General features: G+C 42.5%; 2 protein-coding genes across 3 annotated transcripts; one reads left to right on the top strand and one right to left on the bottom strand.

The window, feature by feature from the left end:
• The first annotated feature begins 2,283 nt into the window (after positions 1-2,283).
• LOC110524264 (BTB/POZ domain-containing protein kctd15) lies at positions 2,284-15,487 on the top strand. The gene is made up of 5 exons (XM_021603755.2): positions 2,284-3,192; positions 6,566-6,741; positions 7,444-7,588; positions 12,757-13,059; positions 14,667-15,487. Exons 1-5 carry the CDS (start codon positions 3,166-3,168, stop codon positions 14,823-14,825), a joined length of 810 nt encoding a protein of 269 aa, XP_021459430.2. The 5' UTR covers positions 2,284-3,165; the 3' UTR covers positions 14,826-15,487.
• Positions 15,488-17,551: 2,064 nt separating this feature from the next.
• Positions 17,552-50,246, bottom strand: LOC110524253 (transcription initiation factor TFIID subunit 4). Of its 2 annotated transcripts, none has more exons than XM_036979133.1 (15): positions 49,001-50,246; positions 48,544-48,713; positions 47,909-47,998; positions 44,628-44,822; positions 44,213-44,335; positions 43,861-43,950; positions 43,408-43,584; positions 42,876-42,951; positions 42,434-42,545; positions 40,997-41,166; positions 40,618-40,748; positions 38,345-38,470; positions 31,611-31,667; positions 25,878-26,000; positions 17,552-19,512 (listed from the first exon to the last, which is right to left on the bottom strand). In XM_036979133.1, exons 1-15 carry the CDS (start codon positions 50,211-50,213, stop codon positions 19,351-19,353), a joined length of 3,015 nt encoding a protein of 1,004 aa, XP_036835028.1. In that variant the 5' UTR covers positions 50,214-50,246; the 3' UTR covers positions 17,552-19,350. The 2 variants fall into 2 exon arrangements, with proteins under 2 accessions (XP_036835028.1, XP_036835033.1); XM_036979138.1 differs by having other exon boundaries at positions 44,628-44,819.
• Positions 50,247-57,605: the final 7,359 nt, after the last annotated feature.

The following is a 57,605-nucleotide window of genomic DNA, read 5'->3' as shown; positions in this document are numbered from 1 at the left end:
TGCTGTGTGAATGTAAGTATTCTCCCTCTAATTCTCTCTCTCTCTCTCTCTCTCTCTCTCTTCTCTCGAAGGACCTGAGCCCTAGGACCATGCCCCAGGACTACCTGGCCTGATGACTCCTTGCTGTCCCCAGTCCACCTGGTCATGCTGCTGCTCCAGTTTCAACTGTTCTGCCTACGGCTATTGAATCCTGACCCGTTCACTGGGCATGCTACCTTGTCCCGGACCTGCTGTTTTGGACTCTCTCTCTACCGCACCTGCTGTTTCTAACTCTGAATGATCGGCTATGAAAACCCAACTGACATTTACTCCTGAGGTGCTGACCTGTTGCACCCTCTACAACCATTGTGATTATTATTATCTGACTCTGCTGGTCATCTATGAACGTTTGAACATCTTGGCCATGTTCTGTTATAATCTCCACCTGGCACAGCCAGAAGAGGACTGGCCACCGCTCAGAGCCTGGTTCCTCTCTAGGTTTCTTCCTAGGTTCTGGCCATTCTAGGGAGTTTTTCCTAGCCACTGTGCTTCTACATCTGCATTGCTTGCTGTTTGGGGTTTTAGGCTGGGTTTCTGTACAGCACTTTGTGACATTGGCTGATGTAGAAAGGGCTTTATAAATACATTTGATTGATTTATGGGTGGTCCTGGGAGTGCATAGGACCGCCCACTCGAAAGCCATGCCTACCCACTGTGGGGCCAGGCCCAGCCAATCAAAATGAGTTTTCCCTACAAAAGGACTTTATTACAGACAGAAATGTTGTTCCAAGCACAAGGTGCATCTGTGTAATGACCATGCTGTTTAATTATCTTATTGATATGCCACACCTGTCAGGTGTACAGGTTATCTTGACAAAGGATAAAATGCTCACTAACAGGGATGTAAACAAATTTCTGCCAAAATATTGAGAGAAATAAGCTTCTTGTGTCAATGTAACATTTCCGGGATCTTTTATTTCAGCTCATGAAACATGGGACCAACACTTTACATGTTGCATTTATGACTTCAAAAACGAGACGGTTAATTTTCTTTATTTGAAGATGAGCTCTTTGGACATAAAGACAACTGAGCTGCTTCTTCTCTTTCCACATCAGACACTCAGCATAACATTCATAAATTAAGAAAATGAACTGCCATTGCCTGAGGTGACTTTGCCAGCTATTTAAATCTACAAATTCACAACATCTTCCCCATACTTAATCTAATTGAACTAACTGCAGGGTTGCTTTAATAAGAAAAAAATATAGTAATTTGTCCCAAATGGCACCCTATTCCTATAGTGCACCACTTTTGACTACGACCCTATAGGCACTGGTCAAAAGTAGTTCACTATCTAGGGAATAGGGTGCCATTTGGAACAGAGGCAGAATCAAGTCCTTGTGTTGGTTTTCACTACAGCAGAGGAAACCACATGCACAGCATCACCCTGGGGCAAAAACAAATGGAAGAGGAGGATTTAACACTGGAGTCTTAGTGTCAAACAGACATTGTGTGTATTGCTCTACAACCGATGAAGAGAATGACTTTCATGTAAAAATTAACAAGGAAATGATCAAAGCAACGTCTTTTATGTCCATCCCATCCTCCTCACCCATACTGTAGCTTCATACGAGAGGGAAAGCATTGGGTAATGCTTGAAATGGTCCATAGTTAGGCTAGCCTATGTATATCTCTTAAGGTACATTTTTGTAACGGACAATATTTTGTTGTGTGTTCTCAATATGGTAGGGGGGGGGGCGACTTGTTGACAATCAATCTAAACATATGGGCAAATGACAGAGTTGGGTAGGCAACTTTCTAAATGAAATCCATTACAGTTACCTGTTCAAAATTGTAATCAGTCATTTAACTTTTGGATTACCCAAACTCAGTAAAGTAATCTTTTTACTATGTTACTGTTGGATTATTATTAGAAGACAAAAGGGATCCATTAAAACACATCTGGTGTGTCATCATTAGTGGTCTCTGACTTGTGGTCAGACTTGCTCAAGAGAAAAACTAAAACGTGCACCTTTTTTCAATTCTGAATTGAATGTCATTGAGAAAACAGAAAGGTGTCAATGTATTTTTTACCCAAAAATCTGAATTTAAAAGTAATCCAAGAAGTAATTTAGTTTTTCAAAAAGTATCTGTAATCTGATTACAACAGAGATGACCGTTAGTAATCAGATTACATGTAACGGATGTAATCAGTTACTCCCCAACCCTGGCAATTAATGTCTAGAGCACTGGTGCAAAAATGGACATAACAGTTTTTTAAATCTTTCTGAGCAATGGAACGCAAATTGGTGACCATACGGATAGAACATGCACTGCAGTGACCAATTTTGATGGATTGCAACAGGCATATATTTTGATACCAATAGACTACCAAACTGAGCTAGTGTTTGAGGAGTAAAACGTATCTGCCTGCAAGCGCTCGGGGCAAGCATCTCCATCTACTAGCGCGCAATAACTGAAATGGCACATTTTGCCTAAGGCGGTTTTTTGCAATGGCATAATGCATGACGATAGACGTAATTTGGCTTTAATGCCAGGGAGATGTTTAAATATAAAACTATTGGGGAGAAAGACGAGAACACTACCGAACTGAGAGGATCTGCGGGCGCCCTGAATATGCGACAGTTTTATTTAAGAGCCTATCATTTAATAGTTTTATGGACATTCACAGTATCCCTTTTATTAGACATTTTATCAAAACGTTACATGTATGTTTTTTTTAGGACGAACGTAGCCAATTTTCACACTCCTAAATCCGATGAGTGAGTTATGACAATTGGGAGCAAGATTAAACCGAACACTGCTACCCATGCAGCAGACCAGACTGCTCTCCGTTGGAATAAAACTGCGATGTTTTTTGGTCAAATCAAATTTACGTGTGAAATAAGAAACAGTGGATCTCATTTTCATCTTGAACTGAGATGTGGCGAGAGAAAAGGCTGCTCTATTATAACATAATCCTTGCCCTGCAGGCGTTTGAATAGCCCAGAGCAAGAATTCTTCTAGCCCGCTTCTTATTTAGGGACCGACTGGCTTTCTTCTCATAAAACTCGACGGTTTCATCATATCAGAAAAGGAAAGACCCGGATAAAGACAGATATACAGCAAACGACGACCAAACTGGCATAAAACAGCGATACAATTGGAAGGGAGAAGAGATTACTATGTCTTCTCTATCCGTGTCCTCCCAGGTAAGGACGCAATTTGTTTTATTTGTAGTTTTTGGGGGGTAGGCTAGTCTGCTTGACAAATTGAATCTTAAAGACCGGGACGCTCTAAAATCCTTGCGTTGGTGTAGATTTCCAGGGACTATCCCCAAAGTTTTCAAACATTTGGACTCCAAACGCCAAGAAAAACTAGCCGCCAGTATTTGGATACTATTGGATTGTGTCAAATGTATTTGTAATATTCTAGTGGAACGGAAGCTTTAGTGACCTGATAGAATCATCACCGAAACGCATCTGATCTAAAAAATGCTTGAAACGGTGGATTCAATTTATTGAGATACTGTAGTTTCTATTCTAGATGCGGTAAAGAGGTCGATGGGAACTCAAGACGTTCCATTGACCAGATTGGTGCACATTCAACAGATCGGATCTAGCAAAGTGGATAATTGTCATCCGTCATGATTTATGTATTGTAACAGACCCACAATGGGGTTACTTAAATCCAATTTGGATAGATTTGGCTGTTTTCGCTGCATAACATTTAGAAGTAACTTAGTACCTTTTCTGGGTTAGAAGCTAAATGCTAACTCCCGTTCGTATAATCTGGTTAGCATAGCTAGCATTCGTGGATGTAGTCCTCGTTTTTAAAGGTGCTACACATATAATTAAAATGTGCATTGTAATTTCAGAAAATGTCCATAATATATCTGCCTCTAATAGTGGAATAATACTGTTTTATAGTATTACTTACCCGCCAGTGTTGTGATTGGCTGTGATATTCGCCTATTGATTTCTCCAGTTGGAGCGGCACCTAGTTGTCAAACTGGGAAAACGGTTCTGATTTATTTCCTGGTTGCTAAAATTCTACACTGACATTTTCTGAAATTACAATGCAATTTTTAAAAATATAAATCCTACGTGTAGCACCTTTAACTGTAATGCAGTTGTGTTGGGGTTGACATCCATATTACAAACATTATACTCCGATTTTCACTTCAACATATTATGAAATACACATATGAACATTTGGCAATTGCTAGGGGGCAATGAGGAGATTCGCCCCCCTCATGGCAATTCCATTGTTTGGTTATTGACCTCTCTACTGCACCTTGTTTGAATGAATGTCTGAAATAATATGCTAAAGAATGTTCCATTTCAAAATATGGGGGGAAAGTATGCAAGTGTTAAGTAGAATCTCTGCAATATTTTTTTTCTCCCACTTGGTTTTATGGCCAGAAATGTGTTTAAAAAATACATTAATAATTGGATTTAATAAAATACTGGTTTCTGACTATGCAGAGGAGACAACGCCCAGGAAATATAGTGAGAACTCTGTGTGCTCTGCTCAGCAGCCCCGGGCATCTTGCCCCTGGCAAAACATTGAATGAAGTTCACCTCCTGTTCACCTTTTTATGGTTCAAAGAACCTCTTTACAATGGAGAGACTTGGTGGGGGATGGATGGTTTAATTAATCCAGAAGCTGCACTTGCCCAGTGCCCTGTGGTCATGAACACCCTCTGTTCACCCACTGTGGGCAACTTCAACAACTGTCTGCAGCTTATGAATATTGTATTCATGTTAATTGGGGAACGCTGAGGTTTATGTATCTCTCAAATAATTTGATTGGCTGCGAGCCAGAGTCTAAACCACTGTACAGTCATACACCTCATTTGCTATTGCTTCACGTCATTACACAATCAGTAGCCTAACTTGAATAAAAAAGTAGACTTCTCTACTTCACTACTTTTCACTTTACTCAGCTCAGGGCAGATGCAGTACACACTTCTATAACAAATACTATCTACACTGCTCAAAAAATAAAGGGAACACTAAAATAACACATCCTAGATCTGAATGAATGAAATATTCTTATTAAATACTTTTTTCTTTACATAGTTGAATGTGCTGACAACAAAACCACACAAACATGATCAATGGAAATCAAATTTATCAACCCACGGAGGTCTGGATTTGGAGTCACACTCAAAATTAAAGTGGAAAACCACACTACAGGCTGATCCAACTTTGATGTAATGTCCTTAAAACAAGTCAAAATGAGTCTAGTGTGTGTGTGGCCTCCACGTGCCTGTATGACCTCCCTACAACGCCTGGGCATGCTCCTGGCATGCTCCTGATGAGGTGGCGGATGGTCTCGAGGGATCTCCTCCCAGACCTGGACTAAAGCATCCGCCAACTCCTGGACAGTCTGTGGTGCAACGTGGCGTTGGTGGATGGAGCGAGACATGATGTCCCAGATGTGCTCAATTGGATTCAGGTCTGGGGAACGGGCGGGCCAGTCCATAGCATCAATGCCTTCCTCTTGCAGGAACTGCTGACACACTCCAGCCACATGAGGTCTAGCATTGTCTTGCATTAGGAGGAACCCAGGGCCAACCGCACCAGGATATGGTCTCACAAGGGGTCTGAGGATCTCATCTCGATACCTAATGGCAGTCAGGCTACCTCTGGCGAGCACATGGAGGGCTGTGCGGCCCCCTAAAGAAATGCCACCCCACACCATGACTGACCCACCGCCAAACCGGTCATGCTGGAGGATGTTGCAGGCAGCAGAACGTTCTCCACAGCGTCTCCAGACTGTCACGTCTGTCACATGTGCTCATTGGGATCCTGCTTTCATCTGTGAAGAGCCCAGGGCGCCAGTGGCGAATTTGCCAATCTTGGTGTTCTCTGGTAAATGAAAAACGTCCTCCACGGTGTTGGGCTGTAAGCACAACCCCCACCTGTGGACGTCGGGCCCTCATACCACCCTCATGGAGTCTGTTTATGACCGTTTGAGCAGACACATGCACATTTGTGGCCTGCTGGAGGTCATTTTGCAGGGCTCTGGCAGTGCTCCTCCTTGGACAAAGGCGGAGGTAGCGGTCCTGCTGCTGGGTTGTTGCCCTCCTACGGCCTCCTCCACGTATCCTGATGTACTGGCCTGTCTCCTGGTAGCGCCTCCATGCTCTGGACACTACGCTGACAGACAGAGCAAACCTTCTTGCCACAGCTCGCATTGGTGTGCAATCCTGGATGCACTACCTGAGCCACTTGTGTGGGTTGTAGACTCCGTCTCATGCTACCACTAGAGTGAAAGCACCGTCAGCATTCAAAAGTGACCAAAACCTCAGCCAGGAAGCATAGGAACTGAGAAGTGGTCTGTGGGTCCCCACCTGCAGAACCACTCCTTTATTGGGGGTGTCTTGCTAATTGCCTATCATTTCCACCTGTTGTCTATTCCATTTGCACAACAGGATGTGAAATGTATTGTCAATCAGTGTTGCTTCCTAAGTGGACAGTTTGATTTCACAGAAGTGTGATTGACTTGGAGTTACATTGTGTTGTTTAAGTGTTCCCTTTATTTTTTTGAGCAGTGTATTTCCATGTGTTCCTGTAGGAGGGAAGAAGCATGTCCAGGATGTCTATGAGTCGTTCTCCAGTTTCTCCAATGAATGCCCAGGGCATCCCATCACCGGCCCAGCTGACTAAAGCCAACGCCCCGGTCCACATCGACGTGGGAGGACACATGTACACCAGCAGCCTGGGTACTCTCACCAAATACCCAGAGTCTAGGTAAGAGTATAAGGCCATGAAGCATAGCACCACCACCATGGCAATGTGAATAATTTCCTTGTGGAAAATAATGTATTATTGATTCAATACTAACTTTTTCCCCCCTATGGAATAAAATGTCAGGTTCATGAATAGGTCTATTGACTGTGCATTATGACTGATACGTTATTCAATTACTTCTAGAAATCCACATAGCATTGTGTTGAAACGCAAGCAGCTTGGTATCCATGATAATTGGTCTGAGAGTAAGCAAATACAGAGAGAGGGCAGAGAGAGAAAGGAAAAGAGTAGATTTTAATTGCTTTTTGGAAGACAAAGAGAGAGTGGAGAAGGCTGAGCTGTCTGGAGCTGTGAGGTGAGACTCCTGCTGGAAGAGGAGAGGACCACCTCAGGCATAGGGGAGAAGAAAGATGAGTACTGTGCAGTTGGCATCGATTTAGAGGGGGAGAGAGAGAGAGAGAGAGTGTTGTATTCAACCCAGTAAGTGATTCCGAAGTCATAGTAGACCCAATTCATTTTCTGTACTAAAATAAACTTTGTAGCCCACTTCCTGCCTAAAATGTAGGCCTACATGACTTACATCACTCTCAAGGAATGATCAACTACACTAGAAACAAGTTTTACGCTTCACTAAACATACTTCAAGTACTACTTGATTCATAGTATTAATCTAGAGCTCTTAACCATTGTCTTTCTCTCCAGAATCAGTCGTCTGTTTAATGGAACAGAGCCCATTGTACTGGACAGCTTGAAGCAGCACTACTTCATCGACAGGGATGGAGATATATTCAGATACATCCTCAGCTTCCTCAGGACTTGCAAACTACTGCTCCCAGAGGACTTCAAGGTACAGTTCACAATGCAGGGGGACAACACTTGTCCAAAATAGCTCACATCTCACCAAAAGAGTAAAATGGGCCTAATACATTACTTTATTATCACCCGAGCATAGTTAAACCAAACCAACTTTGTTACTTATGCATAAACTTGCCTGAGGCGTGAATACTTTTTTTTATTTCTGAGCTAATGCCTAGGCTAACACAGTCTAACCAGGTATTACTTAATTTCCCAACTTTTTTGTACACATACAAACACATACAAACGTATACCCATTTCAGACCGCAAATGTGGTATGTTACCTGTAAAAATATAAGGCAATATTTATATGACCCCCCTTCAAACAGCTCGCTATTTACCACTTATTGGCAGCTATACCCCTTTTAATAATACAGTGTACATTCGGAAAGTATTCAGACCCCTTGACTTTTTCCACAATTTGATAAGTTACAGCCTTATCCTAAAATTGATTGAATTTTTTTTATTTTTAATCTACACACAATACCCCATAATGACAAAGAAAAAAATTAGTTTTCACATTTTTGCAAATGTGTATATATAAAAAAAAAACGGACAGTTAAATAAGTATTCGGACCCTTTACTCAGTACTTTGGTGAAGCATCTTTGGCAGCGATTACAGCATTGAGTCTTCTTGGGTATGACCCTACAAGCTTGGCACACCTATGTACGAGGAATTTCTTCTATGCAGATCCTCTCAAGCTCTGTCAGGTTGGATGGGGAGCTTCGCTGCACAGCTATTTTCAAGTCTCTCCAGAGATGTTAGATCGACTTCAAGTCCAGGCTCTGGCTGGGCCACTGAAGGACATTCAGAGACTTGTCCCGAAGCCTCTCGTGTTGTCTTGGCTGTGTACTTGTCGTTGTCCTGTTGGAGGGTGAACCTTCACCCCAGTCTGAGGTCCTGAGCGCTCTGGAGCAGGTTTTCATCAAGGATCCCTCTACTTTGCTCCATTCATCTTTCCCTCGATTCTGAATAGTCTCCCAGTACCTGCCCCTGAAAAACATTCCCACAGTTTGATGCTGTCACCACCATGCTTCACCGTAGGGATGGTGCCAGGTTTCCTCCAGACATGACGCTTGGCAGTTCAGTCTTAGTTTCATCAGACCAGATAATCTTGTTTCTCATGGTCTGAGAGCCCTTTAGGTGCCTTTTGGTAAACTCCAGGTGGGATGTCATGTGCCTTTCACTGAGGAGTGGCTTCCGTCTGGCCACTCAACCATAAAGGCCTGATTGGTGGAGTGCTGCAGAGATGGTTGTGCTTCCGGAAGGTCAATTCCTTTGACCTCATGGCTTTGGTTTTTGCTCTGACATGCACTGTCAACTGTAGGACCTTATTTATATAGGTATGTGCCTTTCCAAATTCTATCCAATCAATTGACCTCAATTTTGAGTCTCATAGCAAAAGTGTCTGAATACTTATGTAAATATTTTTCATAAATTAGCAAACATTTGTTAAAAAATAAAAAAATAAAAAAAATGTTTTACTTTGTGATGACTTTGTCATTATCACACAGACCCAATACCTGTATTTTGGTTACAGGGTCTGGGAAAATGCAGGAATCATGACTAGGTCTTTAGGTGGCTTTTCATTTTTCCCCCCATGTTTTTTCTCTCTATCCATTCCAGATATACAAAAAAAGCTGGTATGAAAATGCAGGCTTGGTAAAAATTTGTGTGATTTTGTTCTGTGTATGAAATAATAGTGTCTCTCACAGTGATTTCAGGATGGTTATGCAAACATGACCGTAAAGTCATACAAATTATCCCGCAGTACCCAGAAACACATCGTTAGCTTAATTCTCAGAGTGTGCCACTATAGGCACTCTGTGTGTGTAAACTGCAGGTATTCAAACACTTTAATCAGTTATCCATTATGCCTTGGGCTTCTACAGGGGCCAGTTCTGCATGGCTGAAAGTAGGGGCATTGTGTGTTCTGCTAAATTGATGTGTGAGGAGGGTGTGTGTGTGCATGTGTGACTGTGTGTGTCCTTCTCTGTAGTTAGTGTGGCTGTGTTATTCTGTCCTTTGCACAGGATGACTAAAGTGCCCTGCAGATAGAGCCCTCTTTTTTTTTTTTATAAAACACATCTATCCCTCGCTTCAAGCCTATGAAGGGAGGGGGAGCTAAGGAGGCAGGCTTTGATACAGAGAGGAGCCTGCGGGGTTAGCAGCTCTGTGTACGCCTGTTGTCAGAAGCAGTATGGCGCAAAGGCAGATAGAGGCAGCTCCCTCTGTTTCACATGCAGTAATTCTCAGCAGAAGTTTCTGTGTTTGTGTGCATGTCTATGTGCCGCAGTGCTGTCATAATATAGGGCATGCAAGGGGACGATACAGGGGAGAGTGAGATGGAAAGACATGTCTTCCCTTTCAAAAGGAGATTGCAGTTAGAGTGCAGTATGTTGCACATACTGCTGCACCCCAAATAATATACAGTGCCTTGCGAAAGTATTCGGCCCCCTTGAACTTTGCGACCTTTTGCCACATTTCAGGCTTCAAACATAAAGATATAAAACTGTATTTTTTTGTGAAGAATCAACAACAAGTGGGACACAATCATGAAGTGGAACGACATTTATTGGATATTTCAAACTTTTTTAACAAATCAAAAACTGAAAAATTGGGTGTACAAAATTATTCAGCCCCTTTACTTTCAGTGCAGCAAACTCTCTCCAGAAGTTCAGTGAGGATCTCTGAATGATCCAATGTTGACCTAAATGACTAATGATGATAAATACAATCCACCTGTGTGTAATCAAGTCTCCGTATATATGCACCTGCACTGTGATAGTCTCAGAGGTCCGTTAAAAGCGCAGAGAGCATCATGAAGAACAAGGAACACACCAGGCAGGTCCGAGATACTGTTGTGAAGAAGTTTAAAGCCGGATTTGGATACAAAAAGATTTCCCAAGCTTTAAACATCCCAAGGAGCACTGTGCAAGCGATAATATTGAAATGAAGGAGTATCAGACCACTGCAAATCTACCAAGACCTGGCCGTCCCTCTAAACTTGGAAAATTCCAGAAAATTATCTCATGGCTTCAGAAGCTTTTGATAGGCTAATTGACATCATTTGTAGACCTCCACAAGTCTGGTTCATTCTTGGGAGCAATTCCCAAATGCCTGAAGGTACCACGTTCATCTGTACAAACAATAGTATGCAAGGATAAACACCATGGGACCACGCAGCCGTCATACCGCTCAGGAAGGAGATGCGTTCTGTATCCTAGAGATGAACGTACTTTGGTGCGAAAAGTTCAAATCAATCCCAGAACAACTGCAAAGGACCTTGTGAAGATGGAGGAAACGGGTACAAAAGGCCGCTCAGCAAGGAAGAAGCCACTACTCCAAAATCGTCATAAAAAAGCCAGACTACGGTTTGCAACTGCACATGGGGACAAAGATCATACTTTTTGGAGAAATGTCCTCTGGTCTGATGAAACAAAAATAGAACTGTTTGGCCATAATGACCATTGTTATGTTTGGAGGAAAAAGGGGGAGGCTTGCAAGCTGAAGAATACCATCCCAACCGTGAAGCATGGCGGTGAGAGCATCATGTTGTGGGGGTGCTTTGCTGCAGGAGGGACTGGTGCACTTCACAAAATAGATGAGGGAGAAAAATGATGTGGATATATTGAAGCAACATCTCAAGACATGGTCGCAAATGGGTCTTCCAGATGGACAATCACCCCAAGCATACTTCCAAAGTTGTGGCAAAATGGCTTAAGAACAACCAAGTCAAGGTATTGGAGTGGCCATTACAAAGCCCCGACCTCAATCAAATAGAAGATTTGTGGGCAGAACTGAAAAAGCGTGTGCGAGCAAGGAGGCCTACAAACCTGACTCAGTTGCACCAGCTCTGTCAGGAGGAAGGGGCCAAAATTCACCTAACTTATTGTGGGAAGCTTGTGGAAGGCTACCTGAAACGTTTGACCCAGGTTAAACAATTTAAAGGCAATGCTTTCAAATACTAATTGAGTGTATTCTGACCCATTGGGAATGTGATGAAAGAAATAAAAGCTTAAATAAATCTCTCTACAATTATTCTGACATTTCACATTCTTAAAATAAAGTGGTGATCCTAACTGACCTAAGACAGACATTTTACTAGGATTAAATGTCAGGAATTGTGAAAAGCTGAGTTTAAATGTACTTGGCTGAGATATATGTAAACTTCAACTGGTATGTGTGTGTGTGTTCAAAGGACAATTGGGCTAGGGGGTACAATATCACATTACACAAGGACCTTAAGGGACATATACACACTTTAGAATTCTAACAGCTTTTTTTGTTGGTAGAGTATTTAATTGTATTCAAAAAAATTGTAAGAAAATGTTGTGTTTTGTTTGTAAATGTATTTGTTTAACTCGTAGGTAAGGAATCCAAGCAGTACATCTCTCCATAATGGTCTACAATCTGAAATGTGTTCAATTATAAGTCTGCTGATGTCTTGCCAGAGATTCCTTACATTAATACAATGCCAAAAAAGATGCAACACCATTTCTGGGTGGTCATTACAAAATGTACAATTTGAATGCATGTTTGAATTTTTATTTATTTTATTTTTTAAACTTTATATCGTTGTTGGCAGGATAATATTTATTAATAATAATTTTGTTAAGTATGTATGTGGCAACATCCAACCTTTCCACCAACAGATATTGTCAATGAAACCAAAAAGGCATGACATAAGCTGTTGAACAACATGCTGTTGAAACAAGGATTTATTTCTAGAGCTCCAACTTCCCGATCTGAAGATCACTAATGTCATGAGTTCCCAGTTGTCTTGAAAGCAGCACAAGATGCTGTAGCAGCAATGCTTGCGCTGTCTGACAGATTTTCTGCTCACAGGCTCTGTAACTGTACACTGAACGCGTGTGATAAGATACTGTACATAACGAATATATTGTACGCACACGCAATTCCACAAAATGATGCTAATTAACCTATGGACCGATAAACATGACCAGTCAACTGTATTTCCATGAATAGATATTTCTTATTCTCCTGGACAATTGGTGGCACCAATTTTATTTATCAGACAAAAGCCAGCTATTACCAGCTAATGGAAACCCTGGTGTGTTCATGTGTTTTGTGTATGTTTTCGTGCATTTGTCTTCTTGTGGGTATGTATCCTTGCTTATGTGTTTCTACTATGACAGGACTTCCCCCAGCTATACGAGGAGGCTCGCTACTACCAACTGACACCCATGGTCCGCGAGCTGGAGCGCTGGCAGACGGAGCAGGAGGGCCAGAAGAGACCGCCCTGCGAGTGCCTGGTGGTCCGAGTGACCCCTGACCTGGGGGAGAGGATTGCCCTCAGCGGAGGGAAGGTGCTCATCGAAGAGATCTTCCCCGAGACTGGAGACGTCATGTGTAACTCTGTGAATGCCGGCTGGAACCACGACCCCACGCATGTAATCCGATTCCCTCTCAACGGCTACTGCAGGCTCAACTCAGTTCAGGTACGGACGGTGATATAGTTGTAGTTCTATAGGTCAATTCTGTTCTGATGTGGATTCAGGTAAATGCCGCTGAGTGTACCAAACATTAGGATCAACTTCCTAATATTGAGTTGCACCCTCCCCTTTTGACTTAAGAACAGCCTCAATTCTCCGGGGCATGGACTCGACAAGGTGTCACCTGGTCAGACTTAATGTTTTGTGTACACCGCGGATCGGGTCAGCAATGCCGAAGACTAAAAGTCAACTCTGTAACATGGCCGACTGACTTACTTCAGTTACTTTGCAAACCCAGTTTAAAATGTTTAAGTTCTTAATAGGCTCAACTCAGTTCAGGTGCAGTGATGTAGTTATAGGTCAACTCTGTTCTTTTATGGCTCCTGGTCAACTCTATTATACATAATTTTGGTCACCTGCTCGTCGAACATCTCATTCCAAAATCATGGGCATTAATATGGACTTCGTCCCCCTTTTGCTGCTATAATAGCCTCCGCTCTCCTGGGAAAGCGTTCCACTAGATGTTGGAACATTGCTGCGGGGACTTGCTTCCATTCAGCCACAAGAGCATTACTGTGGTCTGGCACGGATGTTGGGCAATAAGGCCTGGCTCGCAGTCGGCATTCCAATTCATCCAAAAAGTTTTCAATGGGGTTGAGGTCAGGTCTCTGTGCAGACCAGTCAAGTTCTTCCACACCGATCTCGACAAACCATTTCTGTATGGGCCTCGCTATGTGCATGGGGGCATTGTCATTCTGAAGCAGGAAAGGGCCTTCCCCAAACTGTCTAGAATGTCATTGTATGCTTAATGCTGTAGCGTTAAGATTTCCCTTCACTGGAACTAAGGCGCCTAGCCTGACCATTATTCCTCCTCTACCACATGTTTCAGTTGGCGCTATGCATTGGGTCAGGTAGCGTTCTCCTGGCATCCGCCAAACCCGGATTCGTCCGTCGGACTGCCAGATGGTGACCTGTGATTCATCACATTTCCACTGCTCCAGAGTCCAATGGTGGCTAGTTTTACACCACTCAGCCGACGCTTGGCATTGCGCATGGTGATCTTAGGCTTGTGTGTGGCTGCTCGACCATAGAAACACATTTAATGAAGCTCCCGATGAACATTTCTTGGGCTGACGTTGCTTCCAGAGGCAGTTTGGAACTCGTAGTGAGTGTTGCGACCGAGGACAGTCCGCACTCGGCGGTCCCGTTCTGAGCTTGTGTGGCCTACCACTTCGCGGGTGAACCATTCCTAGACGTTTCCACTTGACAATTACAGCACTTACAGTTGACGGGGGAAGCTCTAGCAGGGCAGAAATTTGACAATTACTTGTTGGAAAGGTGTAATCCTATGACGGTGCCATGTTGAAAGTCACTGAACTCTTCAGTAAGGCCGTTCTACTGCCAACATTTGTCTATGGAGATTGCAGTGCTGTGTGCTCGATTTTTATCCGTCAGCAACGGGTGTGGCTGAAATAGCAGCATCCACTCATTTGAAGGGGTGTCCACATACTTTTGTGTATATACTGTATAGCGTACAAGGAAGAGGGTACTCGGCACTATAACTTATGTCAAATGTCTAAAAACCCTGTCGGACTCTCCTGTGCTCCCTGCAGGTTCTGGAGAGGTTGTTCCAGAAGGGCTTCAGCGTGACGGCGTCATGTGGCGGCGGAGTTGACTCCTCCCAGTTCAGCGAGTACATCCTGTGTCGCGAGCTCCGCAGGGGTCAGCCCACCGGCACCACCATCCACATCAAACAAGAGCCTCTGGACTAGGTTGGGAGGAACAGAGGGACCCGTGAGAGATCAACACGTCCGGTGCTGATTTTCGAGTCCTATTTACACAACTTTAACAGTGGAAAAACACACAAGGACTCTTCATGCTTGGGAATATCATTTGCCAGCGGCAATGTAGACTGGACTAGCAAGATGTGAGAGGGTTGTGATTCTATGGAGACTCAAAGACACTAAAGGGATCCTCTGAGATGAGTCTGTCTGAGGTGAGCTCATTAGCTCTGTTTGTATGGAACTCTTACTGCTGCCATTTCCAACAGAGATACAGTATCTATCAGGATCCAAGTGAAATGGTCTGTCACTTCTGGGCTGTTGACAACTAGGAGGAAATAGCTCTAGTAATATGGTGCTCAATTCCAGCTTAGGTTTAACTGGGGACTCCTGTTCAAGCCTCAGGATGGGTCTACTGGTATGACCGATGACCTCCGCTTGAGAGACATTATGGCTGCGTTTACACAGGCAGCCCAATTCTGATCTTTTGTCCAATGATTGGTAAACTGTATAAATGCAACCAAAAATGGCCATGCCCTACCGCAGGAAGGACAGAACATGTCTGTGTTTGCTTCATTTCTTGATGACTTCCTACCCAAGATCTGACTGTAACGTGTAGTTATTTGTTCAATTAAATGTCAAATGGACAATATGGGGTTTCCAATTTGTATATATACAGGACCAGTCAAAAGTTTGGACACCTACTCATTCAAGGGTTTTTCTTTATTTATACTTTTTGTTTTTACATTGTAGAATAAGAGTGAAGACATCAACATTCTGAAATAACAAGTATGGAATCATGTAGTAACCAACAAAAAAAAAGTGTTAAATCAAAATATTTTATTTGAGATTCTTCAAAGTAGCCAGCCTTTGCCTTGATGACAGCTTTGCACACTCTTTGCATTCTCCCAACCAGCTTCATGCGGTAGTCACCTGGAATGAGTGTCAATTAACAGGTGTGCCTTTTTTCCGTCTTAACAGATTGGCTCAAGCGCATTGTGTTATGACAAGGGGGGGGTGGTGTATACAGAAAAAGGCCCTATCTGGTAAAAGACCAAGTCCATATTATGGCAAGAACAGCTCAAATAAGCAAAGAGAAACGTCATTACTTTGACTGACCTTCATGTCTTAATCTGGAAAGTTTTTTGAAGTGCAGTCGCAAAAACCATCAAGAGCTTTGAAGAAACTGTCTCTCATGAGGACCACCGCAGGAAAGGGAAGACCCAGAGTTACCTCTCTGCAGATGATAAGTTCATTAGTTACCAACCTCAGAAATTGCAGCCCAAATAAATGCTTCAGAGTTCAAGTAACAGACACATCAACATCAGCTGTTCAGAAGAGACTGCATGAATCAGGCCTTCGTGGTTGAATTGCTGCAAAGAAACCACTAAAGTACACCAATAAGAAGAGAATTGTTTGGGCCAAGAAACACGCGCAGTGGACATTAGACTGGTAGAAATCTGTATTTTGGTCAGATGGGTGCAAATGTGAGATTTCTGGTTCCAACCGTAGGTGAACGGATTATCTCTGCATGTGTAGTTCCCAAGTGAAGCATTGAGGTGGTGCAGGGGTACTTTGCTAGTGACACTGTCTGTGATTTATTTTTAATTCAAGTCACACTTAACCAGCATGGTTACCACAGCATTCTGCAGCTATATGCCCTCCCATCTGGTTTGCACTTAGTCCCACTATCATTTGTTTTTCAACAGGACAATGACCCAACACACCTTCAGGCTGTGTAAGGGCTATTTGACCAAGGAGAGTGATGGAGTGCTGCATCAGATGACCTGGCCTCCACAATCACCCGACCTCAACCCAAATGTTTGGGATGATTTAGAGCGCAGAGTTAAGGAAAAGCAGCCAACAAGTGGTCAGCATATGTGGGAACTCCTTGAAGCTGGTTGAGAGAATGCCAAGAGTTTGCAAAACTGGCAAAGGGTGACTACTTTTGAAGAATCGGAAATATAAAATATTTGTGTAACACTTTTTTGGTTACTACATGATTCCATTGTTTTGATGTCTTCACTATTCTACAATGTAGAAAAGTCAAAATAAAAACCTTTTGAATGAGTAGGTGTCAACTTTTGACTGGTACTAATGTAAAACTTTCCTGACAAATGTTCATGATCAGAAAACTGGGATTTTGTATGTGTTAATATGGTGCACATTTCACAGATTTAACTGGAATTTCAGTTAATATTTAAGGTATGTTTACAGAGTCATTTTTGTTTGTGCAGCTGTATTGATAACTGTTTTTGGCAGTTTTTTTTTTTTTTACTAATCTCTCGTGGACAGCCAAGTAGCTGGGAGATTTTGGTTCTGGGCTGCAGAGATTTATAAGCCAAACTCAACCTGGCACAAAGTGCCTTCAGAAAGTATTCAGACCCCTGGACTTTTCCCAAATGTTATGTTACAGCCTTATTCTAATATGGATAAAATCCCCCCCCAACACACAATACCCCACAATGAAATAATAAAAACAGGTTGTCTCATAGCAAAGGGGCTGAATACTAATGTAAATAAGGTATGTTTTTATTTAATACATTTGCAGTAATTTTTTTAACCTGTTTTCGCTTTGTCATTATGGGGTATTTTGTTAAGATTGAGAAGGAAAATAAACTATTTTTAGAATAAGACTAACGTAACAATGTGGAAAAAGTCATGGGGTCTGAATACTTTCCGAATGTACTGTACCATCAAAGAAATCCGGCTATTTGTACTTTGTCACTTTCTTTATTCATTTTTTTTGCAAAGGTACAAACAATAGTAAAATTGCATCGCCTGAAATGCGTCAGGTTTGAATACACAGATAGTAGGAAATATAAATAGTCACAAAAATGTGTCCTTCAACAGATGGTACTGTAGCTAGGTGCTAAGACCCAGACTCTTAACACCACAGCTGTATCTCATTGATCAATTAGAACTATGCACTATATAAACAAATGCCTGTTACAGTAAAAAAAATACATTTAAAGCATTAAAAACCTTCAGTCATTCCAAAGTCAAACTGGGGGGAAAAAAACACTTTCACCCCCCCCAAAAAATGAGCAGTTGTATACAATTAGCATTAGAAAAATACTTGCTTGATCGCCACGACAGATCATTTTGATGTTGATCAGCATTAACATAGCAAAGCACACTATAGATCTTGTTTGCGCGGTGCTGCAAGAGACTGACTTTCCAGGCGGGGGAGAAAAAAGAAAAAAAAAAATCCTGGATGGAATTTTAAGGTCTTGAGAAGAAAATGATAGGAATGGTGCTCAATATGACAACATTGTTTGTTGACGTCTTTATTTCATTAGCCTGAGTGAGTGTATAAGAGAGCCAGCTCCCTGTTCTGTGCTGAGCTTGAGTCTGAATAATAATATCTTAAAATGGCTACTGGTAATTTATCTAGATTCACGGTCTACAATAGGAGAGACGGGTCTTCGTATGAACCATATATAAACCGAGTTGGCTCTTTACACACACAAAAAAATATATAATAATCTTATGTTTCACTATTCTGCCATAATACCTATCAGGCATGCTGCGCAGTAATATCGTAATATGAACCCTAAACCACCATGTATACCAGCCAGACCTGGGTCAAATTAAGGTGCGCTTGATTTAGCTTGGCGTTTGCATTTAATGGGACTATTCCATTGGTTCTACTGTACCAGACAAACTAAATCGAGCACAGCTCAATCATTTGAAAGTATTTGACCCAGGTCTGGAACTAGTAAGTACTGTATGTATTTGTTGTTTTAAAATGAGGCATCACAGTACTCTGTACATTTATCTGACAATAGATTTCTCTAACATTCACTATATGGTGTGGTGAATTAAAACCTGTAGTTTTTAACGCCGTACTTGTATGGTACATAAAATGCAAACATTATCTTTCAATTTGAAATGGTTCCTTTTCAATGTTTGGAAAAACGTAGATAACACAAGTGTTTGTGGGTTTTGATCTGGAGAGCACAGATCCTAACCAGGGTGACCAAACAATCCTCTTGAAAATCCAGTCAAAACTATCTGTGGTGTGATGTAACATCCTTAGTGAGTAGCCATTGGGCTAAAATAGCAAGGATCCTGACACAAATCTTACAACTGTAGGTTTTGTTTGAGAATTACGCAACGGATTGGGACAGACTCAAAAGGCACCTCGTCAGGTACATAGCAGGAGTCATTGTAAAAAATGAGTGTGTGCCCGCCTGCCAGCTTCGAGGCTCTCAGCATTGTAAAGCACACAGCTAGTGAATGAGACTAGACTTGATGTGAGAACAATGATGTGGCCAAGTGAAAGAGTAGAGCCAGCAGTGTACCTGTCCAAAGGGGCTGTATGATCAGGGGGCAACGTTGGGGTGGCGTGGGGTTGCTTAGTATCAGATTAGGGGGATAAAGGATAGTGTGGTATGGGAACGTGTGCATGCGTGTGTGTGTGTGTGTGTTTGTATGTATATATGAGTTGGGGTTAAGGGGAAACTTGTCACAAATTTGTATTGGGTCAAGTCCAGAACCCTGGGGGACTCCACTACTTCAGGAGAGCCTTATAGAGCAGTAAGGACCGGGATGTGACCCTCTCCTGCTCCAGGCAGAAGATAAAGTCCCTGAGATTGACTCGCGTGATCCGCTGACGGAGCTGTTGGCGGGAGGAGGCGGCTGTGGAAGAGCCAGCCCCTGAACCCAAAGCAACCTGAGGAGAAAAAGGGACGGCATTACAAAAGTTAGATCGGCTAGTAAGTGATTTAGGGTCGTTTCGATTTACTTAAAATATGTGTTGGCGATATCCAGCCTGTGTGCCAACATCGAGGCTCAAGCAATAGTAATGCAGGCAGGGGGAACAAGCGATGTGGTCTAACCAGAGAAATATCAATTCACTGTCACCTATCCTGTCCCACTCACTATTAACCTTTGACAGCCCAGGCTTGTGCGTGTCACCTAAGTTTCATACAAGGTGTGTGTACAGCTGGAGGGAAGTGGTCCCACCCTTACCGTGCACACTAAATGCCATGCTCTCCATTTTGGGACAACTCCAACAAACTCAAAAGAGCCGCAATTACCAATGTGATATCACACAGTGTGGGTTGAGTTGATGCTGCGTGGTGCACACTACTGAAATATCCTGAGGCTTGTTTGATGGGGTGACAAAATTGTACATGTCTTAGTGAACTCCGTGACATTGTGCCCAACTGAATAGCCCTGTAATGTATCCAGGAACGGATAGGCTACAAGCCAGTCAGCGGTTCCTTAACTGGGGCCTGGTGTTGACAATGGGTACATTTCATTATCGGGGCTCAAGGGGAAAAACATTTGGGAACTAGAAAATGTCTTTCATGAAATGGCCATTTTGTGAAACAATGGTGGTTCCTATTATGTAAAATGAGTTTAGTACCATATTCTACTTCTATGTGCAGAGAGCCTGAGGAGGGAGCTGACACTGGAGGATTGGAATAAGGCTCCAGGTTCATACAGGAACACAATCAGAGCATTATACAGCTTAACAGCCTGCAGGTGTGGTAACCTCCTGCACACACGCGCCACACACACACACACACACACACACACATGGGTGTGTACTCCATACTGGCACAATGAATGCCCAACATCACACACCCAGTGGAGACACTCCAATCAAGCGTGATGGGTTGCACGAGATCACCGTTCCGACTCAAATCAGTCAAAGATCCTCTTTTGATATAACTCTGACCGGTCTGATCACACAGGAAACTTGTTCACATTAGGTATGATGGAAGTTGGCCGTGGATAAATAACTTTTCTCTATTGAGAAGAACGCATTACAAATGTTATTTAGTTTTCTGACTTAAAGGCCAAATTCATTCCGATCAGATCCGCCTTATAACAGGATGACAAATATTTCTGATTGAGCTCCTGAAAATCTCAAAAAAAATCTGACAGCTGACAAATGCAAATCTTTGTGAATACAGGAATTGCCTTCAAGGTGCATAGTTGAAAAGGGGTGATCGGATTGAATCCCGGCGTGAAATCTCGTCTCCAAGCTTCCTGCTTTGTTACTAATCTGTCCTGAGGTTGACGCCCCAACAGGCCCCTTAACACCCATCTGCAGGAGTGGTCAGGGTGAGACAGACACATCCGCCTGCCACGAACACCTCAGAACGTTTGGGTATGTACCGTGCGTTCGGAAAGTATTCTGACCCCTTGACCACAATTTGTTACGTTACAACCTTATTCTAAAATGAATTAAATCGTTTTTCCCCCGAATCAATCTACACACAATGACAAAGCAAAAACAGATTTTTTTAGCACATTTATTAAAAATTAAAAATAAATCACATTTACAAGTATTTAGACCCTTTACTCAGTACTTTGTTGAAGCACTTGGCAGCGATTACAGCCTCAAGTCTTCTTGGGTATGACACTACAAGCTTGGCACGCTTGTATTTAGGGAGTTTCTACCATTCATCTCTGCAGACCCTCTCAAGCTCTGTCAGGCTGGATGGGGAGCGTCCCTGCACAGGTATTTTCAGGACATTCAGAGACTTGTCCCGAAGTGACTCCTGCGTTGTTTTGGCTGTGTGCTTTAGGTCGTTGTCCTTCTGGAAGGTTCTCTCATCTGCACAGAGGAACTCTGTCAGAGTGACCCTCGTGTTCTTGGTCACCTCCCTGACAAAAGTCCTCCCCCAAATGCTCAGTTTGGCCGGACGGCCAGCTCTAGGAAGAGTCTTGGTGGTTCCAAACTTCTTCCATTTAAGAATGATGGAGGCCACGGTGTTCTTGGGGAACTTCAATGCTGCAGACATTTTTCGGTATTCCCCAGATCTGTGCCTCAACACAATCCTATCTCGAAGCGCTAATTCCTTCGACCTCATGGCTTGGTTTTTGCTCTGATATGCACTGTCAACTGTGGGACCTTATATAGACAGGTGTGTGCCTTTCCAAATCATGTCCAATCAATTGAATTTACCACAGGTGGACTCCAATCCAGTTGTCGAAACATCTCAAGTATGATCAATGGAAACAGGGTGCACCTCAATTGAGTCTCATAGCAAAGGGTCTGAATACTTATGTATAAATGGTGTATAAATCAGTTTATTTTTTATTTTTAATACATTTGTTTTCACTTTTTTTTAAATGTGGAAAAAGTCAAGGGGCCTGAATTACAGTGTATGAGGAAATGCTAACAGAGGAGCCAGGAAACCTTTGTGCATTACTACTCATTACCTACGGTAGAAAATAAACATCCCAGAGGGGACTACCTTGTTTACTTGCTAATTACCCAACTAACATACAGGTGACTTTCAAAATAAAGTAAACACTTGTGTAAATGAGAGACAAAGTATATTGAAAGCAGGTGCTTCCACACCGGTGTGGTTCCTTTAGTTAATTAAGCAATTAACATCCCATCATGCTTAGGGCCATGTATAGAAATCCCCAGTTGCCCATTATTTTGGCTACCATGGCTAAAATAAATCTCAGTGACTTTGAAGGAGAGGTCTTAAAAGGAGCATGGGATGTTTAAAAGGGTTTGTGTGTGTGTGTGTCAGTCACCAGATCTCAACCTAATTAAAACACTTATGGGAGATTCTGGAGCGGTGCCTGAAACAGCGTTTTCCATCACCATCAACAAAACACCAAATTATGGGAATTTATTGTGGATGAATGGTGTTGCATCCCTCCAATAGCGTTCCAGACACTTGTATAATCTGTGCCAAGGCACATTGAAGCTGTTCTGGCAGCTCGTGGTGGCCCAACGCCCTATTAAGACACTTTGTGTTGGCGTTTCCTTTATTTTTGGCAGTTACCTGTATATCTAACTGCCTGAAGTCCTATACAGTGGCTAGTGAGTTTACACACCCCTTGCACATGTTGCTGCCTTAAAATTGAATCAAACATTAGTATTTTTTTCCTACTCCACATTTTAAAATCAGGAATATTTTCTATAATTTCTTTACTACATTTTAAGGCAGCCACTAGCAACTTTATATCCATTTTACAAACTAGCAAGCAAAGTAGCTGATGAGGGACTAGCTGGGTCGTTCCACAAAATGAGTGCCTTTTGCGTCCCTTTGATATTTTAAGTAGAATAATGTGCACCAATATTGAATTTTAAAAACCTGTTACAGTGCCTTGCGAAAGTATTCGGCCCCCTTGAACTTTGCGACCTTTTGCCACATTTCAGGCTTCAAACATAAAGATATTAAACTGTATTTTTTTGTGAAGAATCAACAAGTGGGACACAATCATGAAGTGGAACGACATTTATTGGATATTTCAAACTTTTTTAACAATTCAAAAACTGAAATATTGGGCGTGCAGAATTATTCAGCCCCTTTACTTTCAGTGCAGCAAACTCTCTCCAGAAGTTCAGTGAGGATCTCTGAATGATCCAATGTTGACCTAAATGACTAATGATGATAAATACAATCCACCTGTGTGTAATCAAGTCTCCGTATAAATGCACCTGCACTGTGATAGTCTCAGAGGTCCGTTAAAAGCGCAGAGAGCATCATGAAGAACAAGGAACACACCAGGCAGGTCTGAGATACTGTTGTGAAGAAGTTTAAAGCCGGATTTGGATACAAAATGATTTCCCAAGCTTTAAACATCCCAAGGAGCACTGTGCAAGCGATAATATTGAAATGGAAGGAGTATCAGACCACTGCAAATCTACCAAGACCTGGCCGTCCCTCTAAACTTTCAGCTCATACAAGGAGAAGACTGATCAGAGATGCAGCCAAGAGGCCGATGATCACTCTGGATGAACTGCAGAGATCTACAGCTGAGGTGGGAGACTCTGTCCATAGGACAACAATCAGTCGCATATTGCACAAATCTGGCCTTTATGGAAGAGTGGCAAGAAAGCCATTTCTTAAAGATATCCATAAAAAGTGTTGTTTAAAGTTTGCCACAAGCCACCTGGGAGACAGGTGGAAGAAGGTGCTCTGGTCAGATGAAACCAAAATTGAACTTTTTGGCAACAATGCAAAACGTTATGTTTGGCATAAAAGCAACACAGCTGAACACACCATCCCCACTGTCAAACATGGTGGTGGCAGCATCATGGTTTGGGCCTGCTTTTCTTCAGCAGGGACAGGGAAGATGGTTAAAATTGATGGGAAGATGGATGGAGCCATATTCAGGACCATTCTGGAAGAAAACCTGATGGAGTCTGCAAAAGACCTGAGACTGGGACGGAGATTTGTCTTCCAACAAGACAATGATCCAAAACATAAAGCAAAATCTACAATGGAATGGTTCAAAAACAAACATATCCAGTTGTTAGAATGGCCAAGTCAAAGTCCAGACCTGAATCCAATCGAGAATCTGTGGAAAGAACTGAAAACTGCTGTTCACAAATGCTCCCCATCCAACCTCACTGAGCTCGAGCTGTTTTGCAAGGAGGAATGGGAAAAAATGTCAGTCTCTCGATGTGCAAAACTGATAGAGACATACCCCAAGCGACTTACAGCTGTAATCGCAGCAAAAGGTGGCGCTACAAAGTATTAACTTAAGGGGGCTGAATAATTTTGCACGCCCAATTTTTCAGTTTTTGATTTGTTAAAAAAGTTTGAAATATCCAATAAATGTCGTTCATGATTGTGTCCCACTTGTTGTTGATTCTTCACAAAAAAATACAGTTTTATATCTTTATGTTTGAAGCCTGAAATGTGGCAAAAGGTCGCAAAGTTCAAAGGGGCCGAATACTTTCGCAAGGCACTGTATATTAAGAGAAGTGTCCTTTAATATAGACCACATGGAGAATTCAATTTTTAAAAATGTAACATGAATAATTAACTGCTAAAGTGCCATTTTGACATGTCCCTCTGTGTTTTCGCCATCGTAAAGCCCTAGTTATTGTGTTGCTTTGACAGTCATTTATGAAGATGATTATTTATTTACATCTGTCCCTCATTTTAAGGTCAACCCTGTTATGTGAACTGAACTTTCATTTTAATATGGTGAAACTTGCTAATTGAAATCGGACATGTAATGGTCAAATCATAGTGTAACAGCAGGTGAACTGGTTCTTTTTGGCCATTAGTGTTTTGTGGTGGAAAACTGAGCGGCTTGAGCATTACAAGTCAACCTTGATACGCATAGACAGGCTAGACACTTGAACAATTTCATTTTTTTGGGAAGCTTGCATTCACTCCCTGTTGCACACAACAAGCTTCCATTCACCCTGCCACAAGGGGAGTTATGTCTGAATAAAATGACAGTCAACCCTGTTACAGTCAACCCTGTTACTTTATTTGCCACTTAATAGGCACTTACTATAGTATTATTTATTTTTTAATCTCTTGAGATGGGAAAACATGTTTTTTATAAAGTTGAACATGTGCTCTTTAGGACATTTGTTTTTACAGAGTTACACTTCTCAAAAGGCACCCAGTATTGTTGGAACTACCTGGCTAGCTCACCAACTGGCTAACCTACCAACTGACCAACAAGCTTGCTAGCCGTTCAGATGACTTCACCATGGCAAAGTTCATTATTACACCTTCCCCTCCCTAAAATGTTCACTCTAAAGTTTGCATTCCCTCCCTCTCCTAATCCCGGGCTCTCACCCCGCACAGAGCCCTTTGTCTGGAATCGCTTTGGGGAGAACTCAGGGCTGGATGTGGGAGGGGGTGATGGGTGTGACCGAGGCACCCATACTGCAGCCGCCCCAGGCTGTGTGTGTGTGTCCCCCCCCCCCCCAGGCTCATTTCTGCAGAGCTGAAATCTATGGCTCCTCTCAGGGGGTGAGAGGAGAGGGGGCTTGGAGGGGGTAGAGTGGTGCAGACACCCACAACAAGCCTAGAGGCCCACGCTGACCCTCTTCACTCAACTCTGGTCACATTCACTCTGCTCTCTGCTGGATAGGGAGAGTGCTGGGGGATGTGCATTGATGACACAGGTGTATGACTGTGAGCAGAGAAGTCCACTTTCTTTTTTTGGCATTACTTCAAAAGCGAGTTCACATTTCCCCCCCCCAATAATGTGATGAAGAGTCAGAGGGTGAAAGTCATTGGAAAATTAGGATATCAAACTTAGAATATAAGCACCTTCATACTGCCACATTTTAGGGACCCTTACCTCTGTGCCCGATGTGGAGCTCCCTGGCGAGTCCATCTTGCGTTTCTTGCGGGGACCGATGGCAGCCAGGGCAGTGAGGTTGGCTTCACGCTGCCGGATCTGGGCCTGCTCCGCCTGCTGCATCTAAGAGGGGAAAAGAGAGGGCCACAGACATTTACACCTCTCCTGTCTGATTTACATCCTGAAAAGGATCTATCCGTGGTGGCATAATAGCTGGAATGGAGACAGTTGTCATCTACAACAGAGAGATGTGATACAGAGCGAAGAAGAACAGTAGCTTTATGAAACGGCACCGAGAAAATCATACGGGACAAACGCCTCTAATGGGCCTATTCATTGACTACAACCATTTCATATTATTGAGCTATTATCATCTGCCATGAAAACAAATCCTTCTGCAGCAGGCTAGTGCTACAAACTAAAACAGGCGCCTGCTCCAAAGGGGGAGCCTGGAATCGACAGAAGATATAATTCAAGGCAACGTTGACGTCCTCATTAATGTCAACGTTACTAATGCTAATTGAAAGGGAAGTGCTGCACACACACAGACTGGTGATGTGGTACAGTGAGCTGAGACCTGACCCTGGAGGTTAAGATGGAACAGCGGCCAGAAGCAGGCGAGCGCGTGTGTGTGTGACGGGGGCATTGTATCTTCAGATATTATGAGGGCACAAGGCAGAGAGTGGTGCACTGTAAGCCAACATTGCCTCTGGTCAGGTCCCTGTCTGTCTGAGAAATTAAATTGGTAGAGGCAGAACCAGGTTACGCCTCTCTGCACATCCTAGAAACTAGTCTTGATCACATAGGCCAGAGGACTGGAGGGCCCAAGTAGTGCTGGTTTTATTTTCTACCTTGTAGTAGTAATGATTTATTTACAGTTGAAGTCGGAAGTTTACATACACCTTAGCCAAATACATTTAAACTCAGTTTTTCACTATTCCTGACATTTAATCCTAGTAAGAAATTCCCTATCTTAGGTCAGTTAGGCTCACCACTTTATTTTAAGAATGTGAAATGTCAGAATAGTAGAGAGAATTATTTATTTCAGCTTTATTTGTATTTCTTTCATCACATTCCCAGTAGGTCAGAAGTTTACATACACTCAATTAGTATTTGGTAGCATTGCCTTTAAATTGTTTAACTCGGGTCAAAATTTTGGGTAGCCTTCCACAAGCTTCCCACAATGAGTTGAGTGAATTTTGGCCCATTCCTCCTGACAGAGCTGGTGTAACTAAGTCATGTTTGTAGGCCTCCTTGCTCGCACACGCCTTTTCAGTTCTGCCCACACATTTTCTATAGGATTGAGGTCAGGGCTTTGTGATGGCCACTCCAATACGTTGACTTTGTTGTTGTTAAGCCATTTTGCCACAACTTTGGAAGTATGCTTTGGGTCATTGTCCATTTGGAAGACCCATTTGCGACCAAGCTTTAACTTCCTGACTGATGTCTTGAGATGTTGCTTCAATATATTCACATAATTTTCCTGCCTCATGATACATCTATTTGGTGAAGTGCACCAGTCCCTCCTGCAGCAAAGCAACCCCACAACATGATGCTGCCACCCCCGTGCTTCACGGTTGGGATGGTGTTCTTCAGCTTGCAAGCATTCCCCTTTTTCCTCCAAACATAACAATGGTCATTATGGCCAAACACTTCTATTTTTGTTTAATCAGACCAGAGAACATTTCTCCAAAAAGTACAATCTTTGTCCCCATGTGCAGTTGCAAACCGTAGTCTGGCTTTTTTATGGTGGTTTTGGAGCAGTGGCTTCTTCCTTGCTGAGCGGCCTTTCAGGTCATGTGGATATAGATACTTTTCTACCCGTTTCCTCCAGCATCTTCACAAGGTCTTTTGCTGTTGCTGATTTGCACTTTTCGCACCAAAGTACGTTCATCTCTAGGAGACAGAACGCGTATCCTTCCTGAGCGGTATGGCGGCTGCGTGGTCCCATGGTGTTTATACATGCGTACTATTGTTTGTACAGATGAACATGGTACCTTCAGGAGTTTGGAAATTGCTCCCAAGGATGAACCAGACTTGTGGAGGTCTATTATTTTTTTTCTGAGGTCCTGGCTGATTTCTTTTGATTTTCCCATGATGTCAAGCAAAGAGGCACTAAGTTTGAAGGTAGGCCTTGAAATACATCCACAGGTACACCTCCAATTGACTCAAATGTCAATTAGCCTATCAGAAGCTTCTAAAGCCATGATGACATTTTCTGTTATTTTCCAAGCTGTTTAAAGGCACAGTCAACTTAGTATATGTAAACTTTTGACCCACTGGAATTGTGATAGTGAATTATAACTGAAATAATCTCTGTCAACAATTGTTGGGAAAATGAATTGTGTCATGCACAAAGTAGATGTCCTAACCGACTTGCCAAAACTATAGTTTTTAACAAGAAATGTGTGGAGTGGTTGAAAAACGAGTTTTAATGACTCCAACCTAAGTGTATGTAAACTTCCAACTTCAACTGTATGTCACAGATTGATTTGACAGAGGCCACCTGGTGTCTCAGGTCTGAGTCAGTCCCTGATTAGGAGAGAATGAAAACCAGTTTTCTATTCTTGACATAGATAATTCATTTGATGATACAGCAGTAGCAATACAAGGATATAACATCTATAGAAGAGACATAAATGCTTATGGGGAGGTGTTGCTGTATATATTCAGAGCCATATCCCTGTAATGCTTAGAAAAGACATGTCAAGTGTTATTGAAGTGTTATTGAAATGCTTGATAGCATACGTGATGTAAACAGAGAAGTCTATTTTCTTGGGGACTTGAACCGGTTTTCATCAAGCGGTCTGCTCAAAAGGAAGCTTCTCACTGTAACCAGTGCCTGTTATCTGGTTCAGGTTATTAATCAACCTACCAGAGTGTTTACAAACACTACAGGAACAAGACCATCCACATGTATTGATCACATTTTTACTAATACTGTAGACTTTGTTCTAAAGCTGTATTCGTACCCATTGGATGCAGTGATAACAATATACAGTAGTGGCTATATCCAGGAAAGCCAAGGTTCCAACAGCTGGGCCTAAAAAGGTATACAATAGATTTTGCTGTGACTCCTAAAAAATATTTGTTGGTCTGATGTGATTAATAAGGAGCATCCAGACGCTGCACTTCATGAATTTATGAAATTGCACCTGTTAAACTTCTTATGGCTGCAGGGGCAGTATTGAGTAGCTTGGATGAAAGGTGCCCAGAGTAAACGGCCTGCTCCTCAGTCACAGTTGCTAATATATGCATATTATTATTAGTATTCGATAGAAGTTTCTAAAATTGTTTGAATGATGTCTGTGAGTATAACATAACTCATATGGCAGGCAAAAACCTGAGAAGAAATCCAAACAGGAAGTGGGAAATCTGAGGTTGGTCAATTTTCAACCCAGCCCCTATTGAATATATTGATATTGGTTATGTTGCACTTCCTAAGGCTTCCACTAGATGTCAACCGTCTTTAGAAACTTGAATGAGGCTTCTACTGTGAAGTGGAGCCGGATGGGAGCTGTTTGAGTCAGTGGTCTGGCAGAGAGCCAGGTCCTGGTCACGCGCATTTCACATGATAGCGACCTGCGTTCCATGGCTTTTCTACAGACATAGGAATTCTCCGGTTGGAACGTTATTGAAGATTTATGATAACAACATCCTAAAGATAGATTCTATACTTAGTTTGACAAGTTTCTTCAACCTGTAATATAACTTAATATAATAATTAATATAAGTTATAATATAATAAGTTTTCGTCCGACGTTCGGCTGGACCTGCACAAGCGTTTGGATTTGTGTACTAAACGCGCTAACAAAATTAGCTACTTGGACATAAATAATGGATATTATCAAACAAAACATACATGTATTGTGTAACATTAAGTCCTATGAGTGTCATCTGATGAAGATCATCAAAGGCTAGTGATTCATTTTCTCTATTTGTGCTTTTTGTGACTCCTCTCTTTGGCTGGAAAAATGGCTGAATCTTTGTGAGTTGGTGGTGACCTAACAATAGTTTGTGGTGCTTTTGCTGTAAAGCCTATTTGAAATTGGACACTGTGGTGGGATTAACAAGATCACCTTTAAAACGGTATAAGATACATGTATGTTTAAGGAATTTTAATTATGAGATTTCTATTGTTTTGAATTTGGCGCCCTGCACTTTCACTGGCTGTTGTCATATCGATCCCGTTAATGGGATTGCAGCCCTAAGAAGTTATTAAAAAACTGACTGTTAGAACTGTTAAGGCTCCATGGATTGATGCAGAATTGAAAAACTGTATGGTTGAAAGAGATGGGGAAACATGTAAAGTGTTGTGTACCGCAGGGCAGCTCTCTAGGCCCTCTTTTCTATTTTTACCAATAACCTGCCACTGGCATAAAAAAAGCATGTGTGTCCATGTATGCTGATGATTCAACCATATACGCATCAGCAACCACAGCTAATGAAGTCACTGAAACCCTTAACAAAGAGTTGCAGTCTGTTTTGGAATGGGTGGCCAGTAATAAACTGGTCCTGAACATCTCTAAAATTAAGAACATAGTATTTGGTACAAATCATTCCCTAAGCTCTAGCCCTCAGTTGAATCTGGTAATGAATGGTGTGGCTGTTGAACAAGTTGAGGAGACTAAATTACTTTCTGTTACTTTAGATTGTAAACTGTCATGGTCAAAACATATAGATGCAATGGTTGTAAAGATGGGGAGAGGTCTGGCCGTAATAAAGAGATGCTCTGCTTTTTTGACACCACTACAAGAAGCAAGTTCTGCAGGCTCTAGTTTTGTCTACTCTTGGGGGTAGACAGAGGGCTGATATAAATACTATGCATTGCTGGTCTCTTTTGGCAAAGAATTGAGGAGAGACTGACGGCGTCACTTCTTTTTTTATAAGAAACACTAATGTGTTGAAAATCCCAAATTGTTTGCATAGTCTACTTACACACAGCTCTGACACACACACACTTATCCCACCAGACATGCCACCAGCAGTCTTTTCACAGTCCCCAAATTCAAGAAAGCGTACAGTCTTATATAGACCCCTAACTGCATGGAACTTCCTTCCATCTCATATTGCTCAAATAAACAGATAAAGCAACACAACGCCTCTCCCCTATTTGACCTAGATAGTTTGTGTGTATGCATTGATATGTAGGCTGTATGTGCCTTTAAAAATAATGTAGGTAGTTCTGTCTTTGAGCTGTTCTTGTCTAATGATGTTCTGTATTATGTTTCATGTTTCGTGTGGACCCCAGGAAGAGTAGCTGCTGCTTTTGCAACAGCTAATTGGGATCCTAATAAAATACCAAACATCAAACCAGGTGTGGCCAACCCTCCACCTGGGGAGCAACTTGGCTTTACATGCCTTTGTTCAAGTCCATCACTAACAAAAATGATCAAGCTAAACAAAAGACTGATTAGGTGACTTCTACGGTACTACAGCAACATGTCCTGACTTGGGCTCCCCTTTCCTGATTTTTATGGATGATGCCCCAAGGCACAGAGCCCCCTCTGGGTCGATGTGGCGAAACACTGTCCAAACAGAGTGTGCCCCAAGGCAAAGCTATAATATGGGGAGAGCTAGCCTCAAATATGGGCATGGTTGGGGTGGGGGGGTCTATATGGACTATATATATAAAATGTGTGTATTTTGGGATATTGTACATCGATAATGATACTGAGTGTCAACTGCTTTGATGTGTTGGTATGTGGATGGAAACAAAAATGAAGCACTAACCTCTTTAGCTTTCGCCTTCAACCGAGCTTGCTCTGGGTCCTCCTGCCTGGCGCGACTCTATATTTGAGAGAAACACGGGTTAGAAGGAGAGACAGAGGGGGAGAGAGAGAGACAGGGGAGGTGGATACCTTGTCATGAGAGGAAGAGCTTCAAGTTCCTCGGTGTCCGCATTACTAAGGACCTATAAAATGGTCCAAATACAACAAAGACAGTTGTGAAGAGGGCACGACAACCCCTCTTCCCCCTGAAAAAATATGTACGGCCCAGGACCTCACTGGGGCAGAGCTCCCGGCCATCCAAATCCTCTATACCAGGCGGTGTCAGAAGAAGGCAGAAAATTGTCAAAGACTCAAGCCACCCAAGTCAGAGACTTTTCTCTCTGGTACCGCACGGCAAGCGGTACCGGAGAGCCAAGTCTGGGACCAAAAGGCTACTGAACAGCTTTTACCCCCAAGCCATAAGACTGCTGAAGAGTTAATCAAATTGCTACTCTGACTATATGCATTGACCCCCCCTTTTTAACTTGCACAGGCTCTTGCACAGGCTCTATGCACACTCACACATACTACAACACACACGCATATTGACGCCAAACACAGAGTGCTGCTATTCTGTATATTATCTATTCTGATTGCCGAGTCACTTTTACCACTACCTAGATGTACATATCTCAATTACCTTGTACCCCTGCACATTGACTCGGTCCCAGTACTCCTTGTATATAGCTTGGTTATTGCTATATTGTGTTACTATTTTTATCTAGCACATTTTTCTCACTTTTAAATGTTTTACTTTTTAACCCTGCATTCTTGGTTAGGGCTCGTAAGCAAAACATTGCACTGTAAAGTCTACACCTGTTGTATTCGGCGCATGTGTCAAATAAGATTAGAATCGATTTTTTGTAGCTTGTAGGGCTGGGCCCAATAACTATATAACTGCGTAACCAATGGTTATGGACAAAGACCGACAAGAAGATAAAATATTGTCTTTAGGAACCAACAGCTGACCTAAGACAGGACGGCCACGGGCATTCTTTGAGGTTGAGTCCGTTTCTGCGGTAACATTAACAGCGTGAAGAAACGTTGTTGCGCCTTGCTGAAACAAGCAAATTAGTCTCCGGTTCTCGGCCAGTGGTTCAAACCTCTCCTCGGGGACCCCCAGCCGTTCCATGCATTTGATCTATTACAGAGCCGGCACACCTGATTCAACTTGTCAACTAAAATCACCAAGCCCATGACTAGTTGAATCAGGTGAGCTAGTTCAGAGCAACAACAAACAATTGTGAAACGTCTGGGAAGGTCCACGAGGAGAGGTTTGAGAACCACTAGCCTGAGGCAACACCCCCACAATGCAGAAGCAGCACACGTAGAAATAGAAAGGGTGTGGAACCTCTAACCCTGGCAATTGGACTGGTAAACTCATGGGTACACTCGTAATAGATGTGGTAAAGAGGTCAATGGAAATGACATGGAAATGCGTGGGGGAAAGATCATGAATATCATTGCCCCCCCCTACAAAATGTTCCTACATTTAGGCTATTGTTCATTCAGTTGAAGACGGAAGTTTACATACACTTAGGTTGGAGTCATTAAAACTTGTTTTTCAACCACTCCACACATTTCTTGTTAACAAACTATAGTTTTGGCAAGTCGGTTAGGTCATCTACTTTGTGCATGACACAAGTAACACAAGTAACAATTGTTGACAGATTATTTCACTTATATTTCACTATATCACAATTCCAATGGGTCAAAAGTTTACATTAACTAAGTTGAATGTGCCTTTAAACAGCTTGGAAAATTCCAGAAAACGATGTCATGGCTTTAGAAGCTTCTAATTGACATCATTTGAGTCAATTGGAGGTATTTCAATCATCATTGGAAAATAAAAAATAAATCAGCCAAGACCTCAGAAGAAAAATTGTTGACCTCCACAAGTCTGGTTCATCCTTGGGAGCAATTTCCAAATGCCTGAAGGTACCACATTCATCTGTACAAACAATAGTACGCAAGTACAAACGCCATGGGACCACGCAGCACTCATACCGCTCAGGAAATAAAAACGCGTTCTGTCTCCTAGAGATGAATGTACTTTGGTGAAAAGTGCAAATCAATTCCAGAACAACAGCAAAGGACCTTGTGAAGATGCTGGAAGAAACAGGTACAAAAGTATCTATATCCACAGTAAAACCAGGCCTATATCAACATAACCTGAAAGGCCGCTCAGCAAGGAAGAAGCCACTGCTCCAAAACCGCCATAAAAAAAGCCAGACTACGGTTTGCAACGGCACATGGGGACAAAGATCGCACTTTTTGGAGAAATGTCCTCTGGTCTGGTGAAACAAAAATAAAACTGTTTGGCCATAATGACCATCGTTATGTTGGGAGGAAAAGGGGGAGGCTTGCAAGCCGAAAAACACCATTCCAACCGTGAAGCACAGGGGTGGCAGCAGCATGTTGTGCGGGAACTATGCTACAGGAGGGACTGGTGCACTTCACAAAATAGATGGCATCATGAGGCAAGAAAATTATGTGAATATATTGAAGCAACATCTCAAGACGTCAGTCAGGAAGTTAAAGCTTAGTCGCAAATGGGTCTTGCAAATGGACAATGATCCCAAGCATACTTCCAAAGTTGTGGCAAAATGGCTTAAGGACAACCAAGTCAAGGTATTGGAGTGGCCATCACAAAACTGACTCAGTTACACCAGCTCTGTCAGGAGGAATGGGCCAAAATTCACCCAACTTATTGTGGGAAGCTTGTGGAAGGCTATCCTAAACGTTTGATCCAAGTTAAACAATTTAAAGGCAATGCTTTCAAATACTAATTGAGTGGATGTAAACTTCTGACCCACTGGGAATGTGATGAAAGAAATAAAAGCTGAAATAAATCACTCTACTATTATTCTGACATTTCGCATTCTTAAAATAAAGTGGTGATCCTAACTGACCTAAGGCAATTAATTTTTATTTTGATTAAATGTCAGGAATTGTGAAAAACTGAGTTTAAATGTATTTGGCTAAGGTGTATGTGAACTTCCGACTTGCATCTCACACTATGTTGAGTTCGGAGTAGAAAATGCTTGTATGGATGTCAACCCCAATATATGTTCATGCCATAGTCACCAATCAACAGTTAACAACGACTGACTACAAGCACCAATTTCTGTGTGCTAGCTATGCATACAGAAATGGCTTATAAGATAAGGGAGTTAGCATTTAGCAGTCACTTCTTCTAAACTTGGAAAGGTACAACTTCAGCGGCAGGAAAATAATCGGGGGGCGCAAAATAATTATAATAAAATTGTACTCTGCAAATTGAACACAACTAAGCCCAAAAAGAGATTGTATCTGAAAATAATAATTTCATACCTTGATGATTACATTGACACGCGATCACATCTTTTTTTTTTTTTTTTGTGTGGCAATACTTGGGAACAGATTTCCTAAATAAAAACACATTTTTTGCTTTTTTTTTACCAAAAGTCTATTGCTATTTGAACGGTTATTAATGAGACCGCGTCATTTAGCTAACCAATTACCGTCATCCAAAATTCCATTACAGTCACAGCCACAGATCATAGCACCAATGTGGGCTGTAGAACACTGTTATAGTATATTACAGTTATTGTTCTGAACTACTGATAAAGATTATGCATCTGGTGTGGGAAGAGAAGTATTGGTTTTTCACTTTTAGTCAATTATATACTGAACAAAAATATTTTAAAAAACGCAATGTTGGTCCCATGTTTCAATAGCTGAAATAAAATTGAAATTGGGTGCACAAATTTCTTTCCATCCCTGTTAATGCGCATTTCCAAGATAATCCATCCACCTTACAGGTGTGACACAGAACCTGATTAAAGAGCATGATCAATGTCTCAAGTTGAGGGAGCGTGCAATTGGCATTCTGACTACAGGAATGTCCACCAGATGCTGTTGGCAGAGAATTGAATGTTCATTTCTCTACTATAAGCCGCCTCCAACATAATTGTATTAATTTTGGCAGTACGTCCAACCAGCCTCACAATCGCAGACCACGTTTTTATTTTCCCCTGCGGGATCGTCTGAGACCATTTATCTGGATAGCTGATGAAACTGTGGGTTTCCACAACCAAATAGTTTCTGCACAAACCATCCCAGGGAAGCTCATCTGCGTGTTCATCGTCCTCACCAGGGTCTTGACCTTACTGCAGATGGGCGTTGTAACCGACTTCAATGGGTAAATTCCCACCGTCGATGGCCACTTGCACTTTGGAGAAGTGTGCTCGTAACAGATGAATCCAGGTTTCAACTGTACCGGGTAGATGGCAAGCAGCGTGTACGGCATCATGTGGGCGAGCGGTCTGCTGATGTCAAAGTTGTGAACAGAAAGCTCCATGTTGGTGGTGGCGTTATGGTATGGGCAGGCATAAGCTACAGACAACAAACACAATTGCATTTTACCGCTGGCAATTTGAATGCACAGAGATACCGTGGCGAGATCCTGAGGCCCGTTGTCGTGCCAATCATCCGCCGCCATCACACGTTTTCAGCGTGATAATGTACGACCCCACATGTCATAAGGATCTGTACACAATTCCTGGAAGCTGAAGGTGTCCCAGTTCTTCCATGGCCTGCGTTACTCACCAGCAGAGTATGTGAGTGGAGTTGAGCGGTCGGAAATCCCGCTCACCGCTCATGGAGCGGTGCTTGTGCACCTCTCCGGAGCTCTGCGTCCTTTCCAAGTGCTCTGCTAAAAACCGCTACCTGCTCACATGAAGAAAAAAAAAAAAAAAAAAAAACGCAGCTCCAAATTCACTCCATTCATCAAAATCACAATTTCACCAACATCCATCTATTTTTGGACCTACCATTTGGTTTGAAGCGTTGAAACCAAACCATATGATTTGAATGAAAAGTATTTGAATAAAACATGAGATGTAAGAAGTGCTCGTCATTTCAAATAGGCTACATGTCGTATTAAAACAGCATATAAACACTCTAAATAGGGGTCAAGAGCGTACAAAGAAATACATTGTGAAGCATTTGCGAGTGCAACACACTCGGAGACATTAAGTCGGAGACATTAAGCGCTCCGCATTTAAACATCTAATTGAAATCAAATCATTATTAGTCTATAAATTGCACATATAGGCTGTGATTTACTTAGAATTAAATACAAATTAAACAAAAAAAAGCCTTATTAGGCTCAGTCTACAGTGCCTTTGAATTAATTTCTAGAAAGACGAGTTTGGCCAGAGTCTGTGGCTTCAGGCTCATGTGATTGTTCCTAGAGAGCAGGTCAGCAGCGGAGAATATCCTCTCTGCTCTTGCAGAGCCACTGGGGACGCTAAACAACCCTTTTGGCCACTCTTGACAGGCATGCAGAGTTGTAAGCATAAAAGGTTTTTAAGCAAAATAACCCAATGAAAACAGAAAGCTCATTGAAAGTTGGAATATGCCAGGTCTATTGGGCCAAAATCAATTGTATAGATAATAGAAATTAAAAAATAAAAGGAAACTTAAGTGATCAGATTTTTTGTTTATAAATACTTTGCTACAATCCCAATTAGCTACACACCTCGTTCCTTTCTTTTAGCATATGCATCTTTTCAGATTCCACAATATGATTCTTTAGTTATGGACCTTACATCATTGCACTCACTATACTACTCTTAGTCCTCATCTTTGTAAGTCACCTTGATTTGGCACCTGTGCATTTGATCAGTTTCTTTACGAAAATATTTAGCAAACGCTCCATGAGTAGCCATAGCAGCACACAAGTAGTCGACAGAGTAGCCTACACATGAGTGCTGGGCCTGGCATGCCCTGAACTCGTGAAGTGAGCGCTACTGGCAAGAAGGCAGCTGATGCTCCAGCCTTCGGGAATCTCGCTCCGCGCTCCAGTCAAATTGGGCGCGCTCTGCTCCTCGCGCCGCTCACCCGACGTCACCCACTGAGCATGTTTGGGATGCTCTGGGTCGACGTGTACGACAGCCTGTTCCAGTTCCCGAACAATATCCCGCAGATTCACACAGCCACAAGAGTAGGACAACAATCCACAGGCCACAATCAACAGCCTGGTCAACTCTATGTGAAAGGAGATGTGTCGCGCTGCATGATGCAAATGGTCATCACACCAGATCCTGACTGGTTTTCTGATCCACACCCCTACATTTCTTTAAGGTATCTGTATTCCTAGTCATTACGAAATCCATAGATTAGGACCTAATTCGTTAATTTAAATTGGCTGATTTCCTTTTATGAACTGTAACTCAGTAAAATCTTTAAAATTGTTGCGTTTATATTTTTGTCCAGTGTATGTGTTGTCTAATGTCAATTACAAGCAGGGCAATGCATAGTAACTAGGCCGACTCCCACATGACAGTGTTAATGTGGTTGGTGAGATCCCATCTACACAGCACCACAGAGCTAATTATCTCCTGGATGACATCTCTATCCCACATTAAGTTAATTAGTGTGTGTGTGTACACTCCTGTGGAGGTCTAATGATGTCTGTAGAGGGAGTTGTGGTTTCTGTTCAAACTCCACTAATTACCTCCGTTTTCATGTGTCACATCGTTCCCATGGGGTGGACACGCGTGCGCACACGCACCGACAAACACACTGCAACTATTAACAGGCCACTCCTCTCCTGGAGTTAAACAAATTATGGCCGGTGATGCGGTAATGTGGTAATGTGGGAGTAGCACAGTCCCGGTGGGCATGTAGTCCGGTGGTGCGTGTCGCTACCTTGGCAGCCTTGAGTAGGACCTCCCTCTCCTGCTCGTCCTTCCTCTGTTTCTCCATCCTGTCCAGCTGCTCAAAGAAGCGGAGCTGGGCCCTGACGTCTGTCGACGGCTCATACCACTCCTCATCCTGCATAGAGAGGGAAGGGGCAGGAGAAAGGGAGAGTGAAAAAAATACAATAAAAAGGGACACGTAGGATGCTATTGTTCATGTACTGTTCATGATGCTGTTCATGTACTGTTCATGTACAGTCTGCCTCAGTTTGTATGATGGCAATTTGCATATACTCCAGTTTGTTATGAAGAGTGATCAGATGAATTGCAAAGTCCCTCTTTGCCATGCAAATGAACTGAATCCCCAAAAAACATTTCCATTGCATTTCAGCCCTGCCACAAAAGGACCAGCTGACATCATGTCAGTGATTCTGTCGTTTACACAGGTGTGAGTGTTGATGAGGACAAGGCTGGAGATCACTCTGTCAATGCTGATTGAGTTCGAATAACAGACTGGAAGCTTCAAAAGGAGGGTGGTGCTTGGAATCATTGTTCTTCCTCTGTCAACCATGGTTACCTGCAAGGAAACACGTACCATCATCATTGCTTTGCACAAAAAGGGCTTCACAGGCAAGGATATTGCTGTCAGTAAGATTGCACCTAAATCAATCATTTATCGGATCATCAAGAACTTCAAGGAGAGCGGTTTAATTGTTGTGAAGAAGGCTTCAGGGCGCCCAAGAAAGTCCAGCAAACCAGGACCGTCTCCTAAAGTTGATTTAGCTGCGGGATCGGAGCACCACCAGTACAGAGCTTGCTCAGAAATGGCAGCAGGCAAGTGTGAGTGCATCTGCACGCACAGTGAGGCAAAGACTTTTGGAGGATGGCCTGGTGTCAAGAAGGGCAGCAAAGAAGCCACTTCTCTCCAGGAAAAACATCAGGGACAGACTGATATTCTGCAAAAGGTACAGGAATTGGACTGCTGAGGACTGTGGTAAAGTCATTTTCTCTGATGAATCCCCTTTCCGATTGTTTGGGGCATCCGGAAAAAAGCTTGTCCGGAGAAGACAAGGTGAGCGCTATCATCAGTCAGTCCTGTGTCATGCCAACAGTAAAGCATCCTGAAACCATTCATGTGTGGGGTTGCTTCTCAGCCAAGGGAGTGGGCTCACTCACAATTTTACCTAAAAACACAGCCATGAATAAAGAATGGTACCAATACATCCTCAGAGAGCAACTTCTCCCAACCATCCAGGAACAGTTTGGTGACAAACAATGCATTTTCTAGCATGATGGAGCACCTTGCCATAAGGCAAAAGTGATAACTAAGTGACTTGGGGAACAAAACATCGATATTTTGGGTCCATGGCCAGGAAACTCCCCAGACCTTAATCCTATTCAGAACTTGTGGTCAATCCTCAAGAGGCGGGTGGACAAACAAAACCCCTCAAATTCTGACAAACTCCAAGCATTGATTATGTAAGAATGGGCTGCCATCAGTGTGTGGCCCAGAAGTTCATTGACTGCATGCCAGGTCGGATTGCAGAGGTCTTGAAAAAGAAGGGTCAACACTGCAAATATTGACTCTGCATCAACTTCATGTAAGTGTCAATAAAAGCCTTTGACACTTATGAAATGCTTGTAATTATACTTCAGTATTCCATAGTTAACATCCGACAAAAGTATCTAAAGACACTGAAGCAGCAAACTTTGTGGAAATTAATATTTGTGTCATTCAAAACTTTTGTCCACGACTGTACTGTTCTTGATGTTGTTGATGTAGTTTGTGTACTGTTCGTGTAGTTTGTGTACCGTTCATGTAGTTTGTGTACTGTTCATGCTGTTGTTCATGTAGTTTGTGTACTGTTCATGAAGTTGTTAATTTGGTTTGTCCCCTGTTCATGTATTGTTCATGTACTGTTCATGTAGTTTGTGTACTGTTCATGTACTGTTCATGTAGTTTGTGTATTGTTCATGTACTGTTCATGTAGTTTGTGTACTGTTCATGTACTGTTCATGTAGTTTGTGTACTGTTCATGTACTGTTCATGTAGTTTGTGTATTGTTCATGTACTGTTCATGTAGTTTGTGTACTGTTCATGTAGTTTGTGTACTGTTCATGTACTGTTCATGTAGTTTGTGTATTGTTCATGCTGTTGTTGATGTAGTTTGTATACTGTTCATGATGTTGGTCATGTGTTATTTTTGTGTTATTCATGTACTGTTGCGCTTGTACTGTTCACCTGCTTCTGTTCATGATAACCTTGACTCTTCCTGTTCTTACCTTGCCCCCGTCAGTGCGGTGCTGGGCGATAGTTGACACTTTCTCTAGCACGGATCTCAGCCTGGCCTGGGTGGCATGGGAGATGTAGTTCACTGCCTCAGCTGGGACCTCTGTCACCCCAAACCTCTTGGCTTTAGCAGAAGAAAGAGAGCGAAAGGCATTAGCAGCCAATCAGTGCCGTTATCTCTGGTAGGATGGCAAGGTGCGGTCAGTCATTTATTGACGATCGACAGACATCAGGGCCCAGCTCCACTTCTTTCAAAGGCGTATTTCTGACACTAGTCATTTCCCTTCATATCCAATATATAAGTAAGTGAACAAGTGCACACTTCGGGGTTTTATAGCTGGTTCAGGAGGAAGGACAGGTTATTGCACATACCGGTCTCCATGATGCGTCTGTGCAACAGGCCTGGCGGGAGGAAGGCCTCGTCCCTACAGGAGCGGATCTTGGTGCCCACCAGCTCAGAGTTGGTGGCCATGATGCGGGCGTTCTCCTCGTTCAGGTTCACCCCCGCCATGGACGCCACGTCGTTGATGTCATCATCATCTCTAAAGAGATGCAGTATACACAGATCAGTGGGGCGCTCCAGAAAGCAAGTTCATTAAGTTGGCCAGCTAACTTTGTTAATCAGTCAGTTTAGGTCTTGATTTTCTGGTTCATTCAAGAAAGCTACACATGAATATACATTTGGTGGTTGCCTAGACAATTACACCATGTGGATTTCATGTCAATTTCTCAAAAGAACATGAAGTAATTTACACACAGATCAAGGACAGGAGTTGGTGTTTAAGTGTGTTTCTCAACCCCACCATTGTGTCAAAACGTGTGAAATGCTGCCATCCTGTGGTGGATCTGTTTCTGTGCGTCATGGAAAACTATCACAGTAAAACGAAGCCAAACAGTGCCAGGAGCCTCAAACACTGTAGGTTTACATGGGGTCAGATACCCAAAGTAGCTAGGTTTCCATCCAAAGGGTAAGAGATTTTTTATGTGAATATTTTAAAATCTGCATAAAAACTATGCACATTTCCCCACAAGAGATGTTTCCATCAAATTGACTTGTTGCAGATAAAAGGCTGTGAGTGATGACATTTACACATAGAAATACCTTCTGTGGTTTAATTCCCCATGTACCAAATACAAGTTAAGTGTTTCCATCACATTTTCAAATCCCACAAAAAATGTTGCGTTATATAGCGAGTGTGCCCACTCTGGTATTGCCAACAGGCCTAGTGGCTAGTTGGGTCAGAAACCTAAAGGTTGTTGGTTCGAATCCCCGAGCTGACATGGTAAAAATCGGTCATTCTGCCCGAGCAAGCAAGTTAACCCACTGTTCCCCAAGGGCACCAAAGACATGGATGTCAATTAAGCCAACCCCCCCCCCCCCCCCCCGCAATTCTCTGATTCGGAGGGGTTGGGTTAAATGCGGAAGAGACATTTCAGTTGAATGCATTCAGTTGTACCTTTCCAGATACAGTGCGGGTATAGCCGACATACATGAGATAGATTATGTGTATGTGTATATTATTATGCGTGACTCCAAGTTTACTTCGATATGATGGTTATTAGATCAATATTTGTGCATAAAAGCATTTCCACCGACATTTCTCGTTTAAAACATTTTACAGACACAAAAAGATCCCACCTTGTCTAGCGTATTTTGTATTGTCGACATTTGTAAAATTTGTTGTTAAACGTCGTTTCCGTCAGGCCTGTCACTAAACGTTTTTATTTACTTTACCTGCATAAAAAGGTTGGATGGAAACCTGGTTACAGAGAGTATAGTTTCCCCCTGCCAACCTGGATATTCTGTACCTGAACGTCCCGCCTCCAGGCTCATTCAGCTTCTTCTGATTGGCAGAGGCCTGGGCACCAATGCCCACAGGAGATCTGCCTGCAATAATAGTGAGTCCTCTTGCAACTGTGCCTGACAAAGAAACAAAACATATCATTACAAAGCTGTTCAATAGCATGGTGAGAAAATGGGCCTCGGTGCATTGCTCTTAACAAGGGGTTTTCAAATCCAGTCCTGGGGCCTCCCCTGCTGGTCCATTTCTGTTATAGCTCAACACTTTTAACACCCGAGACACTTAATAATCATCCAGGCCTTGAATAATTGAACGATGTGGGTAAAACAAGTGTCCACTGGGGATAACCTCTTCCCTTCAACAATAGCACAGGTCGAGAGCGCCGCGATCGCCTATTGAGGTTGTCCGTTGTCTGCATGGAGAGAGAGAGCGCTGTGCGGTGCCAGTACCTTGTGGCCGGATGGTCTGAGGGATGACCATCGGCATGCGAGTCTGGACCCCCTGAACCCCTGGTCTTCTCACACCCTGGAAGAGAGGAGCCATTAGAACATGAACAGTATCCCTGCACATTGGACATTTGGTACTGGCACTGTCCATGTATATAGCTTGCTCCCTTATTTATTGTGTTTTTAAAAATTATTTTTATTATTTTTATTATTAGTTATACTACTTTGATATTGAATACTGCACTGTTGGGTAGAGCTAGCAAGTTAAGCATTTCACTGTACTTGTGCATGTGACACATAAAACCTGGAACAGAAAACAGAACTCACAATAGTTTGAGCCAAGTGGTGCATAACAGACAGAACTCAACCAACTGAATAGAACAGACCACAACACTGAATGGTTGTGTGTATTATAGAGAGACAACCTAGAACGGCCTCAAAAGGAATTCTGCCTGGCCTACTATGGAAAGAAGAACCCTTAAAAACGGCAGCGCATCTTTCCAGTCTCCAGTGTCTAAGTTCCGGAGGGTCGTACCAGAGAAGTGGTGGGTGTCCTGACAATGCCTGTGGCGGGGCTGACGGTGGTGGGGAGCCGGGCCCTGATAGCGCTGGTGGTAGTAGTGGAGGCAGCGGCCAGGGCAGAAGCGTTGGTGGAGGCCAACAGAGTCTGCTGGTTGTTGAGCAGGGACAGCCGCAGGGCAGGAAGGCTTTTCTGAACGGAAGGAAACAAATACGGATTACGTGGTAATGTCGTCAACAATTTACTATGTTAGGGTAACAATTTACTATGTCAGGGTAACAATTTACTATGTCAGGGTAACAATTTACTATGTTAGGGTAACAATTTACATGAATTTTCTCTTATACCTGGGTAGTAACACTAATTACACTAGTAAGATTGTAGTAACATGTTACATGGTACTTTAGTAATTGCATAGCAATGAGCTCAGAAAAAGGTCCGGCTGACGGTTAAGGGTAACAAACAAACCTTGAGGAAGGGGATGAGGTACGGCTGGGGAGAGGACTTCAGCTCAGCCTGCAGACGTGTGGTGAACTCCTCAGGCTCGATTTTAGCATCCTGATCAAAGAAAGAAGACATTAAGTGTGAAAATCAGACAATAAATAAATAAATAAAATAAAATAAAAAGGAAATGTCATAATTCCCACGCTGACAATTGAACCAGATAACAAAATGTGAAAAGCCATCACTCCTTATAATAACTGTCACATAGAAGCCACTCGTTGATCATTTATAAGGCGCGAGTTAACGACAAACGCCACAAGGACGTCATCTACTCATCATATTCTTAACCTAGTGTTCTATAGGAGTCTTGACTCACCAGAAGATCCTGCACCAGGCCCTTGACGTTCTTGGATGTGTCTGGAGATGGGGAGTTGTGGGACGCCAGCTTGATCAGGGTGGACAGGAAGTTCTTGCACTTCTTCACATTTTCTTGCATTTCCTGCAAGAGAGGAGAATGGGTCATTGAGTAGGATTAGACTTTCTATGAAAATGATCTTGCACAAACTTTGCTTCTCATGTCACCACCACTTCTGGTATTAGAAAACATTACTAAATCAACTCAAAACATTATTTTAAAGGGGCATTTAAAATAGCAAAACACTTTACAGTAAATAACACCCCCCAGTGGGAAACTGGCCAATAAAAAAAAAATGTCAATCAACTCACCACATGGTAAACCACACACTGTTTGGGTCTAGCAAAGTGTCAGTAAAGTAACACAATTGACAAACCTGGGAGACTGGTGCAGTTACCATTGTAGGGGTTGTGGAGGCACTGGCTGATGCTGCAGTGTTAAGGGTTATAGAGGGCCGTACAGCACCAGGCTTGGCCAGGGCTTGGCCCCCTGTGATCACTGTCTGGGCTTTCTGAGGGGTGGTCATCTTCACCGACACAGACGCACCTGCAGGAGCCACGGTTATCGCCTTCTGGAGAGAATGGCAACAGGCATATATATGACTAGAACTTTATACAGTCGTGGAAACAACGGTTAACACGACGCACATAGTTCAGCTGAGAGAGTAAACAACCACTTACCACAACATAACACAGTGCCTACGGGAAGTATTCAGACGCCTTCACCTTTTCCACATTTTGTTACGTTACAGCCTTATTCTAAACTTGATTACATCTTTTTTTCAAAATCTACACACAATACCCCATAATGACAAAGCAAGAACAGGTTTTTAGAAATGTTTACGAATTTATAAAAAAATTAAAGAACTGAAATATCACATTTACATAATTATTCAGACCCTTTACTCAGTACTTTGTTGAAGCACCTTTGGCAGCGACAGCGACAACGACAACAGCCTCGAGTCTTCTTGGGTACGACGCTACAAGCTTGGCATACCTGTATTTGGGGAATTTCTCCCATTCTTCTCTGCAGACTAGAGATCGACCGATTAATCGGCATGGTCGATTAATTAGGGCCGATTTCAAGTTGTTTTTTTGTGTTTTTTTTACACCTTTATTTAACTAGGCAAGTCAGTTAAGAACGCATTTTTATTTTCAATTACGGCCTAGGAACGGTGGGTTAACTGCCTCGTTCAGGGGCAGGACGACAGATTTTTACCTTGTCAGCTCGGGGGACTCAATCTTGCAACCTTACAGTTAACTAGTCTAATGCTCAAACCACCTGATTCTCATTGCACTCCACGAGGAGCCTGCCTGTTGCGCGAATGCAGTAAGCCAAGGTAAGTTGCTAGCTAGCATTAAACTTACCTTAAAAAAACAATCAATCATAATTACTAGTTAACAACACATGGTTGATAATATTACTAGTTTATCTAGCGTGTCCTGCGTTGCTTATAATCGATGCAGTGCGTATCGTTGCTCCAATGTGTACCTGACCATGAACATCAATGCCTTTCTTAAAATCAATTCACAGAAGTATATATTTTTAAACCTGCATATTTAGCTAAAAGAAATCCAGGTTAGCAGGCAATATTAACCAGGTGAAATTGTGTCACTTCTCTTGCGTTCTTTGCACGCAGAGTCAGGGTATATGCAACAGTTTAGGCTGCCTAATTTGCCAGTATTTTACTTAATTATGTCATAACATTGAAGGTTGTGCAATGTAACAGGAATATTTAGACTAATGGATGCCACCCCTTAGATAAAATACGGAACGGTTCCGTATTTCACTGAAAGAATAAACGTCTTGTTCTCGAGATGATAGTTTCCGGATTCGACCATATTAATGACCTAAGGCTCGTATTTCTGTGTGTTATTATGTTATAACTAAGTCTATGATTTGATAGAGCAGTCTGACTGATCGGTGGTAGGCAGCAGCAGGCACGTAAGCATTCATTCAAACAGCACTTTTGTGCGTTTTGCCAGCAGCTCTTCGTTGTGCGTCAAGCATTGCCCTGTTTATGACTTCAAGCCTATCAACTCCCGAGATTAGGCTGGTGTAACCGATGTGAAATGGCTAGCTAGTTAGCGGGGTGCGTGCTAATAGCGTTTCAAACGTCACTCGCTCTGAGACTTGGAGTGGTTGTTCCCCTTGCTCTGCATGGGTAACGCTGCTTCGGGGGTGGCTGTTATCGTTGTGTTCCTGGTTCGAGCGAGGAGAAGGATGGAAGCTATACTGTTACACTGGCAATACCAAAGTGCTCAGTAATCAGTCGACCTCTACTGCAGACCCTCTCAAGCGCTGTCAGGTTGGATGGGGAGTGTCGCTGCACAGCTATTTTCAGGTCTCTTCAGAGATGTTCGATCAGGTTCAAGTCCAGGCTCTGGCTGGGCCACTCAAGGACAGTCAGAGACTTGTCCCGAAGCTACTCCTGCTTTGTCTTGGCTGTGTGCTTAGGGTCGTTGTCCTGTTGGAAGGTAAACCTTCACCCAAGCCTGAGGTCCTGAGCAGGTTTTCATCAAGGATCTCTCTGTACTTTGCTTCGTTCATCTTTGCTTCATTCATCTTTGCTTCAATCCTGACTAATTTCCCAGTCCCAACTGCTGAAAAACACCCCCCACAGCATGATGCTGCCACCACCATGCTTCCCTGTAGGGATGGTGCCAATCTTGGTTTCATCAGAGAATCATGTTTCTAATGGTCTGATAGTCTTTAGGTGCCTTTTGACAAACTCCCAAGCGGGCTGTCATGTGCCTTTTACTGAGGAGTGGCTTCTGTCTGGCCGCTCTACCATAAAGGCCTGATTGGTGGAGTGCTGCAGTGATGGTTGTCCTTCTGGAAGGTTGTCCCATCTCCACAGAGGAACTATAGAGCTCTGTCAGAGTGACCATCGGGTTCTTGGTCACCTCCCTGACCAAGGCCCTTCTCCCCCGATTGATCAGTGTGTCTGGGAGGCCAGCTCTTGGAAGAGTATTGGTGGTTCCAAACTTCTTCCATTTAAGAATGATGGAGGCCACTGTGATCATGGGGACCTTCAATGCTGCAGACAGTTTTTGGTACCATTCCCGAGATCTGCGCCTCGGCACAATCCTGTCTCGGAGCTCTACGGACAATTCATTCGACCTCATGGCTTGGTTTTTGCTCTGACATGCACTGTCAACTATGGGACCTTATATATATATATTATATATATATTTTCAAATCATGTCCAATCAATTGAATTTAACACAGGTGGACTCCAATCAAGTTGTAGAAACAGCTCAAGGATGATCAATGGAAACAGGATGCACCTGACCTCAATTTCGAGTCTCACAGCAAAAAGTCTGAATATTTTATTTATTTTAATAAATGTGCAAAAATGTCTAAAAACCTATTTTTGCTTTGTCATTATGGGGTATTGTGTGTAGATTGCTGAGAAAAATGTTACATTGAGGCTGTAACGTATCAAAATGTAGAACAATGTCAAGAGGTCTGAATACTTTCCGAAGGCACTGTAAGTCAAACTAAAACCACAACAAAAATAAAAACAGGGCTGGAATATGTGAAATGTATTTAATACAAATTCATTTTAAATCTACTGAGAGGCTCTAGAAGCTAACTATAATTAGGTGTGTGTTTTTTCTGACAGAGGGCTGCATGGAGACAGTAAGTACACACCTGTATAGCAGAGCTGGTGGGAGAGGGGGACTGCAACATTCTGGCCTGGACAGGGGAGGCCAGACGAACAGCCTGGGTTGTACAAGGGGCCTGCAGAGAACAGGGGGAGCAAGGGGTCAGAGGTGCACTGGACATTAGTACCGGTATACATGGTCAACTTATGACTTACTTGAAAGTGAAACCCACACTGGCACAACTTGAGAGGGAAATTAAAAGGGTGAAGAGGAAGAAAAAGCAGGACATCCCTACAACGTAAGGGCAGACCTTCGGTTATGCCCAGTGGCAGAGTATACCGCTCACGAATGGGACTCTACAGCCACAGCAGATAACCATGACTGGACCCGAACGAGAATCTATGTTCTCCGTGAGACTGATGTTAACCATGACCATGACCATGAGCAGTCATATACTACATCATCCCCAATAATATTCCTGACATGGGCAGCATCGATCTTATGCAAAAGCCACATGATCTTTTTTTTGTCAGGAGGACTAGGTCTATACTTGGGCCACTAAAGAGGATTGGACACTACATGGCAGACAGACGTCGTTCAGATCGACAAACACGTTTGATGTGACATAATACAGTTCAGTCCCCCTCTAGATAACTTCAGCCTGATTCCCCCCATCCATACCTGGCTGGGAGTACTGACTCTGATGGTGGTCCCAGCGGTAGGTGTAGCAGGCCGGGGGCAGATGTTAGAGACAGCAGCCTGGCCTTGTTGGGTCTTAGCCTGAGCCTGGGCTAGAACCTGCTGAGGAACCATTACCAGCTGGCCTGTGTCTGTACGCACCAGCACCATACCTGGGGGAGAAACAGTCAGGTCAAAAATCTTTCTCTATTTGCCATTTTCAATGGTTTACTGTTTTTTTTTTTTGGGGGGGGGGGGGGGGGGGGGGGGGGGGGGGGCTAGGCATTGGGTTAATAAATGCATTAATGAATAGCACAGACTAGGTTATTGACTATATGAATGTTTAATTGATTGACTAATGGGTCAACACATTGAAAGGTGCACATTTCTGTTCAGAATGGAGCTTGGGGAGCCAGAACCTAGGTTTTAGAATCAGGATGACGTCAGTAGGGTTCCTTACCGGGAGGTATGGTAAATCCAGGGGGTAACTGAATGGTGGTCTGCTGTGGTGGTCTGACGACCATCTGTGGTGCCACAGTCCTCGTGGGACTCGCTACCAGCCCAGGTCTCTGCTGCTGCACGGAGGTGGCCATCACAGGAGCACCGGGGGGCCTCACGATGGTCACCGTGGGCTGACCAACTCCGTTAACCGTTGGTTTCACACCGGCTGCGAGAGTGGGACTCGCCACACTCTGTGCCTGGCTTATGGGTGAGTTCACAACAACAGGAGAGGGAGACCCTCCGAGAATGATTGATTGGCCAGCAGAGACTGGCTGGTTGGGTGCCACCATTGTAGTGTTAATAAGAGTGTTATTGCGGTTCATGACCTGAGAGGTGGTGGCCCCCGGAGAACCTGCACCCTGTGTGACCACTGCAGAAACCTTAGGGTCTATTACTCCATTCTGTGAGGCACTGGCCATGGGGTTGGGATGCCTTTGCAATGCAACAGTGGGAGTAACAAATGCCACAGCAGATTGAGATACAGGATAGTTTGGTAGAGAAGGAGGCTGTGAAGCCATAGACACAATGATATTTGAGTTGCCCGCACTGGCAGTACTTATAACAGTGTTGCCGCCTAACCCGATTTGGGGAGAAGCAGCTGGCGAGTTGACCAACTTCACAGCTCCGGGGCTACCGTTAAAACTCTGTAATCCAGGTGAAGGAGTCCTGATAGCCGTTGTTGTTGTGAGGTTTGAGTTCGGAGCAGTCACCGCCGATGTTTCAGCTGGACCCAAAACAGTCCCTCTGTTGTAGCTAGTCGTCTGAGCAGGCAAAGTTACCGATCCTGGTGGTGCGGGGGAAATTATGAGAGATGCGGCTCCATGTGTTTGTAAATTGGTACCAGCGTTTATAATGCCCCCAGCAGTGATGGAAGAGGTAGAAGCGGTGATACTCTTATTCGAAATCGCCTGATTCGCGCAGAGTTCCGCGTTTAACACCGCTTTTGGGTGTCCTTGTTGTGGCGGCTCCAGAGACCCCACTTGATCACGCACTTTCCCTGAGAACTGGCTGACAGTACCCGTAGATCCTTCTCGCTTGATATCGGAAAATGTGGCGGGCGAAGTCTTTTGGCTGACAAGTTGCGATTCCAAAGAGCCAACTAAGTCACTTACTGCTTTTTCGTCTACCTCATTGAAGAGCATGTCCTCCAGTGGGTCGGAGGCTCCCGCCATCTTTGATGATAGACCGTTGTGCAAATCGTATTGTAGAATGTACGCATGCGCGTGGGCTTCGAATGTAGAAATATAATTTCAAGAAAGGACCACTGTTCTACTATAATGCAGATTTGCGCTGATTGTACCTCAAAGTTTCTCATTCCACAATATACCCTACAGTAGTGCTTCAAGACAAGTATAATAAAGAAGGAAACAAATAGGCCTACTAATGTATAAATCAAAGCTATATACTGCTTATATTTAGTAAACCCATAAGCTATATACTGCTGCTATTTATTAATAAACCCATTCCAGAAGTGTTAGAGTGTGGAAGTTTGTTTTGCATGCCCCGGTTCCCCGTTTGAGTGGAGATTTCGCTTAAGCACCAATCGAATGGTCTAAAATCCAAACTCCTCATATACGGGCACCGAGCCATGCAAAACGAACTCCACCATTGGTTCCAGACGACGTCGAAAACACGCGAGATGTTGATTTCCCGTCAGCACCAAATTTAGAAAAACGATATTACCATTTTCCATGTAGCAGGATGCTGGCGTCACGATCGCGGATTCTCCTTTTCAAAATAAGAGCCGCATGCAAAGATATGCAAAATTGTGGAATCTCGATACACGTACAACTGTTTTTCACAGCATTGCAACCACCTTGGACAAGATACATTGCTGATTTTATGTACTTTTATTATAATGTATTTTTTATACTAGCATTAGGTTTGAAAGTTTAAACAAATACTGGTATTGCATGTTGAAAGCTGTTGTGTAGGCTATAATTAAAGAATACACGTTTAATAAAATACATGTTATTGGATTTGCGCAATATAATATGCAATACTTGAGTCTCTTGTGCTGGGCAATTGGTTTAATACAGAGTGCTGGTGACTCCCTACTCCACCTATTCCATTGACCACAATGCAAATCCCTGTATATGAATTTCATATTGGCATAATATATAGTGAAAGAACGATTATTTGCGCAGAAGTAAAAGTCGGATTGGGAGTACTCAGTAGGGTCTGTAGAATCCATATACGGTGTTGTTTAACCTGGGACTGAATAGTACAGCGTTCCCTTTCACGTGATATCAAATCAATTAAAATCGAATTTTATTTGTCACATGCTTCGTAAACAGGTGTAGACTAACAGTGAAAAACTCACGTGGGGCTCTTCCCAACAATGCAGAGGAAAAAAAAGAGAGAAATAATAACATGAGGAATAAATACACAATGAGTAACGATAACTTGGCAATATACAAGGGGTTACCAATACAGAGTTGACGTGCATGGGTATGAGCTAGATATGTACATATAGGTAGGAAAAAAGTGACTAGGCAACAGAATAGATAATAAGCATTAGCAGCAGCATATGTGATGAGACAAAAAGGGTCAATGCAGATAGTCCGGGTAGCAAGATATTGGTTAACTATTTAACTAACTATTAGCAGTCTTATGTCTTGGGGGTAGAATCCGTTCAGGGCCCTGTTGGTTCCAGACTTGGTGCATCGGTACCGCTTGCTGTGCGGTAGCAGAGACAACAGTCTATGCCTTTGCTGGCTGGAGTCTGACTAATTTTAGGGCCTTCCTCTGACACTGACACTGCCACATGTGATCACCATCATGTGATAACGTGTGACAACATGTAAAAGAAACGTGATAAAGTAACTACACATGTGAAAACGTTTCAGTACTTAAGAAAACATGATCTCATGGTAAATAAATAGGTATAACATTTCAAAATGTGATCCCATGAAACTACATGTATCAACATTTCAAAATGTTTCACGTGATAGTGCAAATTCAATTTCCACATGTGAAACTACACATTTCAAGTTTTTATTATTGTAAGGGAAGTAATGGAATAGTATGGGGGGTTTTAAGGTAAGCGGTAATGCTGTTCAGATAAAAGAGTGTAAACATCTTTAATTAATATGATTACATTTGACATGATCAATTGGAGCTTACTTTTCAGTATGACTCCCACGGGATCTGAACTTATGACCTTTGCATCTAGAATATGATGAGCTCTCTGTTGCACCACCAAATCTGTGAAATCTTGAAAGTCCACTAAGCCCAACCTCTGCGCTGAGTAAAAGAGCCCCATCTGCATTGCTGTTTTAGTTATAAATTAATATGACTATTATCTCATTGATTTAATTAACTTATTTCAGCAATTTGAGTGTGGGTTTTCAGTATAGCTGTCTAATGTTGATGGTGCATATTATTCTGTTTTAATATTACTCCTGAATCACTAGTCTATGATACATTTATTTTCTTCTGTGTATTTTTAACAAAGCTGAGATCTACTTTGTAGTGCAAAGCATAGGAATAAGCCTATAGGTGAACTCATTCATTGACATAGACATGGTGGCGTAGTAGGAAGCGCAGAATGCCATGCACCAATAGGTTGTGTGTTCAAATCCCAGGTGAGGACATGTTGAATGCTACTTACTGTATAAATAGAAAAGTGAAATATGTAACTTTAAAACAGGGTGGGACATCCTAATGATGCAATTTTGTTTGCAGGGCATCGCCTGTGAAATGTCATGTGAAAAATATCCACATGTGAAACTTCAAATGAAACATCATCATTTGAAGTATTCCAGACCACATGATTTCACATGTGAAAGGTTGTGATCACATGTGAATATCCACATGTGAAACTTAATGTCAAATATCATTACATGAAGTATTCAAAAATCTAACAAAATGCACGTTTTATTTTATTTAAAAAAAGAAAATAATATTCACAAATTAAATGAATGAATATAAACCAGGCTTTTAGTATATTCACACTTTCAGAACGGCAATAAATGGAGACAATTATTTACAAATTATAGTCCTACAGTATATCTATTGCTAATCTAACAAGGTTAGCAGTACACAGTAAAGGTATAGGACTTGTACTTTTACATATGAGTCATTTAGCAGACACTCTTATCCAGAGTGACTTACTGTAGAGGAACAATTAGGGTTAAGTGCCTTGCTCAACGGCATAAACAGATTTTTGACCTAGTCGGCTCGGGGATTCAAATCAGCGACCTTTCAGTTACGAGCAGTATTCACCACTAGGCTACCTGCCAGTATTAACTCGTTTTTAAAAAGAATAACAGAGACAACATTATTTATACGTTATATTGTGATGATTATCTATCAAGGTCTGCAAAGGCATTTTCTGTACAGTTTAAAATGCATTACAAGAGACAATCAACAATAACAGTCAAAATAAAATGTTCTGAGAAGCACTACAGATAATTTCATAAAATGTGTCACTTAATTCATGGTCAAAAAACTATAATTGATAAGGCTATAACTTTCGGTTCCAGACGCCTCATTTATAAATGTTGCGAATGCACACAAAAAAACAAATATGCTCCATAACATGCATGCTCCAGTTTTCACATAAAAGTTGGCAAACATAAAACTGAACTTGAGAATGTGCTTATACTCCCGCAGACTTGTTTAGACCATGCATATGCACAGGTTCTAGTGGCTGAAGTGTTGCAATGCGAGAGGGCAAAAGTAGTAGCCTTGTGCAGATGGTTAATACGGTGCCTTCGGAAAGTATTCAGACTCCTTGACTTATTCTACATTTTGTTAAAGCCTTATTCTAAAATGTATTAAATCGCCCCCCCCCCCCCCCCCCCCCCCCCCCATCAATCTACACACTACCCCATAATGACAAAACAAAAACAGGTTTGTAGACATTTTTGCAAATGTAAAAAAAAAAAGTTTAAATAGGAAATATGATTTAAGTATTCATAATACGTATTCAGACCCTTTACTCAGTACTTTGTTGAAGCACCTTTGGCAATGATTACAGTCTAAAGTTTTCTTTGGTATGACACTACAAGCTTGGGAGTTTATCCCATTCTTCTCTGCAGATCCTCTCAAACTCTGTCAGGTTGGATGGGGAGTGTCGCTGCACAGCTATTTTCAGGTATCTCCAGAGATGGGGCGGCAGGGTAGCCTAGTGGTTAGAGCGTTGGACTAGTAACCGGAAGGTTGCGAGTTCAAACCCCCGAGCTGACAAGGTACAAATCTGTCGTTCTGAACAGGCAGTTAACCCACTGTTCCCAGGCCGTCATTGAAAATAAGAATTTGTTCTTAACTGACTTGCCTGGTTAAATAAAGGTAAAATAAAAAAAAAATAAAAAAAGATGTTTGATCGGGTTCAAGTCCAGAGACTTGTCCGAAGCCACTTTCGCATTGTTTTGGCTGTGTGCTTAAGGTTGTTGTCCTGTTGGTACCTTCACCCAAGTCTGAGGTCCTGATCGCTCTGGAGCAGGTTTTCATCAAGGATCTCTCTGTACTTTGCTCCGTTCATCTTTCCCTCAACCCTGACAATTGGAGTCCAAGTCCTGCTAAAAAACATCCCCAAAGCATGATGCTGCCACCACCATACTTCACCGTAGGGATGGTGCCAGGTTTCCTCCAGACGTGACACTTGGCTTTCAGGCCAAAGAGTTCATTCTTGGTTTCAGACCAGAGAATCTTGTTGCTCATGGTCTGAGTGTCCTTTAGGTGCCTTTTGGCAAACTTGCTCAGTTTGGCCAGGCAGCCAGATCTAGGAAGAGATTTGGTGGTTCTAAACTTCTTCCATTTAAGAATGATGGAGGCCATTGTGTTCTTGGGGATCTTCAATGATGCAGACATTTTTTGGTTCTCTTCCCTGGATCTGAGTCTCGACACAATCTTTTTTCGGAGCTCTTCGGACAATTCCTTCACCCTCATGGCTTGGTTATTGCTCTGACATGCACTGTCAACTGTGGGACCTTATAAAGACAGGTGTGTGCGTTTCCAAATCATGTCCAGTCACTTGAATTTACCACAGGTGGACTCCAATGATCAATGGAAACAGGACGCATTTAGAGTCTCATAGCAAAAGGTCTGAATACTTACGTAAATAAGGTATTTCTGTTTTTTATTTTGAATAAATGTGCAAAAATTTCTAAAAACCTGTTTTCGCTTTGTTATTATGGGGTACTGTGTGTAGATTACTGAGGATTTTTATTTATTTGTTCCATTTTAGAATAAGGCTGTAACGTAACAACATTTTGAAAAAGTCACGGGATCTGAATACTTTCCGAAGGCACTGTATATATTTTCATATGCACAACATGAATGCAAGAGACAGGTTGGAATGTATGACTGAAATAAGGGACAAATCAATTTTTTTTCTAAATTTGTGTTGTTTGAATTTGTTGATAAAATGTGGGACATGATTGTTTGGTTGCGGAACGTGGCACAAAGGGCCAAAATGTGGGACTATCCTGCACAATCCTGGACCTGTGGTCACCCTACCATGGGTGTGCCCATACTATCACCCAACTCAGTAATGACTGTCCACATTACCTTCTCCCAGCGATACACCCTGGCGAAGTTGGTATGGGTACATAGCAAGGGTCTAAGGGGGGAGAGTGTAGCCAAGGCCCTTTACTGCTACCAGTTAATGCCAAGGCAAATGGCACAAATGGGGAAGTTCGATTGGGCAGAGCAAGAGTTCAGTCTGTTTCTGGAGTTTCTTCTGAGTCTAGTCTGTTGAGCGATTAACTGAAATTCTGGTTATTTTTCAGTTTTTAAACAACTAATTGGCTGAAGTCAGTTCAACTATTTTAATTCCATTTTGTTTTTTGTTTTTCCCTGTGAGCTCAATGTGCACATTGCAGTTTCTCTAGAGATACATCAGATCCAGCTTGAACTGTGCGAAGTAATAGGGAGTTGTAGTTTCCAACAGGCTAATATTCTACATAGTTTAGCGGACAAAACGTGGTAATTAACTACAAGGACCATATTTGCGCATCTACTTGTCCGGTCTGTGTTTCTTTCATGCCTGCTACTGAAGAGAGAAGAATGCACAATCGTGAAGGGATATAGAGAGCAGCTGTTGCTTCATGAGGTAGCTCTACCTGAAAATACTGATCTTCATGATCGATAGTTGGTATTCAGCGGTAATAAAAGTATGCCTCATTACTTTCAATAACAAAATTGTGATTTTTTTTCAGACAGCATAGGCAGCAACTAGTTCGTCTATGAGGATACAAATAATAAAGTCATCAGAGAAATAATAAAGTCGTCAAATCAAAGAAAATGTAAAATACACAACAACTGAAATACTTTATAAGTAATAGGAATAAATTATAGTTAATAAGTGATAAGCAGTAATGGCAGTCACTATCATCATGGGATGTTTATTCATTGTTTTATTCTGTGTTGTTACAGAATTCAATCCAAATAATTAAAACCGTGATAATTTTGTTTATATTTGAACCGAAACCGAACCAACCTAAAAAGGCACAAATTACTCAGCACTATTGAAGGTTTGGCGTGACCACCTCAAGCTTGCTAGCTACCCTAGCAAGTCCCCCCGTAAGTGGCAGAAACAGTTGTATTGTGTGTGAGCAGAAACAGTTGAGCAGTGACAGTTGTATCATGGTATGATGACAGCAGCATACCACCCTGCATCCCACTGCTGACTTGACACTGAAGTTAAGCAGGGTTGGTCCTGGATGGGAGACCAGATGCTGCTGGAAGTGGTGTTGGAGGGCCAGTAGGGGGAACTCTTTCCTCTGGGCTAAAAAAAAAAGATCCCAATGCCCTAGGGCAGTGATTGGGGACATTGTCCTGTGTAGGGTGCTGTCTTTCAGATGGGACGTTAAACAGGTGTTCTGACTCTCTGTAGTCACTAAAGATCCCATGGCACTTATAGTAAGAGTAGGGGTGTTAACCCTGGTGTCCTGTCTAAATTCCCAATCTGACCCTCATTCTATCATGGCCACCTAATCAACCCCAGCTTGCAATTGGCTCATTCATCCCTTGTATCTATTCCCCAGGTTGTTGCTGTAAATGAGAAAGTGTTCTCAGTCAACTTACCTTGTACAATACGGGTAAAAAGTACTGTGTGTTCAGAGTAGTTAGTGAGACAGTTGTGTTGTGAGTCGTGTAGGGTGAGCTCATATAGTTTCCTCTGAGTCTCACGATGAAATGTAATCTGGATAACTAGCAAAGCTAGCCCTCCGTTTCCCACCTGTGCACAGAATACGTGCCGTTCTCACCTTCAACTTCCACTCCCAGAACTTGGAGAAGTGCAAGGACAGTGCTTTCTCTTGTTCATCTAGAGCCGTTGAGGGACAAAACTGTGCACTGTTGTAAGACTTTTTACATTTCAGAGCTCTGACTAGTAATAAAGGGTACGACAGGTTTTTAAAAGTTGCAACCGGTTTTACTTTATTGAGTTTTTTTTTCTGATGGTGCATTCCCGAGTTCACTAGGAGTTTATGAATAATTTGAGTTTAAGGTCATTTGTACTGTCCAAATATGATATATTTTCCTAATACAATATCATTTATGCTAATTGCCTTTGCAACAGTACTCTTTTTGCGTTGTGTTGTGAACAATCATCG

The sequence above is a fragment of the Oncorhynchus mykiss genome, chromosome 1, assembly GCF_013265735.2.
Source record: "Oncorhynchus mykiss isolate Arlee chromosome 1, USDA_OmykA_1.1, whole genome shotgun sequence".
Lineage (NCBI taxonomy): Eukaryota > Metazoa > Chordata > Actinopteri > Salmoniformes > Salmonidae > Oncorhynchus > Oncorhynchus mykiss.
The sequence above is the reverse complement of the archived record's forward strand: the minus strand, read 5'-3'. Positions and strand labels throughout refer to the sequence as shown.

What these genes read in the sequence shown, in the direction of transcription:
- LOC110524264 (XM_021603755.2), top strand. Translation starts at nt 3,166, where the DNA reads ATGTCTTCTCTATCCGTGTCCTCCCAG. An exon ending in CTCTATCCGTGTCCTCCCAG is followed by an intron (nt 3,193 to 6,565) that starts GTAAGGACGCAA and finishes GTGTTCCTGTAG; the next exon opens with GAGGGAAGAAGCATGTCCAG. An exon ending in GCAGGCTCAACTCAGTTCAG is followed by an intron (nt 13,060 to 14,666) that starts GTACGGACGGTG and finishes TGCTCCCTGCAG; the next exon opens with GTTCTGGAGAGGTTGTTCCA.
- LOC110524253 (XM_036979133.1), bottom strand. Translation starts at nt 50,213, where the DNA reads ATGGCGGGAGCCTCCGACCCACTGGAGGACATGCTCTTCAATGAGGTA. An exon ending in ACCTCATCCCCTTCCTCAAG is followed by an intron (nt 43,585 to 43,860) that starts GTTTGTTTGTTA and finishes CCTTCCGTTCAG; the next exon opens with AAAAGCCTTCCTGCCCTGCG. An exon ending in GGACACCCACCACTTCTCTG is followed by an intron (nt 42,952 to 43,407) that starts GTACGACCCTCC and finishes CCTCTCTTCCAG; the next exon opens with GGTGTGAGAAGACCAGGGGT.